Source organism: Oryctolagus cuniculus, chromosome 18 (assembly GCF_051225735.1).
Source record: "Oryctolagus cuniculus isolate XC-2025 breed Fujian yellow rabbit chromosome 18, ASM5122573v1, whole genome shotgun sequence".
NCBI classification, from domain to species: domain Eukaryota; kingdom Metazoa; phylum Chordata; class Mammalia; order Lagomorpha; family Leporidae; genus Oryctolagus; species Oryctolagus cuniculus.
Genome location: NC_142884.1, coordinates 10,754,417 through 10,815,364, shown reverse-complemented (window position 1 = coordinate 10,815,364; position 60,948 = coordinate 10,754,417). Strand labels below are relative to the sequence as shown.

At 42.3% G+C, this 60,948-nt stretch overlaps 1 non-coding gene and 4 pseudogenes across 1 annotated transcript; 3 read left to right on the top strand and 2 right to left on the bottom strand.

Annotated features, from left to right (window-relative positions):
- Positions 1 to 1,686: 1,686 nt before the first annotated feature.
- LOC127488376 (U6 spliceosomal RNA) lies at positions 1,687 to 1,793 on the bottom strand. Its single transcript, XR_007916070.1, has one exon. It is a non-coding gene; the product is annotated as a U6 spliceosomal RNA (small nuclear RNA).
- Positions 10,786 to 11,573, top strand: ORYCUNV1R-PS1504 (vomeronasal 1 receptor oryCunV1R-ps1504 pseudogene; annotated as a pseudogene).
- Positions 25,942 to 26,885, top strand: LOC138846661 (vomeronasal type-1 receptor 4-like; annotated as a pseudogene).
- Positions 26,886 to 40,922: 14,037 nt separating this feature from the next.
- LOC138846400 (vomeronasal type-1 receptor 4-like) lies at positions 40,923 to 41,840 on the top strand (annotated as a pseudogene).
- A 10,225-nt stretch (positions 41,841 to 52,065) lies between these two features.
- LOC100355663 (acidic leucine-rich nuclear phosphoprotein 32 family member E-like) lies at positions 52,066 to 55,807 on the bottom strand (annotated as a pseudogene).
- Between the last annotated feature and the right edge of the window lie 5,141 nt (positions 55,808 to 60,948).

Genomic DNA, 60,948 nt, shown 5'->3' with positions numbered 1-60,948 from the left:
AATGCTTCCAACTTTTCCCCATTCAATAGGACGTTGGCCGTGGGTTTTTCATAAATTGCTTTGATTGTATTGAGGAATGTTCCTTCCATACCCAGTTTGCTTAGAGTTTTCATCATGAAAGGATGTTGTATTTTATCGAATGCTTTCTCTGCATCTATTGAGATAATCATATGGTTTTTCTTCTGCAGTCTGTTAATGTGGTGCATCACGTTGATTGTTTTGTGAACATTGAACCATCCCTGCATGCCAGGGGTAAATCCCACTTGGTCTGGGTGGATGATCTTTCTGATGTGTTGTTGCATTCTATTGGTGAGAATTTTATTGAGGATTTTTGCATCTATGTTCATCAGGGATATTGGTCTGTAATTCTCTTTCAATGCTGCATCTTTTTCCGGCTTAGGAATTAAGGTGATGCTGGCTTCATAGAAAGAATTTGGGAGGATTCCCTCTTCTTCGATTGTTCTGAATAGTATGAGAAGAATTGGATTTAGTTTCTCTTTAAATGTCTGGTAGAATTCAGCAGTGAATCCATCTGGTCCTGGGCTTTTCTTTGTTGGGAGGGCCTTTATTACTGTTTCACTTTCTGTCTCAGTTATGGGTCTGTTTAGGTTTTCTTTGTCTTCCTGGTTCAATTTAGGTAGGTTGCATGTGTCCAGGAATCTATCCATTTCTGATAGTTTTCCCTGTTTGCTGGCATACAAGTCCTTGTAGTAATTTCTGATGATTCTTTTTATTTCTGTGGTGTCTGTTGTTACGTTTCCTTTTTTGTCTCTGATTTTATTGATTTGGGTCTTTTCTTTTTTTAGTTAGTTGGGCCAATGGGGTGTCAATTTTGTTTATTTTTTCAAAAAACCAGCTCCTCGTTTGGCTGATTTTTTGTAATGTTTTTTGGATTCAATCCTGTTAATTTCTTCTCTGATTTTAATTATTTCTCTTCTCCTACTAGATTTGGGTCTGGTTTGCTGCAGATTTTCTAGATCCTTGAGATCCATTGAAAGCTCATCTATTTGGTGCCTTTCCAATTTCTTGATGTAGGCACCTATTGATATAAACTTTCCTCTTAACACTGCTTTTGCTGCATCCCATAAGTTTTGGTATGTTGTGCTGTTATCCTCATTTACTTCCAGAAAGTTTTTGATTTCTCTTTTAATTTCTTCTATGACCCATTGTTCATTCAGGAGCATGTTTTTCAATCTCCATGTGTTTGCGTATGCTCTAGGGATTCCTGAGTTGCTAATTTACAATTTCATTCCCTTATGGTCTGAGAAGCTGCATGGTATAATTGTAATTCTTTTGAATTTGCTGAGACTTGCTTTATGGCCTAGTATGTGATCAATCCTAGAGAAGGTTCCATGTACTGCTGAGAAGAATGTAAATGCTTTATGTGTAGGATGAAAAGTTCTGTAGATATCTGTTAGATCCATTTGGGCTGTAGTGTCATTTAAGTTTACTGTCTCCTTGTTGATCTTCTGTCCTGTTGATCTGTCTATTTCTGAGAGTGGAGTATTAAAGTCCCCCAGTACTATTGTACTGGGGTCTAAGTCTCCCTTTAAGTCCCTTAACAAATGTTTTAAATAAACCGGTGCCCTGTTATTAGGTGCATATACATTGATAATCGTTATATCTTCCTGTTGAATTGATCCCTTAATCATTATATAGTGCCCCTCTTTGTCTCTGTCTTTTTTTTTAAATATGGAACGCTTCATGAATTTGTGTGTCATCCTTGCGTAGGGGCCATGCTAATCTTCTCTGTATCATTTCAATTTTAGTATATGTGCTGCCGAAGCTAGCAATCTTTGTCTCTCTTAACAGTTTTTATGTTAAAGTTTATGTTGTCCGATATTAAGATGGCTACGCCCGCTCTTTTTTCATTTCTGTTGGCATGGTATATCTTTTTCCAGCCTTTCACTTTCAGTCTGTATGCATCTTTGTTGTAAAGATGTGTTTCTTGTAAGCAGCAAATAGATGGGTTTTGTTCCTTAACCCAATCAGCCAATCTGTGTCTTTTAACTGGACAGTTCAGGCCATTAATGTTCAATGTGACTATTAAATAAGTGGTAACTTTGCCCTGCCATTTGCCAAAGATATTTTCTAATATATGCTTTGAATTCCTTGTGATCTTTTGCTGTGAGGTTTCCTTCTTTTACCTTCTTTACTATTGATGACCGTGTTTCTGTGTTTCTGTGTGCAACACATCTTTAAGTATCTTTTGCAGGGCTGGACGAGTGGCGACAAATTCTTTCAATTTCTGTTTGCTATGAAAGTTCTTTATTTCCCCTTCATTCACAAATGAGAGCTTTGCAAGATATAATATTATTGGCTGGCAGTTTCTCTCTTAGTACCTGGGCTATGTCTCACCATTCGCTTCTAGCTTGTAGGGTTTCTGATGAGAAGTCTGCTGTGAGTCTAATTGGATATCCTCAGAGAGTAATCTGACGTTTCTCTCTTGCACATTTTAGGATCTTTTCTTTATGTTTCACTGTGATGAGTTTAATTACAACGTGTCATGGTGAGGATATCTTTTGGTCATGTTTACTAGGGGTTCTTTGAGCTTCCTGTACTAGGATGTCTCTGTCCTTCTCCAAACCTGGGAAATTTTCTGCTATTTTCTCACTAAAAAGGCATTCTAATCCTTTCTCCCTCTCCATGCCTTCAGGAACTCCTAGAACCTGAATGTTGGGTTTTTAAATAGTATCCTGTATATTCCCCACAATATTTTTTAGATTTCTAATTTCCTCTTCTTTTCTTTGGTTTGACTGTATGTTTTCCTGTTCTTTGTCTTCTAAGTCTGATATTCTCTCTTCTGCTTCACCCATTCTGTTTGTAAGGCTCTCTAATGTGTTTGTCATTTGATCTATTGAATTCTTCATTTCATTATGATTTCTCATCACTATCACAGTTTCATGTTCTACTAGTTGTTTCATTTCATTTTGATTCCTTCTTAATATTTCATTTTCACGAGAAAGATTTTCTATCTTGTCCATTAAGGACTTCTGTAGTTCAAGAATTTGTTTTTGAGAACTTCTTAATGTTCTTATCAATTTTTTGAGATCTGCTTCTTGCATTTCTTCTATGTCATCATCTTCATAATCTTGAATTGGGGTGTCTTTTTCATTTGGGGGCATCATAGTGTCTTCCTTGTTCTTGTTACCTCGGTTTTTGCATTTGTTGTTTGGCATATTGGAGATATTCTTTGGTTTCTTCACTGTGGTGTTCTTTCTTGTTATACTATGACTCTGGATTAAGTGGACTCTCTGCTTTTGATGGAGTCTTAGAGGCTTGAGATGGGTGTGGCCTGAGAGCTCTGTTTGGTTCCTCAGGGTTAAGGGTGTTCCAAAGGTGACACTCCCAGGTTAGGCGTGGTTAATCTCTCTCTTTCTTTTTTTGATTCAAAAGGGAAGTAATTCCGCACAGCTGAATGGAATTGGAGGTAGCTAGCATTCGAATGATATACCCACAGGAGCCAGAGATCGGAAGTTCTTTCCCAAGGAGCACACAGGGAATCTGTTCTGCCCTCAATGTGGGCTCAAGTTCTCCTGCAGTCTCCCACTGGATTGCCAAGGTTACCAAATTGTAGCGTCTCTGGAGAGTACTCACATGAATTCTGTGAGTTCTCTCCCCCACCGTCTCTTTTTTTCACAGTTTCAGTTCAGTAGCATCACACATTCACTAGGTCCTAATCTCCTGTTATTTCACCCCCCGTCCCCCAGAGTCAGTTTTTTCTGCTAGGTTCAGGGCTGGTGCAGACCTGAGGTCACTTTGCTTATGACGTATGTCCAAGATGGCACCTGCTCTTTGTCTTGCTCGCCTTTGAGAGGTGAGCGGAGAGAGAGAAACTCGTGTCTGTATTGGTCACTTTTTTTTTTCTATCTCTCTCTTCTAGTTAGCCTGGTGAACTTTTCCCCACGGGGTTTCAGACCTCGTTCCCTCTAGTCTCCTCTTTCCGCTTGCCTGTCGGTGTCTCGGTTTATTGAGGTTCGGCTCACCTTGCGTTCCAGTGCTGGTGTGTTGAGTCTGCCGCTGGTGTCTCGAACTGTGGGCTGCCACGCTCTCCATGCAGGTCCACTGTGAATCACTAGTTCCGGAAGAGTTTCCTCTCCTGTTTCTTCCCCTACTCTTCCTTGAACCTGCAGTATCTCCACTTTTATTAAACTGTCTCTCCCCGGACTATCAGTGTGCTCCCTTCCTATTCCACCATCTTGCACACTGTTCTTCTTAGTTGTGTTTTTAACATTTAAAGTCTGATGTTATTAGTGTCTTCTCTTTAGGAAGTGCAGCCATCTCTCTAGAGGGTGGTTAATTTTGTTAGTCTCTAGAAAAATGGTATTTTGAGTTTATTTTTCCACAGTGCATTTCACAATAGATTTTCCCACTTTGTTCTTACTATGGAATACTTTTCTTCTGAACATAGAAATCAGTGCTAAAAATTAAAATGTTCTTTTTGTAATTCCCCATAATTGTGTAAGATAACTTGTCAAGTTCAACTCTTCAGCTTTGCTCTCATTCACATCAGTGTTTGCTGTGTGGCTGCATTGATTACATGGTGCATGTGATAGCAGAAGAGTGGAGTCGGGCATTTGATAGTGACTTGTGTGTTGGTCAAGGCATTAGGTGCAGCAAGTGAATTCACGTGCTCCAGTTTTTGTAGTCTGTCCTTTTGTCTGCTGGTTCCATGGTTACTGAAGGACTTTGGTTAAATATTCTACTCAATGGTGGATTTTCCTGTTTTTAAAAAATCATTTCTTGGCCAGCGCTGTGGCTCACTAGGCTAATTCTCCACCTGTGGTGCCGGTACTCTGGGTTCTAGTCCTGGTTGGGGCTCCGTTCTGTCCCAGTTGCTCCTCTTCCAGTCCAGCTCTCTGCTGTGGCCCAGGAGGGCAGTGGAGGATGGCCCAAGTGCTTGGGTCCTGCACCTGCACGGGAGATCAGAAGAAAGCATCTGGCTCCTGGCTTCGGATCGGTGCAGTACTGGCCATAGCGGCCATTTGGGGCGTGAACCAACAGAAGGAAGACCTTTCTCTGTCTCTTTCTCACTAACTCTGCCTGTCAAAAAATCATTTCTTGTGTTTTTACATTAAATATTGATAAATACTTAAAATAAATATTTAAAATTTAAAATAAATATTGGTTTTAGTCCATTATTCATTAACTATTTCAGCTTTATGGAGGTATAATTGACAAATATAAGCTTGTATTTTTAGCTAGTATATTGGGATGATTTGATATGAATACTACCTCTAAGATAATTAACATAATACACAGAAACCTTTGTGTGCATGGTGACAGTTTGTAAGACCTATGATGTTATCAAAATTTAATTATACAATACATTCTTATTGTAATACATATATTATCAACTATATTCAACCCATGTTACTTTAGCTATCTAGAATTTATTCATCTGATAACTCTACAGTGTCACTAACACCTCTCCATCTCTCACCCCTGTTTCCCAGCTCAGGTCTATGTGTAGATCTGCCATTCTTTCTTTGTGTTAACTAGTGAAATACCATAAACATTTTACTTTGTTCGTAGTGCATTTCTCCTAATATCTAACATGATATCTGTTATATTAAAAAGCCTATATAACAGAATTTAGTTTACAAGATATCAGAAATTGTAAAAAGAATGGATAGCACAGGAATGCAATCGTGTGATTTTGTATTATCCTCTGCTGTGGAGTGTTGGGCAGAGTTTCAGTGCTCTGAGAGATGACTGTGTATAATGTTTGTGATATTATTTTGCTCTTGCCAGCAATGCCAAGTAAGACAGCATAAAAAAAGTGTGAGCTGACGGGTGAGCAGACTGACCTTGGTTTCAGTCCCTCAGTTGGACACTTCCTTGTTCCTATGACTGAGAGCTACATTTTTCCAGAAACTTCTTCCTTCCCTTCCTTGTAAAGCCCTTCAGCAGACTCAGCCAAAAGAGATCCTACTAGAGTTTGGAATGGTAGCAGTGGGATTTTGCACTTCTTTCATTTAATATTAAGTCATCAGACTCAGTGTAGCTCCCCATGGGCTACAGCTTTCCACTCGTCTTCCCCCAGGGCCCCCAAGGCTATGCATGTGCCCAGGGCTGCAGTTCCCTCAGTGTTGGTGCTACTCTGACACTTCTGCAGGTTCCCCTGTACAGACCAACCTTGATCAACCACCCAGGGACTGTGGATGTTCCCAGCATCTCCCCGCTGCCCTCCCAGTGAGCGCCCCACTGAGCTGTGTTTGGTGACCTGCTCTGTCCTCCTGGGTGCCCTTTCTAGGCTTTGAAGCTCCTCCCACCTTTTCATAGGCTCTGCTGTCCATCTGACTCCCTCTTCATTAAAGATTCTATTTCTCATGTTTTTTATTAGTGTAACTAATGTAACTTAACATGGCTATTTTAAATTCCCTCCATGATGACTCTACCTGGACAACCTGGTGCCTTCTTTTGGCATGTGTGAGGTGTGTCTCTGTCATGTTTTGCAAGTACTCGTGTGTCAGAATTTCTCTTGGTGATTTTGTTTTATTGATGATCAACAGCAACCACACATTGAGCTGTGAAGTTTACAGAGAGTGCCTGCCACATCCTATTTTGTTTCATTTTTCCTTTTTGAGTCCTAGTAAGGGCCTGATGGGTGCATGATAAACTGTGCAGAGCTGATGCTGGGTGGGTTCAGTTGAGAGGCAGATATTTAGCCAGGACCTCTCATGCTTGGCAGAAAGAGATCTGAAGTACATAAGTACTGAAGGGAATTTTGGGAGTTCAGCTCGATGATAGAATTCTGAGAGACTTTAAATTGTGAACAGCAGGTAAGTGGAGTGAGCAGAGAATTTGACTGAAGAAGGAGTTCTTGTGACAGGCCATGCTTGTGATAGCAGACAAGGAATGATGGTCAGAGAGCCTGAAGGTGAACCAGAAACTGTCATCCTGTATATTAAAGACAGGTTGCACTAAAAAACTAAATTCATATATTTGTTTTATGAAAGGAGACAGAGATTGGGAGGGAGAGAAGGAGAGAGAAAGAGTGAGTGAGCAAGCAAGTACAGACTAACCCAGTGGTTCCTTCCCTATGAACCTGAAACAGTAAGAGCTGGCCATGTTCAGGGATCAGGACTTCATATATCTCTTCCATATGACTGCCCTGGGCCAATTCCCTCAAGCCATAATCTGCTGCCTCCTAGAATATGCATTACCAGGAATGTTGATTCAGAAGCAGAGTCAGGATTCTAACCTGGGCACTCCGATATAGCTTTTGAGAATCCCAGAGTCTTTCCATTTCTCTTAATGCACAACCTAGGATTTAAAAAATATACATATATATATTTATTTTAAAGTCAGAGTTGCACAGAGTGAGAGAAAAGGTAGAGCCAGAGGTCTTCCATCTGCTACTTCACTATCCAGTTGGCCACAATGGCTGGAGCTGTGCAAATACAAAGCCAGGAGCCAGGAGCTTCCTCCAGGTCTTCCCATGAATGTGCAGGGGCCCAAGGACTTGGGCCTGCTATCCCAGACTACAGCAGAGAGCTAGATTGGAAGTGCAGCAGCTGGGTCTCGAAATGGTACCCATATGGGATGTGGCACTGCAGACAGTGGCTTTTACCTGCTACCCAATTGTGCTGGCCCTTCTAGGATGCTTTTTTAAAAATTAAGAGTAGTAGGCTGGCACCACGGCTCACTAGGCTAATCCTCTGCCTTGCGGCACTGGCACACTGGGTTCTAGTCCTGGTCAGGGTGCCGGATTCTGTCCCGGTTGCCCCTCTTCCAGGCCAGCTCTCTGCTGTGGCTAGGGAGTGCAGTGGAGGATGGCCCAAGTGCTTGGGCCCTGCACCCCATGGGAGACCAGGATAAGTACCTGGCTCCTGGCTTCGGATCAGCGTGGTGCGCCGGCTGCAGTGCGCTGGTCACGGTGGCCATTGGAGGGTGAACCAATAGCAAAAGGAAGACCTTTCTCTCTCTTTCTCTCTCTCTCTCACTGTCCACTCTGCCTGTCAAAAAAAATTAAGAGTAGTAACATTGTTGACCATATTAGGTGACACACTTTCAAGTAATTCCAACTAGCATGGTCCTAAATTACAAAGACATTTGAAGGCACAAATTCGAGAACAGAAGACGAGTACTCTGTATTGATGGTGTTTGTTACATGTAGGATTTCTTCTTTTGTTAGATGATTAGAAGCCAGCACTGTAGTAGAGTTGATGCCAGAAGACAGAGTTGTTGTGAATCTGAGAATGGAATATATATAAGTTCAGATACTCTATGAATGTGTTCAGATTGGAGGAGACACATATGTAATTCACTAACAATCTGTTTAGGAAGGAAGGTGATGCCTTACATGACAAAGACATGGTCTCTGAGGGAATGACAGAAGCAAAACTCCTTAGTCCAATAAACGGAGATGAAGCACTAAGTCAGCCTCAGTCATACTCTTCCTGTTCTGTTTGTGAACCAATGGTTTCTGTCTGCATAACAATGCACAAAAAATGTTGAGCCAAAGTTTTAGATGTGGTGTAGGGAGAAAGGCACAGGGATACTTTGTTAGACTGCGTTCATCAATCCTGTGTTTGTCTGCCTCTTGGGGCCAGAATGTTTGAGGGCTGTCCCGTGCATTGTGGGATGTTGAGCTGCATTCCCAGCCTCTACCCACTGTGTTTCAGGAGCTCTTCAGTGTCTGAGAACAAAAATGTCTCCACACGCTGCTGTTAGATAAGGAGAGGCAAAATCCTCACTTGGAAAACCAGTTATTCCTTTTCACATTTTAAAATTTAATTAATTGCATTTAAAATTAACAGAAAAGTGATCTCTGTTAAACATATGAGTGGGAATAAGAGAGGGAGGAGATATATAGGTTGGCACATGCTCACTCGGACTTACCTCCAATGGTGGAACTAGAAATGTGCCAGGGGATTTCAACTCAATCTTACTAAGGAGGCAGATACCAATGCCAGTGCACTTGGTAAAGTGATAAGTATAAATACACAATCAATCAAAAAGATAGGGTATGTGTCGATGAGATTTCACAAATAAGACCAGTGTAAGCAAATAATGAAGGATAGAATTAAAAGGGAGAGAATGATCCTGCGGGGGAAACAGGACATACAGCAGACTCATAGAATGGCAGCACTCCTGCCTCAGAATCAACCCTTGGGACATTCAGATCTGGCTAAAAGGTCCATGAGAGTCTCACAGGCATGGAGAGCCATGACATGGTGGCAAAAAACAATCTAAATGAAAGATCCTGATGAACAAGACCCCAGCAGAAGGAACAGGCCATCAAGGAGAAAGGCGCCTTTCTCTGAAGGGAGGAAGGAACCTCCACTGTTTATATGGCCTTGACTAAACAAGTTCAGAGTCGGTGAACTCAAGGGGCTTCCATAGCCTAGACAGCTCATAGCAAGAGTCTCGGTGATTGTTGACGTCATAAATAAGAGTGCCAATTGTAAATCAACAACGGGAGTCACTGGGTACATGCTCCCCACGTAGGATCTCTGTCCTTAATGTGTTTTACTATGAGACTTAAAAACAACACTACTAGTCGAACAATACCCTATACCTTGTGCAGTTGAGTGAGTACAGCCTGTTGAAATCCTTGCTTAGTATATACTAAGTTGATCTTCTGTATATGAAGGTAATTGAAAATGAAACTCGATGAAGGGCAGGGTGGGAGAGGGAGTGGGAGAGGGGAGGCCACGGGAGGGAGGGAGGTTGGGGGGGGAGCCACAACAATACAAAAGTTGCACTTTGTAAATTCACATTTATTAAATAAAAAACTATATAACAAACAAAAAAAGAAAAAAAAAGAACTTAATACTTTACCCTTTTAGTATTTTTTATGCTCTACTTAAAACTATTGGTTGAACTCTGTAATTAATACACAATTACTCTTAGGTGTTTAATTAGTGGTATAACTAGTACTCAAATAATATTTTACACTTTGCAAACTGTTGAAATCTTTTCTTAATATATGCTAAATTGATCTGTATATAAAGATAATTGAAAATTAATCTTGATGTGAATGGAAGGGGAGAGGGAGTGGGAGAGGGGAGTGTTGTGGGTGGGAGGGAAGTTATGGTGTGGGGGGGGAAGCTATTGTAATCCATAAGCTGTACTTTGGAAATTTATGTTCATTAAATAAAATAAAATAATACATAGCCTTAAAAAATTTAATTAATTGGGGCTGGCGCCATGGGTCACTTGGCTAATCCTCCACCTGTGGAGCCGGAATCCCATATGGGTGCTGGATTCTAGTCCCGGTTGCTCCTCTTCCAGTCCAGCTCTCCGCTGTGGCCCAGGAAGGCAGTGGAGGATGGCCCAAGTGCTTGGGCCCCTGCACCCGCATGGGAGACCAGGAGGAAGCACCTGGCTCCTGGTTTCGGATCGGCATAGCTCCGGCCGTAGCAGCCATTTGGGGGGTGAACCAACAGAAGGAAGACCTTTCTCTCTGTTGCTCCCTCTCACTGTCAGTAACTCTACCTGTCAAATAAATAAATAAAAAATCTTTAAAATTTTAATTAATTCTATTTTTGATTGGTATCATACCTGTTTTAAACTGCTCTGAAGTGTTAAAAATGTTCCTTGTTTGAAAGAATTGTCTGCACTGTAAATTCTAATAAAGCAGTTCAAGTGCACATACTCCACTTCATGCATTAGAAGTAGAATATTCTTCAGAGAGGTGAAGACTTACACATTGGTTTAGAGATTACAAGCACTCTATACTCTGAAGAAAATATCACCTGCATATTTTTCATTCATAGGGGCCAACATGTCCTCGTGGTAATAGATGGGAATGTAGCATATGACATTTGATGTCCACTGCTTCATATCATGTATAACTAGTCTGAATTTCAAAGGATGCCCAAAGTCCAGTCCCTGGAAGTATCACAGTTGGGTCTGAAATAGAGAAGATTTGAACATTTTACCACTTCTCTCAAAGAGAGCTGTTAGTCATTCTAGTTTTCAACTATTGTAATATTGGTTGTCAAACATTTCTGTACATATCCAGAGTGATTCGAGGTCTTTCCATATGTATTACCTTTCTCCTAAGTGTATTTCAGGACATCACTGTCAATCCCAGTCATTCTAAATGGGCATGGCTGAAACCTAAACTCTCCAAGTGGATTTTCCTATCTTAACTCTTTTTTTTTTTTGGGTCATCAACATGCTTATCTACACCTCATCATTAGAACTATAAAAGCTGGATTGAATTTCACTGTGATTGGTCAGGGATATGTTAATACATATTGTCAATCCCGGAAGGCTGTAGCCAATGAAGCAAGATCATTATAAGTATTTTGGTGATTCATGATGTAGTGTTCCTGGCACTGATGATCTGGTCCAGCCTCTACATGGTGTGGATCCTCTACAGACACTGCAGGAGGGCCCAGCACATTCACACCTCCTGCCTCTCTTCCAACATGTCTCCAGAAAACAAAGCCACCCACAAAATTCTTCTGATGGTATTTTGCTTTGTGTTCTTTTATTTGTCAAACAACTGTTTAACCCTTTATGGATTTTATGCATCTGTAAAACACAAGGTTGGAGGGTATTGGTGGAATTTTAGCATCATGCTACCCAACATTTTGCCCCTTTTTTTCTGTTGAAATGTAATAAAATTATTCTCAAATTTACTTCCTTCTTTTCAAATATGAGAATGACCTGTTGTCCACGAGATTTCAGTGGCTGATCTGACATCATCTTCAACAGAGGAGTCTCCTTCAAGATTTATATGAGGAAAAGAAGCCATAGGGCCCTGGGGCACTGAAAATGGGGCTAGTTTGAGTGGAACTATGCAGTCCATTTCAAAACATTCAGGTTTTGTAATGTTAACATGAATCAAAACATATTTATCTTTACATAGAACACACAGTAAAGTAACATTTTGGGTTAAATAAATGTGTTGTATATCATTAAGCTAATTTTATCTGCTTGCTCTTGTCCTTTTGAATGGAGCACCTAGAAAATACTGAGTCACATTTCAGCTTGCCTTGTATTTCTGTTAAAGTGGGCTGTTAAAAGACTTCTCTTATGCATTAAATAAATACCACCCACCTCACATATTTTGGAGACTCATCTAGATTAGATGTGCCCCAGTGACCTAAAGATAAAACAAAGGAAGTAAAGAGAGCCCTAAAATTATCTGTGATGCTGGAAAAAATAGTTGTATTTGTGAAAAAATCTAGGAAAAAAAAGAGCTGAGTAAGAGGATGGGAAATTGTGGAAGATTCAATCATTAATATTTAGTAAAATGCAGGTTCATCTCCCAGCATTTGCATAAATTCATCCGTATTGATCCCCACCCTTTTTTAAAATAAAAAGATTTATTTATTTGAAAGTCAGTGTTACACAGAGAGAGGATAGGCAGAGAGAGAGAGAGAGAGAGAGAAAGTCTTCCATCTGATGGTTCACTCCCCAATTGGCCGCAACAGCCAGAGCTGCACTTATCCAAAGCCAGGAGCCAGGAGCCAGGAGCCAGGAGCCAGGAGCCAGGAGCTTCTTCTGGGTCTCCCACATAGTTGTAGGGGCCCAAGCACTTGGGCCATCTTCTACTGCTTTCCCAGGCCACAGCAGAGAGCTCGATTGGAAGTGGAGCAGCCGGGTCTTGAACTGGCACCCATATGGGATGCCGTCGCCTCAGGCCAGAGTGTAACTTAATGGGACACCGCACTGGCACCTCCCCTCTCCTTTTTATGATGACGTTTATTTTTTGGATCCAAGTTTCTGAGATATCAGTGAGAATTATCTCTACATTTACATACTCATCAGCAAGGGCCTGATTCTTTTCATTGCTGCATGGTGTATTGGCTCACAGTATATTTGTTTTGCTAAACTTTTCTAACCATCAACATTTTTTTCTCAGTTTCATCTTCCACATCTTAATTTCTATGTCCTACTTCCCTCATTGTTCAGTTCCAGTCCCCAGGGACAGCACTCTGGTGACTGTAGCTTGAACCTTTGCACATATCTTTGTTCCCAAGGCTAAGAAATTCCACCGCGCCTGTCCAAAGGTTCCAAGGTTTGGAACCCAAAATTTCAAGAGCTCCCATTTCCCCTCTCTTCAGCTTTCTATGGATCAAACACATTATCTAATGCCAGAGGGAGGCTCTTCCCATGCAGGAACTCAGTATTCTCCATGAGCTTTTAAAATTTGTTCTTTATCCTAATGTTTCAGTCAGGGTGACGTCGGGAAACACACCTCAGAGACCTTCAATGTGGACACTGCTTCATTACTGCGTGGCTGTCTTTCCTCCCCAGTTGTGTTTCCCTTCACGAAGTGTTGCTCCTCATGCTCCTCATGCCCCGTGGACAGCTCTCCCCGCCCCGCCCTCCTCCCCGTCGTGATTTCATCCTTGTGATCAGTACAGTTTGACATTTTCTTTTCCTTTAATTTTCAAATTGAAGTCTTATGATCGGGTATCATCGCCTTCAAACTTTTTTTTTAATGTTTATTTATTTGAAAGTCAGTTACAGAGAAGTAGAGGCAGAGGCAGAGAAAGAAAGATTGATCTTCCATCTGCTGGTTCAATCCCCACATGGTTCGAGGGCTCCCACGAGGGTGCAGGGGCCCAAGGACATGGGCCATCTTCTGCTGCTTTCCCAGGCGAATCTGTAGGGAGCTGGATGAGTAGACTACCCGGGACGTGAGCCAGTGCCCATATGGGATGCCAGTGTTGCAGGCAGCGGCCGTACCTGCTCTGCCCACAGTGCTACCCCAACGAATTTTCTAGAAGTTATTTTTTAAGTAGCACAATACTCAGTTTCTCTTGCTCCATGAATGTTCACTGTGGCCACACCCAGGCTTCAGCACCCAGATCCAGACCAGCACAGCTGCCCTCACCCCTCACCCCTCCCTGGCTGTGCCCCGTGGTGTCTACTCTAGACTAACGACCCCACCACCGTGCCAGGTCACCTGCTCATGCCCATTCGTCCCAGATGTCACTACTGAGTGGCCCCTAATTTCGCAAAGGAAATCACGCAGTTGCTGTGACTGTGTGATCTGTCAACAGTAGCTGCTGAGAGAGTGCTGAGGCCACTGACGGCACAGGTGAAATCGCACTTCCGGGTTGGCTGATGCTCCCGCCACTGAGCCTCTCTTTTTTTTTTTCATATTTATTTATTTATTTATTTATTTTTATCTTTTAGACCCCCCCCCACCCACCCCCGCCTCTCCTTCTCTCTCTGTGTAACTCTGACTTTCCAGTAATTAAATCTTTTTTTTTTATCTTTTATTTAATGAATATAAATTTCCAAAGTACGACTCATGGGTTACAATGGCTTCCCCCCCCCATACCGTCCCTCCTACCCACAACCCTCCCCTTTCCCACTCCCTCTCCCCTTCCATTCACATCAAGATTCATTTTCGATTATCTTAATATACAGAAGATCAGCTTAGTATACCTTAAGTAAGGATTTCAACAGTTTGTTCCCACACAGAAACATAAAGTGAAAAATAATAGATGATTTTTTTAAAATGATGATGAAATCAGATCAGACCTATTGTCATGTTTAATCCCAGTGAGAGTCAAGTTGGGAATTGATAATTTCTTTTTCTTTTTCTTTTTTTTTTACAGAAGATCAGTTTAGTGTACATTAAGTAAAGATTTCAATCATTTGCACCCCCATAGAAACACAAAGTGAAATATACTGTTTGAGTACTCGTTATAGCATTAAGCCTCAGTGTACAGCACATTAAGGACAGAGATCCTACATGAGGAGTAAGTGCACAGTGACTCCTGTTGTTGACTTTACAAATTGACACTCCTGTATATGGCATCAGTAATCTCCCTATGCACCAGTCATGAGTTTCCAAGGCTATGGAAGCCCCTTGAGTTCTCCGACTCTTATCTTGTTTAGACAAGGTCATAGTCAAAGTGGAGGTTCTCTCCTCCCTTCAGAGAAAGGCACCTCTCTCTTTGAAGACCTGTTCTTTCCACTGGGATCTCACTCACAGAGATCTTTTTGCCAGAGTGTCTTGGCTTTCCATGCCTGAAATACTCTCACGGGCTTTTCAGCCAGATTCGAATGCCTTCAGGGCTGATTCTGAGGCCAGAGTGCTATTTAGGACATCCGCCATTCTATGAGTCTGCTGAGTATCTCACTTCCCATGTTGGATCACTCTCCCCTTTATTTATTCTATCGGTTAGTGTTAGCAGATACTAGACTTGTTTATGTGCTCCCTTTGACTCTTAGTCCTTTCATTATGATCAATTGTGAACTGAAATTGATCACTTGGAATAGTGAGATGGCATTGGCACATGTCACCTTGATGGGATTGAATTGGAATCCCCTGGTATGTTTCCAACTCTACCAATTGGGGCAAGTCAGCCCGAGCATGCCCCAAATTATACATCTCTTCCCTCTCTTATTCCCACTCTTATGTTTAACAGGGATCACATTTCAGTTAATTTTCAACACTTAAGAATAACTGTGTGATAATTACAGAATTAAACCAGTCATATTAAGTAGAACAGACAAAAAAAATACTATGAGGGATAATGTATTAAGTTGTCCATTAGCAGTCAGGGCTATGCTGATCAAGTCACCATTTCTCATAGTGTCCATTTCACTTCAGGAGGTTTCCTTTTTGGTGTTCAGTCAGTTGTCACCGATCAGGGAGAATATGGTATTTGTCCCTTTGGGACTGGCTTACTTCACTCAGCATGATGTGTTCCAGATTCCTCCATTTTGTTGCAAATGACTGGATTTCGTTGTTTCTTACTGCGGTATAGTATTCTAAAGAATACATATCCCATAATTTCTTTATCCAGTCTACCATTGATGGGCATTTAGGTTGGTTCCAGGTCTTGGCTATTGTGAATTGTGCTGCAATAAACATTAGGGTGCAGACCTCTTTTTTGTTTGCCAATTTAAACTCCTTTGGGTAAATTCCAAGGAGTGGGATGGCTGGGTCGAACGGTAGGGTTATATTCAGGTTTCTGAGGAATCTCCAGACTGATTTCCATAGTGGCTTGACCAGTTTGCATTCCCACCAACAGTGGGTTAGTGTCCCTTTTTCCCCACATCCTCGCCAGCATCTGTTGTTGGTAGATTTCTGTATGTGAGCCATTCTAACCGGGGTGAGGTGAAACCTCATTGTGGTTTTGATTTGCATTTCCCTGATTGCTAGTGACCTTGAACATTTTTTCATGTGCCTGTTGGCCATTTGGATTTCCTCTTTTGAAAAATGTCTATTGAAGTCCTTGGCCCATCTCTTAAGTGGGTTGTTGGTTTTGTTTTTGTGGAGTTTCTTGATCTCTTTGTAGATTCTGGTTATTAACCCTTTATCTGTTGCATAGTTTGCAAATATTTTTTCCCATTCTGTTGGTTGTCTCTTCACTCTCCTGACTGTTTCTTTTGCAGTACAGAAACTTCTCAATTTGATGCAATCCCAATAGTTGATTTTGGCTTTGACTGTCTGTGCCTCCCGGGTCTTTTCCAGAAATTCTTTGCCTGTGCCAATATCTTGAAGGGTTTCTCCAATGTTCTCTAATAACTTAATGGTGTCAGGACGTAGATTTAGGTCTTTAATCCATGTTGAGTGGATTTTTGTGTAAGGTGTAAGGTAGGGGTCTTGCTTCATGCTTCTGCACGTGGAAATCCAGTTTTCCCAGCACCATTTATTGAATAGACTGTCCTTGCTCCAGGAATTAGTTTTAGATCCTTGATCAAATATAAGTTGGCTGTAGGTGTTTGGATTGATTTCTGGTGTTTCAATTCTGTTCCATTGGTCTATCCATCTGTTTCTGTACCAGTACCATGCTGTTTTGATTACAACTGCCCTGTGGTATGTCCTTAAGTCTGGTATTGTGATGCCTCCGGCTTTGTTTTTATTGTACAAGATTGCTTTAGCTATTCGAGGTCTCTTGTGCCTCCATATGAATTTCAGCATCATTTTTTCTAGATCTGCGAAGAATGTCTTTGGTATCTTGATTGGGATTGCATTGAATCTATAAATTGCTTTTGGGAGAATGGACATTTTGATGATGTTGATTCTTCCAATCCATGAGCATGGAAGATTTTTCCATTTTTTGGTATCCTCTTCTATTTCTTTCTTTAAGATTTTGTAATTCTCATCGTAGAGATCTTTAACGTCCTTGGTTAAGTTTATTCCAAGGTATTTGATTGTTTTTGTAGCTATTGTGAATGGGATTGATCTTAGCAGTTCTTTCTCAGTCATGGCATTACTTGTGTATACAAAGGCTGTTGATTTTTGTGCATTGATTTTATATCCTGCCACTTTGCCAAACTCCTCTATGAGTTCCAATAGTCTCTTAGTAGAGCTCTTTGGATCCTCTAAGTAAAGAATCATATCGTCTGCAAAGAGGGATAGTTTGACTTCTTCCTTCTTGATTTGTATTCCTTTGATTTCTTTTTCTTGTCTGATGGCTCTGGCTAAAACTTCCAGAACTATGTTAAATAGCAGTGGTGAGAGTGGGCATCCCTGCCTGGTGCCAGATTTCAGTGGAAATGCTTCCAACTTTTCCCCATTCAATAGGATGCTGGCTGTGGGTTTTTTATAAATTGCTTTGATTATATTGAGGAATGTTCCTTCTATACCCAATTTGCTTAGAGTTTTCATCATGAAAGGGTGTTGAATTTTATCAAATGCTTTCTCTGCATCAATTGAGATAACCATATGGTTTTTCTTCTGCAGTCTGTTAATGTGGTGAATCACATTGATTGATTTGCGAATGTTGAACCATCCCTGCATACCAGGGATGAATCCCACTTGGTCTGGGTGGATGATTTTCCTGATGTGTTGTTGTATTCTATTGGCCAGAATTTTATTGAGGATTTTTGCATCTATGTTCATCAGGGATATTGGTCTGTAATTTTCTTTCAGTGCTGCATCTTTCTCTGGCTTAGGGATTAAGGTGATGCTGGCTTCATAGAAAGAATTTGGGAGGATTCCCTCTTCTTCGATTGTTCTGAATAGTTTGAGAAGAAATGGGATTAGTTCTTCTTTAAATGTCTGGTAGAATTCAGCAGTGAATCCATCTGGTCCTGGGCTTTTCTTTGTTGGGAGGGCCTTTATTACTGTTTCAATTTCTGTTTCAGTTATGGGTCTATTTAGGTTTTTGATGTCTTCCTGGTTCAATTTAGGTAGGTTGCATGTGTCCAGGAATCTATCCATTTCTGATAGGTTTTCCTGTTTGCTGGCATACAGGTCCTTGTAGTAATTTCTGATGATTCTTTTTATTTCTGTGGTGTCTGTTGTTACGTTTCCTTTTTCATCTCTGATTTTATTGATTTGGGTCTTTTCTCTTCTTTTTTTAGTTAGTTGGGCCAATGGGGTGTCAATTTTGTTTATTTTTTCAAAAAACCAGCTTCTTGCTTGGCTGATTTTTTGTAATGTTTTTTTGGATTCAATCCTGTTAATTTCTTCTCTGGTTTTAATTATTTCTCTTCTCCTACTAGATTTGGGTCTGGTTTGCTGCAGTTTTTCTAGGTCCTTGAGGTGCGCTGAAAGCTCATTTATTTGGTACCTTTCCAATTTCTTGATATAGGCACCTATTGCTATAAATTTGCCTCTCAATACTGCTTTTGCTGTATCCCATAAGTTTTGATATGTTGTGTTGTTGTCTTCATTTACTTCCAGAAAGTTTTTGATTTCTCTTTTGATTTCTTGAATGACCCAGTGTTCATTCAGGAGCATGTTGTTCAGTCTCCATGTGTTTGCATACTTTCTGGGGTTTCCTGAGTTGCTAATTTCCAGCTTCATCCCGCTGTGGTCTGAGAAGCTGCATGGTATGATTCTAATTCTTTTAAATTTGCTGAGACTTGCTTTATGGCCTAGTATGTGATCAATCCTAGAGAAGGTTCCATGCGCTGCTGAGAAGAATGTGAAGTCTGTAGATGTAGGGTTGAAAGTTCTGTAGATATCTGTTAGATCCATTTGGGCAATAGTGTCAATTAAATCTGCTGTTTCCTTGTTGATCTTCTGTCCGGATGATCTGTCTATTTCTGAGAGTGGAGTATTGAAGTCCCCCAGTACTATTGTATTGGAATCTAAATCTCCCTTTAAGTCCCTTAACATATCTTTTAAATAGACCGGTACCCTGTAATTAGGTGCATATACATTTATAATAGTTACATCTTCCTGTTGAATTGAACCCTTAATCATTATATAGTGTCCCTCTTTGTCTCTCTTAACAGTTTTTGTATTAAAGTTTATTTCATCTGATATTAATATGGCTACACCTACAGAAATCTACCAACAACAGATGCTGGCGAGGATGTGGGGAAAAAGGGACACTAACCCACTGTTGGTGGGAATGCAAACTGGTCAAGCCACTATGGAAATCAGTCTGGAGATTCCTCAGAAACCTGAATATAACCCTACCGTTCGACCCAGCCATCCCACTCCTTGGAATTTACCCAAAGGAGTTTAAATTGATAAAGAAAAAAGCGGTCTGCACCCTAATGTTTATTGCAGCACAATTCACAATAGCCAAGACCTGGAACCAACCTAAATGCCCATCAATGGTAGACTGGATAAAGAAATTATGGGATATGTATTCTTTAGAATACTATACCGCAGTAAGAAACAACGAAATCCAGTCATTTGCAACAAAATGGAGGAATCTGGAACACATCATGCTGAGTGAAGTAAGCCAGTCCCAAAGGGACAAATACCATATTCTCCCTGATCGGTGACAACTGACTGAACACCAAAAAGGAAACCTCCTGAAGTGAAATGGACACTATGAGAAATGGTGACTTGATCAGCATAGCCCTGACTGCTAATGGACAACTTAATACATTATCCCTCATAGTATTTTTTTTTTTGTCTGTTCTACTTAATATGACTGGTTTAATTCTGTAATTATCACACAGTTATTCTTAAGTGTTGAAAATTAACTGAAATGTGATCCCTGTTAAACATAAAAGTGGGAATAAGAGAGGGAAGAGATGTATAATTTGGGGCATGCTCGGGCTGACTTGCCCCAATTGGTAGAGTTGGAAACATACCAGGGGATTCCAATTCAATCCCATCAAGGTGGCATGTGCCAATGCCATCTCACTATTCCAAGTGATCAATTTCAGTTCACAATTGATCATAATGAAAGGACTAAGAGTCAAAGGGAGCACATAAACAAGTCTAGTATCTGCTAACACTAACCGATAGAATAAATAAAGGGGAGAGTGGTCCAACATGGGAAGTGAGATACTCAGCAGACTCATAGAATGGCGGATGTCCTAAATAGCACTCTGGCCTCAGAATCAGCCCTAAAGGCACTCGGATCTGGCTGAAAAGCCCATGAGAGTATTTCAGGCATGGAAAGCCAAGACACTCTGGCAAAAAGATCTCTGTGAGTGAGATCCCAGTGGAAAGAACAGGTCTTCAAAGAGGGAGGTGCCTTTCTCTGAAGGGAGGAGAGAACCTCCACTTTGACTATGACCTTGTCTAAACAAGATAAGAGTCGGAGAACTCAAGGGGCTTCCATAGCCTTGGAAACTCATGACTGGTGCATAGGGAGATTACTGATGCCATATACAGGAGTGTCAATTTGTAAAGTCAACAACAGGAGTCACTGTGCACTTACTCCTCATGTAGGATCTCTGTCCTTAATGTGCTGTACACTGAGGCTTAATGCTATAACGAGTACTCAAACAGTATATTTCACTTTGTGTTTCTATGGGGGTGCAAACGATTGAAATCTTTACTTAATGTACACTAAACTGATCTTCTGTAAAAAAAAAAAAGAAATTATCAATTCCCAACTTGACTCTCACTGGGATTAAACATGACAATAGGTCTGATTTGATTTCATCATCATTTAAAAAAAATCATCTATTATTTTTCACTTTATGTTTCTGTGTGGGAACAAACTGTTGAAATCCTTACTTAAGGTATACTAAGCTGATCTTCTGTATATTAAGATAATCGAAAATGAATCTTGATGTGAATGGAAGGGGAGAGGGAGTGGGAAAGGGGAGGGTTGTGGGTCGGAGGGACGGTATGGGGGGGAAAGCCATTGTAACCCATGAGTCGTACTTTGGAAATTTATATTCATTAAATAAAAGATAAAAAAAATTAATAAATGTTTAAAAAGAATACCAATAACTTTCCATAAGATATCAATAGGGTTGATAAAGACAAAAACAGAACGTCATAGAAAATAATCATAACTTGGAAAGCGAAAATAAAGTCAGACATCAGATCTTGACCAATAAAATTAAGAAACCTCTGGTGAGACATGATTGCCACCAGCTGCGTGGAGACGAACTTCTGATGACGTGTGTTGTCCTAAAGTTTACTTTCTGACATTCAGCTTGGGAAAACGCCACCCCAGACACTGACATTCCACTGTGCATGATTCATTTTGCATCTGGGAGGGTGATTTGGGACTCTCCCAGGGCCTTCAAAGTGACAGTGATAAACAAGGTGGTGGAGGCAGCAGGTGATAAGGTGGCCAGTGTCCACCAGGAGGAGACGTCCCACCAGCCTGGGCCTGATCCATAGTCAGTGCCGGGCAGCCCCAGCCTGTGCAGGATGCCCCAAGTAAAGACCCTGCACCCCCAGCCTGTGGTAGGAGGATGCGAGGTCTCTCCCACCTGATCACACCAGGTCCCTTTTAATGTCTTCATGTTCATCCTCCCAGCATTTTTCTGTGGAGTTTAGCTGTATGTTCCTATTTTTGTTACCACTATGTTTCTTGTCACCCCTCCATTTGTTTTCACTCCTTCATTCTCTTCTTTCTCAGTCTCTGAACCTCTCCAGATCCCTCACTGCCTCCATCCACTGAGTTCTTTGCTTCTGCCCTATGCTCTGCTCTTTGCTTCAGTACCCACCTGGATGTTTATGACACTGGAATGAATGTGCCTCTAATTTCATGTCATAATTTTTATGTTAATGTTATATTTTTATAGCATTATTCCATTTTAAGTTATTACTTGTTTCAAATTAATATATACACCTTTTTATTTAAAAAGGCTTCAGTCACACTTAGATCAATTGATATCATTTCTAGTTAGAGGTTTTTTATCTTATATTAACTATTACGTTTTCATATATCTGTTGTGTAATTTAAAGTGTCAGACTTTAAATTTTTAGAAATGTAAATGTTCTTATACAGACTTTGCTTTCAGTAACCTTGAAAGTTCCTCAAATCATTTAAATAATTTAGTCAATGTCTCTATGAATATCTTTCTTAAAGCAATTACTCAGTGGTAAAAGACTGTTAATTTCTTTGTTGATATTAATGTTATTCTCTTTTTAAAATAGACCCTTGCAAACGTGTGATGAATAAATGTGGCAAAAGATATTTTTACTCATATCCAACCTCAAATCAAGGATTTTCAATACATAATCCTTATATGTTAGCATTGACATTGCAGATCTTTTATCATGTAATGCTAAGCCTTTCTTTTTGCTCTGTTATATAAACATTAACCATTTTTCTCCTCTATTACAGCTGTGGTTGATCTTACACATATCTTCATAATGTTAACCTTATCCTACCCTTTTTTCTTTATTCTGCTCCATGGTATAATGTAGGAGAAAGCATTTTCACACTTTCTTTACAGAAATTAAAATATCTTATTGAAGTTGTATAAACACACATCTAATCTGCTGAAGTTAAATGACAATCACCTCACCAAATGCTTAAGGGAATTGTCACATACTGAGAAAATTCGAGTTTCAACTTCTGTGTAATATTGATAATAGCAAAAGATCTGGAGTTGAAAGTTTTCAAAAAGAAGATGTGGAAACCAATGGGAAGCTTCAGAAGTCTTAGTGGTTTCTGAACCTCAGTTTGTTCAGTAAAATGATTCCCACCTTACCTTTCCAATTGGGTAATTCTCTTGACCTTTGGTAGACTCATTTTGGAGAGCACTGATTCACTTTATAATGAATTTGTGTAGGTTATTCTCCATTTGACGGATGGAGTAGGTAGTCCCATCTCTGTACATTAAGACTTGATTTATTAGCTGTTGCTGTCAGTGTTGTGCTCATTACATTATGTGATGCAGGGAATGCTCTTTTTCTGTCCATAGGAAGAGTCTTTAGACATTGTTTATTCCTCAGCATTGAGGCAATCATTGGGATTCTTGGTGGAATGATATTTTTTCCTGCAACTCACTTTCATCCCGGGGAACTTTGCACATTGGTGACTTTCTTTAATTCTAATGTATTTTTGGTGAGTCATGTTTTCTGGGGATTTGCCCATATGTCTCAACCTTCCAAATTTATTGGAATAGTCACAATATCATCTTTTAAAAGTATTATTAACTTCTCAGCTTTGATTTTAACATTTTAAGTCAGATATTATTGGTGTCTTCTCTTTAGGAAGTGCTGCCATCTCTCTAGAGATTTAGTAATTTTGTTATTCCTCAGAATAACTGCATTTTGAATTTATGTTTCCATAATGCATTACACAATACTTAAAGGTTTTTTCACTTTGTTCTTACTAAGAAATTTTTTTGGAATTTAGTGAAACATCAGTGATAATTTCTTTTTTAGAATTCATTATAATTCTGCTATGATAAATTATTCTGTTCAGTTAAACTCTTGCACTTTGCTCTCATTCGGTTCAGTGTTTGCCATATGGCTGCATGTTCTAGTGAAAATGGAGGTTGGGATTTGATAGAGACGCATGTGTTGGTCAAGGCATTAGGTGCAGAGGATGAACTGAGCTGCTCAACTTCCTGGTTGTCTGACTCCCCCTTTACTTGGTGGTTCTGAAATTGCATTGCCTTTGTTATGTGTCTTACTACAGTGGTGGATTCCTCTCCATGTTCTGATCCTTTCATGTGTTTGGACGTTCAGTGTTGATTCTCACAGATTTACAACCTTCATTATTGCGATGTGCACTTCATTATATCCAGCTCTTTTGTTCCATAAATGTTTGTTTTCCAGTGTTATTTGGCATGCACTTGCTTTCTGTTGCTTAGTTTGTATTTTGTTATCTTCCTTTATTTTGGATTTTGTCTTTCTTCTTTATTGGACTTGTTTCTTTTACACACGTTGCAATTATCTTGAAGCTTCATGTATCTAATGTTTAATGGACACACCTTATGTTTGGAAGTCAAAATTGGCCCTATGTATCATGCCCCATCCAATCACTTTTGGATTGTGCATTGTATTTGTATGGATGCATTGGACAGCACATACTTGGGATGTGGTTTTTTGACTCTTGCATTCTCTGCTTTTACATTGTGATTTAGACTGTTTTCAGCTTTGTGGTGGTATAATTGGTAGATGATAGCCTATTTGATAGCTAACGTATTGGGATGATTTGACATACATTTGATATGAGTGCTACAACTAAGTTCATTAGCATACCAGTCACCTTCCATAGAAACCTTATGTGTTGGGGAGAGCATTGTAAGAGCTATGTTGTGAGCAAATATCAATGATATAGTACATTATTATCAAGTATATTCCACTCATATTGCAGCAGCTATCCAGAAAGTATTCATCTTCTGACTGCAAGGTTGTACCCTTTCACTAACATCTCCCTCCCCTACCTTATCACTCCTGAGAATCATCTTTCCTCTGTTTCTCAAACTTTGATCTTTTATAGTCCATATAGAAGTGACATCATAACTAGAAATCTATATAGAAAAGAAAGGTAATGTGTGCACAATAAAGACAATTGAGATAGTAAGTCTCTGAGAGAATGATATAGGCAACAACTCCAAAAATCAACAAACACAGATATTAAAGATATTAATTTAGAAGTCAGCCTCAGTGACTGTCATACCATTCCTGTTCTCACTATTTGTGAACCAACTCACTCTGTTTCCCCTAAAAGTGTTCAAAATATGTTTGGGCCAAAATGTTTATCTTACATGTGTTGCAGGGAGCGCAACTCAGTGATGATTTGAAACTGGGCTCATCAACTGTCATGTGACTTCTTTTTGGGGCCCAAAAGTTTTGTGGTATGGGCTATCCTGTGCATTTTGGGAAATTTAGTGCATGGTGGGAAATTTAACAGCAATCTTTTATTTATTTATTTATTTTTTTGGCAGGCAGAGTGGAGAATGAGAGAGAGAGACAGAGAGAAAGGTCTTCCTTTTGCCGTTGGTTCACCCTCCAATGGCTGCTGCGGCCAGCGCACTGCGGCCAGCACACTGTGTTGATCCGATGGCAGGAGCCAGGTACTTATCCTGGTCTCCCATGGGGTGCAGGGCCCAAGCACTTGGGCCATCCTCCACTGCACTCCCTGGCCACAGCAGAGAGCTGGCCTGGAAGGGGGGCAACCAGGACAGAATCCGGTGCCCCGACCGGGACTAGAACCCGGTGTGCCGGCGCCGCAAGGCGGAGGATTAGCTGAGTGAGTTGCAGCGCTGGCCTTAACAGCAATCTTGGCCTCTACCCACTGTGTGACAGGAGCTCTGCACCACGTGTGAGACCAAATATGTCTCCAAACACTGTTGGTTGGATGAGGGGAGGAAAAAAAGCTCCACTTGAAAACTCCATGCTACTTCCTTCTGTATTTTAAAAATGAATTACATATTCAGAGTGTCATAATATGTGGGTGGTTAAATGTTTTCTGTCTTGAAAGAATTGTGTCTGCAATCTAAATTGTAAAAAAGAAGTTCAGATATTCATAGTACTGTACATGTATCAGAAATGCAGTGTTCTTTAGAAAGGATAGGATAGACACATATCATCAGAGGTAAGAAGCAATCTAATACTCTGAAGAAAAAAATAACTTTTAATGTAATTTGTCATTCACAGATAACAACATGCCCTAATGGGAATGTAGGATGTGAGCATCCCGGTTCTCCTTCTTCATATCAGTTATTTCAGTAGTCTGAGGTTCAAACACTGCCCACTATTCTATTTCTGGAAGTGGCACAGCCATGTCTGAAATAGAAAATTTGACCATTTGTCCTCCCTCCCTGACACTGAACTGTCAGTCTTCACATTCTTCAAACATTCCTTGTTAAAAACATCATGTCGCAGTACAATCTATTTATTTTTCAGTGGATGCAACCTTACCTAACTGAAACATTGACATGTTTCCAGGTGACACAATTTTGAGCTTCTTTCTCATAGCTCAGATTTCTATTGGTGTCATGGCCAATTCATTTCTCTTCATGATCTATATCTATGCCTTCCTAATCAAGCCTCAGCTGAAGAAGCCCATAGATTCCATTTTCATGCACCTGACAGTGGTCAATATTATAACCATCGTGTTCCAGTCAATACCAGACATAGTGTCATCCTTTGGAGTCAAACGTTTCTTAGATAATGTTGGCTGTCAAAGTTTTTTTTACATCTACAGAGTCACCCGGGGTCTCTCCATCTGCACCACCTCTCTCCTGAGTGTATTTCAAGCCATCACTATCAGTCCCAGTCATTCTAAATGGGCAAGGCTGAAATCTAAGTTGTCTACCTGGATTTTCCCCTCTTTCCTAATCTTCTGGATCATCAACATGCTGATCTACATCCACATCATTGAAACTCTAAGAGCCAAATGGAATTTCACTGTCGTTGGTCATGGGTTTGTTCATGCGTACTGTCAAACCAGGCAGTCTGGAGATCGCCATTCAGGGTCATTTGTAAGTGTCATGTTGACTCGTGATTTCCTGTTCATGGCACCAATGATCGTGTCCAGCCTCTACATGGTGGGGCTCCTCTACAGACACCACAGGAGAGCCCGGCACATCCATAGCTGTGTCCTTTCCAGGCAGACGTCTCCAGAAAACAGAGCCACCCACACTATCCTTTTGCTAGCATTTTGTTTTGTGTTCTTTTACTGTTGCAACAACTTTGTGTACATTTATGCATTTTATAGACCCGAGAAAGACTCAAGATTGGAGGACATTAATGGAATATTATCATCATGCTACCCAACATTCTGCCCATTTTTGCTGATGAAAAATACCAAAAATATTCCCAAATTGACTTCTTGCCTTTAATGAGAATGCCTTTTTCTGCAAGAGCTTTCCTTGGTTGATGTGACATCATTTACTCCAGAGGAGTCTATAAAGATTTTATCAGGAAACAAAGGCAGGTGACCATGGACCTAATCTCACTTGAAGTATTCGGCTCATTTAAAAAACACATTTCAAAAATGTTAAATTGAATCAATATATAAATTTTCAAACCGTGTACATGTTTAAGTTATGCTGTGGGTGTAATTAATGTATTGTCTATTATTAAAGCTAGTTACTTCTGCTTTTAATGCACCTACTGTAAAATGCAGAATTGTATTTGGCATTTGCCTCAGATTTGTTCAGCTGTGCTGCTCCTAAGAACTTCCTTCTTCACTTACAAAATTTTAACACCCAGGTCTCATTTTTCAGGGACTTGGATAGTTGCTGGCTGTGTATCAAGTGACCTCAGGAGATAAAACACAGGAATTCCTAAAGAATGGGATGCAGGAAAAATAGATGGCCCTGTGTAAAGAGCTCAGAAAACAGAGGTGATGAAGATGGGAAATCTAGGAGGTTCATTGTTTAACAATGAAATGCAGGGGTGTCCCCCAGCATGTGCATAAATCCTTCCATCAAGATCCCCTCCCCTTCTCATGCTCATATCTGTGTTATTAGGATCCAGTCCCTTGTGCTGTCCAGGTGTTGTGTGCTGCAGTTAAATACCCACCAGCAATGGCCTGAGGCTTTCCCAGTGGTTGGGTTGTAGAGACTTTCAGTGTATTTACTTCATAAAACCTTTTTAATCAATGTAATTTTTTCCCAATTTCATCTTCCCTATCTTACAGTCTCTAACCCACTTAACTTGTTGTTCCGTTCTGTTCCTCAGGGACATCAACACGTGCTCTGCAGCTTGAATCCTAGCACATGTCTTTGTCCCCAAGGCTGATGGATTTCACCTCACATTTCCCTTAGATTCCGAGGGTTGGATCCCTGTCTTTCAGGAGCTCACAGTTCCACTCTCTTCGGTTTTCTGTGATTCCAACCCATTATCTAACTCCAGAAAGAGGCTCTTCCTGTGAAGAAACTCTGTTCATTACAGGAGCTCATAAAATTTGTGCTTTATCCTGCTGTGTCAGGGTGACATTTGGAAATACCCCTCAGCGACCTTCAACTAAGAACTGGTCCATCGCTTAGTGGTGGTCTGTCTTCCACCATTGCCTCTTTCGGCTCCGGGATTTCTCTGGTCCTGAGCAGATGTGGCTGCCTCCTGGACGGCTCTCCACGTCCCCCTCTGCCCTCGTCATGGTTTCATTCCCTTGATCAGTGCAGTTTGAAATAGACTTTTCCTCTAATTACCAAATCCAATTCCTGTTTTGTGGCCAGCTGTCTTCTCCTTCAGAAGTAGTTTTGAATGTTGAAGTTCAGCAAATTCTCCGCAATTTCCTGTTCCACGGATTTTGGAGTGGACCCCCATGCACCAGCACCCAGATCCAGAAGCGGAACAGTGCCGCTTCCTCCATCCCTCACGACCCCCCTCCCCCGTCTCCACCGCGCCCCGTCCTTGTCTGGTCTTGTGTTGTTGCCCGTTCATCCATGAGGCGCTCTTGCGTGTCCTGCGTCCTCTCGGAGGTGGTCTGTGTAAGAGCGCCTCTGTCATGGGTCTGTGTAGGCTGTAAGAGAGTTGCGGGGTCTCCTGCTCAGGCACTTGGCCACTCAGAGGCGACATTGCAACTCTGGTCTGCTGGCTGGTGCTCAGGCCGCGGAGCCGCTCAGGAAGCACCGCCCTGAGGTCGCGGGGAAGTGACCTCATAGACAGAGCCCGGGTGCAGAGGCTTCTGGGCCCTGTGCTGAGGCGGCCGGGAAGTCCTCTCTGTTACCAGGTTTGATGAGTCCTTCTCTACAGCTTGGTGGAAACAATAAACATCCTACACAGGTATTTACCCTAGAAAGCCAACATTCACAAGAATTCCCTTTGAGAGAAACTGTCCCCAACATTTCCTCCAGGTTCCTTGCTGTGGCCTGCCTGAGCCCTGCCTGGACCATTTGGGAAGGGAACCAGCTGATGAAAGCTCTGCTCTCTCTCTCTGCCTCTTCCTCTCTGTAACTGTAACTTTCAAATAAATAAAATCTTTTAAAAGAAATGTAATAAGGCCACAATTCCAGTGGAGTGTAAACACGGGCTGAAACTCACAATCATATCCCAGGGTGACCACTTCATTCCTAACAGTTTTTTGTATTAATATTAGCTGTCACTTATCAGATGTTGTCTTAATACAAATTTTGTATTTCTATGTGCATATTAAGAAGATTTTTATAAATTGTTTAAATTCATAGAATGATTAATAATGGAAAAGTTGCAAAGCACAGTGGGAATCTTATCAGCGTACTTTATTCGTTAACGTAAATACAATGCAGAACAACAGTGGGGTGTCAAACATGTGAGGAAGACATTTAACACCCTTGACCTACCTGCATAGAACAGTAATTCCCACAATTATGCAAAATCCTCATGTTTCTTTCCCTGCACAGTCGAGGCACTTGGAAAAAGCAATTGTGTAGTGAATACACAGTGAGTGTTTACAGGAGTCAAGAGTTTAATTCATCTAGACACGTGTGATCTGTGTATAGTCATAATAAGTACAAGACTAGAAGTAAATTATTTTTTTAAAAAAGACTTCATTAGGGGGCTGGCACTGTGCGCAGTGGGTTAATGCCCTGACCTGAAGTGCTGGCATCTCATATGGGCACCGGTTCAAGTTCTGGCTGCTCCACTTCCAATCCCGCTCTCTGCTATGGCCTGGGAAAGCAGTAAAAGATGGCCCAAGTCCTTGGGCCCCTGCACCTGTGTGTGAGATCTGCAAGAAGATCCTGGTTCCCGGCTTCAGACTGGCGCAGCTCCAGCTTTTGCAGCCAATTTGGGAGTGAACCAGCGGATGGAAGACTCTCTCTCTCTCTCTCTCTCTCTCTCTCTCTCCCTTTCTCCCCTCTCTGTAACTCAAATACATAAAACTTTAAAAAATTAAAAAAGATTTATTTGAAATGCAGAATTACAGAGAGACAGAGGAAGAGAGTGAAAGGTCTTCCAGCTGATAGTTTCCTCCCCAAATGGACCCAAAGGCTAGGGATTTGTCTTTCTGAAACCAGGAGCTTTTTCTACATCTCCCAAGTGGGTGCAGTGGCACAAGCACTTGGTCCATTTTCTGTTGTTTCCCCAGTCACATCAGCAGGGAACTGGACTGGAAATGGAGCATTCGTGACAAATAAGCACCCATAGAGGATGTTGACACCACAGACGTCAACTTTATCTGCTACACAACATGCCAGCCCCCAAATAAATATTGAATAAGAAAGAGTACTCATAGACCTTATCCATATACATTCAACCTAAGAATATTATTTGTAAATAACAGAGAAAAGTGAACTAAAATTCCTTCCTATAAAGTCAATTATGTAAATAAGTGTGTGGATTGAATGAGCACCTTATAAGAAAACAATGATACTAGAACAAGTACAGCAGGGACCAGTAATAGGCAGCAGGTTAACCTCCTGCTTGTAAGCCACCCCGCCCGTGGAGTGTCAGCTGCCCCACGGTCCAAGCAGCTTCCTTATGGGGTGCCTAAGAAAGCAGCACCTGGGCCCAAGCAGTTTCACAAATGGGATTCCTGGCTCCTGGCTTCAGTGTGGACCAGCCTCAGGCATTTTGACAATTTGGGGAAATAACCATCAGATAGAAGGTATTCTCTCTCTGTCTCTCTGTCTCATTTTGCCTTTCAAATAAGGCACACTTAACTCTATTAGGCCTTTGGGCCCCCCTCACCAAGATGACCATTATGTTTAGTAACACTAGATTACCAGACTTTACAATTTTTAGACATTTGTATCAATACTATTTTATATCATGACATAATACAGTAAAAATTTGATCATTATTACAAGGTGATTATTTAAAGATTTGAAAATAAGCACATATTTAAATAACCCATAGCTCTTAATAAAAACTTAATTGTTTTTAAACAGAATTTAACAGAGACATCAAGAGAATGTAATAGATTGCTTTAACTCATTGCTTTAACAGAGAACCAGTAATAGCCTTTGTATTCAAAAATTTCTTTTTTTATAACTTTTTGTGACTTTCACACACCCTCTTTAACTTACTTGAAGCATTCTATCATTTTTATTTTAGTCTAGAGTAAACTAGCCATCAGGATGAAGTAATTTTTACAAACTATGTCCTTTATTTAAGAGAAACTCTTTTCATTTTGACCTTTTTTTACCAAGCACATATCTCTATACTTGTGATGTTTTCCATCTGCCAATTTTCTTGCTTTACATTTTTTTGACAGGCAGAGTGGACAGTGAGAGAGACAGAGAGAAAGGTCTTCCTTTTCCCGTTGGTTCACCCCACAGTGGCTGCTGCGGCTGGCCCACCGTGCTGATCTGAAGCCAGGAGCCAGGTGCTTCTCCTGGTCTCCCATGGGGTGCAGGGCCCAAGCACTTGGGCCATCCTCCACTGCACTCCTGGGGGCCACAGCAGAGAGCTGTACAGGAAGAGGAGTGACCGGGACAAAATCCAGCACCCTGACCAGGACTAGAACCCGGGGTGCCAGTGCTGCAGGTGGAGGATTAACCTACTGAGCCACAGCACCTGCCTTGCTTTACATTTTGAAATAACCTATTAAAAATCTCTAAGACAACATTTTTAAACAAGGTAACACATCAAATTTTAGTATTAATTACTTTTAAGTGATGTTGAACTATTTTTATATGGACAATCTATGAAAACACATTAGCAAATTCAAGTAGTTTTTCTATAGAACATAAGATGTTCAGAGTACCAAAGTTTACATTTAGACACATTTATTTTGTTTGCCTTTACCCAATTTAAATTAGCAGTTACACCTAAATGACTTAAGATGCTGATATTATATATCTCTATCTGAATTTAATTAAAATTAAAGTTGTATTTATCTAAAACAAGTGCTAATTACCTAATTAGTGTTTCATTGAGTACTGACTCCCCAGAAATTTGTTAAAACAAATTGCAAAATAAGTTCAGCAGGTTACAAAGCAATATCTTCTGGCTTGCTCAAGATAAAACAGAAGAGCCATCAGAAGGGTGGGATACCCAATTTGTTTCATTGATAAGACAGGGAAAGTAGACTTTGGACCAGGCCTTGTTCTAAGATAAAGTTCAAATTCTGAGATAAGGCAAGTGGGAGGAGAGTTACCCAGTCTCTAGGCCAAATTCAAATTTCGCGCCAATCTTGCATGCTGCTGCTTTGAGACCCACCAACAGAGCCTGGTGATAGACATGGAGTCTCTCCTTACCTTGTGCCATGGGGCCCCAGCCTAAGAGGCAGAGCCACCGTGGTTTCTGGCTGGGGGTGACTCCCCTGCAGCTCCAAGTAGGCTGAGATGGCCCTCCTTCAGGTTACGGTGTATGGTACCTGATCTGGGTTTCTGGTCCAGGGCTGAAAGACCAAATCCTCAACTCTGGAAATAACACTTAGGTTAGACATTCCTTTCCTGCACCGAAAGTGGGCCATTCTGAGGAACAGAAATTAACAGAAATTAGTTTAATTGCAATGGCCTTTTTGAACATTTACATTGTTATTATTAGCCACCTTTTTGACATCTTTTCAATGTGCAAGAGTTAGATCCAGTGGAGAGGATGAAGTTGCCCCCATGTTTTGTGCAGATAAATCAGTCGTCAACATAAATAACAGAAGAAAAGAACCACTCAACAAAAAGATGATTAAATATGGGGCCTGTACAAAATTTCCATGGACAAATGATCTGATTGGTCTTGAGTGCTCTGAAGAGGGAGCCAGAAGGAGAACAAAGACTGTATGAATAGGATGGGGACTCTGCAGCAAAGTCTCTTCCTCATTCCCAGACACAAGGTGGACCTTCCTAGGTCCCAAATGGGGGCCCCTTGAGGTTGGAATCCCCACTAGAGTTACAAGAGGGACCCTAGGTCCCCTGATGAGAGGATTTCGAGATTGGGCTTCTCCCCCAGACAAGGAATCGGGACATCCCCCACTTCCTCCAGGGTTGTCCCACGAGCACGTCCACTCAGGCAAAACCCCCAGATCCAAGTGGGACCCAGTCCCAAAACGCATCCCAGATGCAGTCCAAGTGGGACCCAGTCCCAAAACACGTCTCAGACACAATGGCAGCTGCACCAACAAGATCAGAATTGAAAGTTACACAATTGGACAAAGGACAAATAGACTAACGAACTTACCCGGTTGACTGGTGCAAACCTTTGGGGTCAAGGTCGCTGGGGGCTTCTGGGGATCCCAGATGAGGCCCCAGATGTTATGCCCAGATTGTTGGATCCCCAAAAAGCTATCAGTGACCTGATCACACCGAAATGCAAAAGCAAGGTTTATTTTGAAAGTACAAGGGGTGGCAGCGACCTTATCTTACCAGCCGATGCAGTGGAGGTCAGAGGAAGGCCCCGGCCTTTGTTTGGGAGCATTTTTAAAGGAAAAAACCACAGGGTTACATCAGCAGGGGCTTACAGTATGGGGCTTTTGGTGATTGGATGGAGCTGTTTTGGGTTGCTCTTAGTCGAATGGGAGGGGGGCGGTCTCCATTTGGCTTGAATTCAGGGAGTTACCTCATTTGGTAATCTCTACCGAGCTATCCTTGGCCTACTGAGCTGTCCTTGGTAAGCTTTGGTATCTCCAGACTGCCTGCTTTTACAAGGACTCGGGCCTGCCACGGGAAACGGAGGCTGCTTTTTATTGTTTTAAAATAGTCACTTTGTCTCTTCACTCTCTCTGCCTCTTCCTCTCTATAACTGTAACTTTCAAACAATTAAAATCTTTTAAAAGAGCCGGCGTCGTGGCTCAATAGGCTAATCCTCCACCTTGCGGCGCCGGCACACCGGGTTCTAGTCCCGGTCGGGGCGCCGGATTCTGTCCTGGTTGTCCCTCTTCCAGGCCAGCTCTCTGCTATGGCCAGGGAGTGCAGTGGAGGATGGCCCAAGTGCTTGGGCCCTGCACCCCATGGGAGACCAGGAAAAAGCACCTGGCTCCTGGCTCCTGCCATCGGATCAGCGCGGTGCGCCGGCTGCAGCGGCGGCCATTGGAGGGTGAACCAACGGCAAAAGGAAGACCTTTCTCTCTCTGTCTCTCTCTCTCACTGTCCACTCTGCCTGTAAAAAAAAAAAATCTTTTAAAAGAAATGTAAGAAGGCCACAGTTCTACTGGAGTGTAAACATGGGCTGAAACTGACAATCATATCCCAGAGTGACCACTTCATTCCTACACATTTTTTTTTGCATTTATATTAGCTGCCACATATCAGAGGTTGTCTAAATACTGTTGTGCCTGAGCGAATGCTGACAGAGGAGCGCCACACACTAAAAAGTTCTAGAGTCCTTTATTGCCAGTGGCTGAGAGTGGGCTCATGCCCCAAAGAACTCTCGACCCCGAGGCTCAAAACTACAGGGCTTATGAAGGCAAAAAACACAGGACCAGGAGGGGAATACATGGTTGCTAAGATCAAGAGGGAGTACATAGTTACTGGGGTCAAGCTAACCTAAAACCTATGTGAAATTAATATTCATTATAATCTTGATAGTACCAGTTAATCTTAACAATTATCACTTATAATCTTGACATTAATCCATTTATTGGTTTTAATTATATGTAGGACATATACAAATCACATTTTTTTGACAGGCAGAGTGGACAGTGAGAGAGAGACAGAGAGAAAGGTCTTCCTTTGCCGTTGGTTCACCCTCCAATGGCCGCCATGGCCGGTGCACCGCGCTGATCCGATGGCAGGAGCCAGGTACTTATCCTGGTCTCCCATGGGGTGCAGGGCCCAAGTACTTGGGTCATCCTCCACTGCACTCCCTGGCCACAGCAGAGAGCTGGCCTGGAAGAGGGGCAACCGGGACAGAATCCGGTGCCTTGACCGGGACTAGAACCTGGTATGCCGGTGCCGCAAGGCAGAGGATTAGCCTAGTGAGCCGTGGCGCTGGCCACAAATCACATTTTTATCATTAACCCAGGTGCAACCTTTCTATTCGAGCTTGAGAAATCACGCTAGGGGGTTTCTGTGCTCTGCCAAATGAGATGTAGTGCACTGCTATTGTCTGTTTTAGATCATAGTTTCAGACCAGAGTCTCATGGTGGGGGGGTTCTTTCTCAGAATGGAGTCTCAAGTGTTTCAAAGTGGAGTCCCTACTGTCAAGGTGCTACTTCAATACAAATTTTGTATTTCTATATGCAAATTTATAAGATTTTAATAAGTGGTATAAAATCAATAGAATGATTAAAAATGGAAAGATTGCAAAGCAAAGTGGGAATCTTATCAGCGTACTTTACTCATTAACATAAATACAACCCAGAACAACAGTGGGGTGTCAAACATGTGAGTAAGACATTTAACACCCTTGACTTACCGCATAGAACAGTAATTCCCACAAGGATGTAAAATCCTCATGTTTCTTTACCCAGTACAGTCAAGGTGCTTGGAAAAAGCAACTGTGTAGTGAACACACAGCGAGTGTTTAAGGAATCAAGAGTTTAATTCAGGCCGGGGCCATGGCTCAATAGGCTAATCCTCCACCTAGCGGTGCTGGCACACTGGGTTCTAGTCCCAGTCGGGGCGCCGGATTCTGTCCCGGTTGCCCCTCTTCCAGGCCAGCTCTCTTCTCTGGATCGGGAAGGCAGTGGAGGATGGCCCAAGTGCTTGGGCCCTGCACCCACCTGGGAGACCAGGCGAAGCACCTGGCTCCTGCCTTCGGATCAGCGTGGTGCACCGGCCGCAGCGCACCAGCCATGGTGGCCATTGGAGGGTGAACCAACGGCAAAAGGAAGACCTTTCTCTCTCTCTCTCTCTCTCTCTCTCACTATCCACTCTGCCTGTCAAAAAAAAAGTGTTTAATTCATTTAGACACGTGGATCTGTGTACAGTCATAATAAGTACAAGACTAGAAGTAAATCATTTTTTAAAAAGACTTATTTAGGGGACCGGCACTGTGGTGCAGCAGGTTAATGCCCTGGCCTGAAGCGCTGGCATCCCATATGGGCACCAGTTTGAGTTCTGGCTGCTCCACTTCCAATCCAGCTCTCTGCTATGGCCTAGGAAAGCAGTAAAAGATGGCAGAGTCCTTGGGCCCCTGCACTCATGTGGGAGACCTGGAAGAAGCTCCTGGCTTCTGGCTTCGGATCGGTGCAGCTTGGGCCATTGCAGCCAATTGGGGAGTGAACCAGCAGATGGAAGATCTCTCTCTCTCTACCTCTCCTCTCTCTGTGTAACTCAAATACATAAAACTTTAAAAAATTAAAAAAGACTTATTTATTTGAAATGCAGAGTTACAGAGAGACAGAGGGAGACAGAGAGGTGTTCCACCTGCTGGTTCCCTCCCCAAATGAACCCAATGGCCAGAGACTTGCCTTTCTGAAGCCAGGAACTAGGAGATTTTTCCACATCTCCCAAGTGGGTGCAGGAGCTCAAGCACTTGGGACATTTTCTGCTGCTTTCCCAGTTATATCAGCAGGGAGCTGGACTGGAAGTGGAACATTCAGGAGAAACAAGCACCCATAGAGGATGCTGGCACCACAGGCATCAACTTTATCTGCTACACAACATGCCAGCCCCCAAATAAATAATTGAATAAGAAAGAGTACTCATAGACCTTATCTATATACATTCAACCTTAAGAATAGTATTTCTAAATAGCAGAAAATTCCTTCCTATAAAGTCCATTATGAAAATAAGTGTGAGGGGCCGGCGCCGCGGCTCACTAGGCTAATCCTCCGCCTAGCGGCGCCGGCACACCGGGTTCTAGTCCCGGTCGGGGCGCCGGATTCTGTCCCGGTTGCCCTTCTTCCAGGCCAGCCCTCTGCTGTGGCCAGGGAGTGCAGTGGAGGATGGCCCAAGTGCTTGGGCCCTGCACCCCATGGGAGACCAGGAAAAGCACCTGGCTCCTGGCTCCTGCCATCGGATCAGCGCGGTGCGCCGGCCGCAGCGCGCCGGCCGCGGCGGCCATTGGAGGGTGAACCAACGGCAAAGGAAGACCTTTCTCTCTGTCTCTCTCTCTCACTGTCCACTCTGCCTGTCAAAAAAAAAAAAAAAAAAAAAAAAAAAAAAAAAAAAAGAAAATAAGTGTGAGGATCAAATGAGCACCTTTAAGAAAACAATGATACTAGAACAAGTAGAACAGTGGCCAGTAATGTGCAGCAGGTTAACCTCCAGCTTGTAAGCCAGCACACCAGTGGAGTTTCAGCTGCCCCACAGTCCAAGCAGCTTCCTTATGGGGTGCCTAAGAAAGCAGCACCTGGGCCCAAGCAGTTTCACAAATGGGATTCCTGGCTCCTGGCTTCAGTGTGGACCAGCCTCAGGCATTTTGACAATTTGGGGAAATAACCATCAGATAGAAGGTATTTCTCTCTCTGTCTCTCTGTCTCATTTTTCCTTTCAAATAAATGTTTAGGGGTCAATGCCATGGCTTACTTGGTTAATCCTCTGCCTGTGGCACTGGGTTCTAGTCCTTGTTGCTCCTCTTCCAGCACAGCTCTCTGCTGTGGCCAGGGAGGGCAGTAGGATGGCCCAAGTGCTTGGGCTCCTGCACCTGCATTTAAAGAAGAAGTAATTCCATTTCTTCTCAAACTATTCAGAACAATAAAAAAAGATGGAATCCTCCCAAATCCTTTCTATGAAGCCAGCATCACCTTAATCCCTAAGCCAGAGAAAGAAGCAGCACTGAAAGAAAATTATAGACCAATATCCCTGATGAACATAGATGCAAAAATCCTCAATAAAATTCTGGCCAATAGAATACAACAACACATCAGAAAGATCATCCACCCAGTCCAAGTGGGATTTATCCCTGGTATGCAGGGATGGTTCAAAATTCGCAAATCAATCAGTGTGATTCACCACATTAACAGACTGCAGAAGAAAAACCATATGATTATCTCAATAGATGCAGAGAAAGCATTTGATAAAATTAAACACCCTTTCATGATGAAAACTCTAAGCAAATTGGGTATAGAAGGAACATTCCTCAATATAATCAAAGCAATTTATGAAAAACCCACAGCAAGCATCCTATTGAATGGGGAAAAGTTGGAAGCATTTTCACTGAGATCTGGCACCTACAGGGATGCCCACTCTCACCACTGCTATTTAACATAGTTCTGGAAGTTTTAGCCAGAGCCATCAGACAAGAAAAAGAAATCAAAGGAATACAAATCAAGAAGGAAGAAGTCAAACTATCCCTCTTTGCAGACGATATGATTCTTTACTTAGAGGATCCAAAGAACTCTACTAAGAGACTACTGGAACTCATAGAGGAGTTTGGCAAAGTGGCAGGATATAAAATCAATGCACAAAAATCAACAGCCTTTGTATACACAAGCAATGCCATGGCAGAGAAAGAACTGCTAAGATCAATCCCATTCACAATAGCTACAAAAACAATCAAATACCTTGGAATAAACTTAACCAAGGATGTTAAAGATCTCTACAATGAGAATTACAAAATCTTAAGGAAAGAAATAGAAGAGGATATCAAAAAATGGAAAAATCTTCCATGCTCATGGATTGGAAGAATCAACATAATCAAAATGTCCATTCTCCCATTAGCAATGTATAGATTCAATGCAATCCCAGCCAAGATACCAAAAACATTCTTCTCAGATCTAGAAAAAATGATGCCTAAATTCATATGGAGGCAAAAGAGACGTCGAATAGCGAAAGCAATCTTGTACAACAAAAACAAAGCTGGAGGCATCACAATACCAGACTTAAGGACATACTACAGGGCAGTTGTAATCAAAACAGCATGGTACTGGTACAGAAACAGATGGATAGACCAATGGAACAGAGTTGAAACACCAGAAATCAACCCAAACATCTACAGCCAACTTATATTTGATCAAGGATCTAAAACCAATTCCTGGAGCAAGGACAGTCTATTCAATAAATGGTGCTGGGAAAACTGGATTTCCATGTGCAGAAGCATGAAGCAAGACCCCTACCTTACACCTTACACAAAAATCCACTCAACATGGATTAAAGACCTAAATCTATGACCTGACACCATCAAGTTATTAGAGAACATTGGAGAAACCCTTCAAGATATTGCCACAGGCATAGAGTTTCTGGAAAAGACCCGAGAGGCACAGGCAGTCAAAGTCAAAGTCAACTATTGGGATTGCATCAAATTGAGAAGTTTCTGTACTGCAAAAGAAACAGTCAGGAGAGTGAAGAGACAACCGACAGAATGGGAAACAGTATTTGCAAACTATGCAACAGATAAAGGGTTAATAACCAGAATCTACAAAGAAATCAAGAAAATCCAGAAAAAAAAAAAAAAACAAACAACCCACTTAAGAGATGGGCCAAGGACCTCAATAGACATTTTTCAAAAGAGGAAATCCAAATGGCCAACAGGCACATGAAAAAATGTTCAAGGTCATTAGCAATCAGGGAAATGCAAATCAAAACCACAATGAGGTTTCACCTCACCCCGGTTAGAATGGCTCACATTCAGAAATCTACCAACAACAGATGCTGGCGAGGATGTGGGGAAAAAGGGACACTAACCCACTGTTGGTGGGAATGCAAACTGGTCAAGCCACTATGGAAGTCAGTCTGGAGATTCCTCAGAAACCTGAAGATAACCCTACCGTTCGACCCAGCCATCCCACTCCTTGGAATTTACCCAAAGGAATTTAAATTGGCAAACAAAAAAGCGGTCTGCACCCTAATGTTTATTGCAGCACAATTCACAATAGCCAAGACCTGGAACCGACCTAAATGCCCATCAATGGTAGACTGGATAAAGAAATTATGGGATATGTACTCTTTAGAATACTATACCACAGTAAAAAACAATGAAATCCAGTCATTTGCAACAAAATGGAGGAATCTGGAACACATCATGCTGAGTGAATTAAACCAGTCCCAAAGGGACAAATATCATATGTTCTCCCTGATCGGTGACAACTGACTGAACACCAAAAAGGAAACCTGTTGAAGTGAAATGGATACTATGAGAAATGGTGACTTGATCAGCATAGCCCTGACTGCTAATGGACAACTTAATACATTATCCCTGTTAATGTTTTTTTTTTGTCTGTTCTACTTAATATGACTGGTTTAATTCTGTAATTATCACACAGTTATTCTTAAGTGTTGAAAATTAACTGAAATGTGATCCCTGTTAAACATAAGAGTGGGAATAAGAGAGGGAAGAGATGTATAATTTGGGACATGCTCAAGCTGACTTGCCCCAAATGGTAGTTAGAAACATACCAGGGGATTCCAATTCAATCCCATCAAGGTGGCATGTACCAATGCCATCTCACTATTCCAAGTGATCAATTTCAGTTCACAATTGATCATAATGAAAGGACTAAGAGTCAAAGGGAGCACATAAACAAGTCTAGTACCTGCTAATACTAAGCGATAGAATGAATAAAGGGGAGAGTGATCCAACATGGGAAGCGAGATACACAGCAGACTCATAGAATGGCAGATGTTCTAAATAGCACTCTGGCCTCAGAATCAGCCCTGAAGGCATTCGGATCTGGCTGAAAAGCCCATGAGAGTATTTCAGGCATGGAAAGCCAAGACACTCTGGCAAAAAAAAAAAAAAAGACCTAAATGAAAGATCTCTGTGAGTGAGATCCCAGTGGAAAGAACAGGTCTTCAAAGAAGGAGGTACCTTTCTCTGAAGGGAGGAGAGAACTTCCACTTTGACTACGACCTTGTCTAAATAAGATAAGAGTCGGAGAACTCAAGGGGCTTCCATAGCCTTGGAAACTCATGACTGGAGCATAGGGAGATTTCTGATGCCATATACAGGAGTGTCAATTGGTAAAGTCAACAACAGGAGTCACTGTGCACTTACTCCTCATGTAGGATCTCTGTCCTTAATGTGCTGTACATTGAGATTTAATGCTATAACGAGTACTCAAACAGTATATTTCACTTTGTGTTTCTATGTGGGGCCACAGCAGAAAGCTGGCCTGGAAGAGGGGCAACTGGTACAGAATCCGGCACCCCGACTGGGACTAGAACCTGGTGTGCCAGCGCCGCAAGGCGGAGGATTAGCCTAGTGAGCCACAGCGCCAGCCTATAGCTTTATTCTAATATGTCAGCTTTTTATTGGTGTCATGGCAAACTCATTGCTCTTCATTATACACACATACACCATCCTAATTGAGCCTCATCTGAACAAGCCCATAGATTCAATTTTCATGCACCTGATAGTGGTCAATATGTCAACCATTATCATCCGGTCAATATGAGAACTCATGTCATCCTTTGGAATCAAAGCTTTCTTTGATGATATTGGTTGTCAAACATTTCTGTATGTAACTAGAGTGATTTGAGGTCTTTCCATAGGTACTACCTTTCTTCTAAGTGTATATCAGGCCATCACTGTCAGTCCCAGTCATTCTAAGTGGGTGTGGCTGAAATCTAAACTCTCCAAGTGGATTTTCCCCTCTTTACTCTTTTTTTGGGTCATCAACATGCTGATCTACATCCATGTCATTGAAACTTTAAGAGCTAAAGGTAATTTCACTGTGGTTGGTCATGGATATGCTAATGCATATTGTCAAACCTGGAAGCTCGGAGACCATGAATCAAGGTCATTTATAAGTATCATCTTGATTCATGATGTAGTGTTCCTGGAACTGATGATCTGGTCCAGCCTCTACATGGTGTGGATCCTCTACAGACACCGCACGAGGGCCCAGCACATTCACACCTCTAGTCTCTCTTCCAAGACATCTCCAGAAATCAAAGCCACCCACACAATCCTTTTTTTGGTATTTTGCTTTGTGTTCTTTTATTTGTCAAACAACTGATGCTTTATGGATTTTTTGCATCTGAGAAAAACTCAAGATTTGAAGTTATTGGTGGAATTTTACATACATGCTACCTGACATTTTGCCCCTTTTTTTCTGATGAAAAATAACAAAATTATTCTCAAACTGACTTCCTTCCTTTCAAATATGAGAATGACCCGTTGTCCACGAGCTTTCAGTGGCTGATTGACATCATCTTCAAAAGAGGACTCTCCATCAAGATTTATGCCAGCACCACGGCTCAATAGGCTAATCCTCCACCTGTGGTGCCGGCACACCAGGTTCTAGTCTCAGTTGGGGCACCGGATTCTGTCCCGGTTGCCCCTCTTCCAGGCCAGCTCTCTGCTGTGGCCAGGGAGTGCAGTGGAGGATGGCCCAAGTGCTTGGGCACTGCACCCCATGGGAGACTAGGAGAAGCACCTGGCTCCTGGCTTCAGATCAGTGTGATGGGCTGGCTGCAGCATGCTGGCCGGCCATGGTGGTCATTGGAGGGTGAACCAATGGCAAAAGGAAGACCTTTCTCTCTGTCTCCCTCACTCTACCTGTCCAAAAAAAAAAAAAAAAAAACAACAACAACAAAAAAAAGAGAAAATATAAAATTACATTTGGACTTGCCTGATATTTCTGTTAAACTGTCCTGATCATAACGTCTTCCCTTATCCATTCAATAAATAACACCTACCTTGCATATTTCAGGAACTCACTTAGAGGTTGGATGTGCCCCAGTGACCTAAAGATAAAATGAAGTACAAAAAGCACTCAAGAATGTCTGTGGTGCAGGAAAGATAATTGTGTCTGTGAATAATGCTATGAAAATAGAGGTGATTAAGAGGGTGGGAAACTGTGGGAGAGTCAATCCTTAATATATAGTAATATGCAGGGGGACTTCCCAGCATCTGTGTAAATCCATTCATAATGATCCTCTCCCCTCCTTATGCTGATGTATTTATTATTTGGATCCAATCCATTGGGATGTCATTGAGAAGTGTCTCTTCATTTAAATACTCGTCAGCAGGGGCTGATTCTTTACCATTCTGCATGGTGCATTGGCTTACGGTATATTTACTTTGCTAAATCTTCAAGCAACATCGTTTTTTCCTGTTTCATCTTCTACATCTTAATTTCTCTGTCTTACCTCCTTGTTCAGTTCCATTCCCCAGGGACAGCACACTAGTGACTGTAGCTTGAACCTTTGTACAGATCTTTGTTCCCAAGGCTAAGGAATTCCACCTCACCTGTCCAAGGTTCTGCAATCCTCAAGAGATCCCATTTCCTATATCAACCTTCTCCAAATGACTCGGGTATGCAGCCAGAAGTGAAAACAACTGCAATAGTGTGGTGTAGCTCATGGGATCTGGAGAATGGATTTATAAATGCATTTTGGAGGAAATGGAGATCAACTCAACTTTGGACAGGAGAGAAAGAAGAAACGACTGAATGAGCTGATCTTCATGGATCCTACATTGTAGCTCTAACACCTTGGAGGAATGCCTTTCCAGCATTAGCCTTAGTTCCTTCATGTGTAAAGTAAGAGAATGGACAACATGAGCAATGTATTGTCAACTTCTTCCTATAACTAAAGATCACCAGCTTAAAAAAAAAAAAAAAGAGATCCCATTTCCCCTCTCTTTGGCTTTCTGTGGTTCAAACACATTATCTAACACCAGAAGGGGGCTCTTCCCATGCAGAAACTATTTTGTCCATGAGATTTTAAAATTTGCTCTTTATCAGGATGACATTTGGAAATACACCTCACTGACCTTCAGCACAGAAAACTATTTCATTACATCTTGGCTGTCTGTCCTCCCCAAGTTCCATTTCCCCTCAGGAAATGTTGCTCCCACTGAGCAGGCACTGATGGCCTGCAGATAGCTCTCCCCCCCTCCTCTGCCCTCCTGAACATCATGGTTTCATCTTCTTGATCAGTACAGTTTGAAATTTTCTTTTCCTAGAATTTCAAAATTCAATTGAAGTCTTATGATTGGATGTCCTCTCTTTCAAATGCACTTTTTAAGATTTATTTATTTATTTGAAAGTTGGTTACAGAGAATGAGAGGCAGAGGCAGAGAGAGAGAATCTTCCATCTGCTGGTTCCCTCCCTAGATGTCTCCAGGTATTCCATATGGGTGTGGGGCCCAAGGACCCGGGCCATCTTCTGTTGCTTTTCCAGGTGCATTATTAGCAGGGAGCTGGATCAGAAGTGGAGCAGCTGGGACTTGAGCCAGTGCCCATATGGGATGGCACTGTTGTAGGCAGCAGCCTTACCTGCTCTGCCACAGCACCGGCCCACAACAAATTTTCTTGACTTTTTTTTTTTTTAAAAGTAGCAGAGAACTAGTCAGTTTCTCTTGCTCCATGAATGTTCACTGTGGCCACACCCAGGCTTCAGCACCCAGATCCAGACCGGCACAGCTGCCCTCACCCCTCACCCCTCCCTGGCTGTGCCCCGTGGTGTCTACTCTAGACTAACGACCCCACCACCGTGCCAGGTCACCTGCTCATGCCCATTCGTCCCAGATGTCACTACTGAGTGGCCCCTAATTTCGCAAAGGAAATCACGCAGTTGCTGTGACTGCGTGATCTGTCAACAGTAGCTGCTGAGAGAGTGCTGAGGCCACTGAGGGCGCAGGTGAAATCCCACTTCTGGGTTGGCTGGTGCTCCTGCCACTGAGCCTCTCAAGAGGCTCCGCCCCAGGGACGCAGAGCAGTGACGTCATGGTCAGACCCGGCTTTGGCCGCTACTGGCCCCCAGCTGAGGCCTCGAGGAAGGCCTGTTTGTCTCTGGGTTTGCCGAGACCACCTCTGCGCTTGGTAAAAACCATGAACAATCACAGGTATTCCCAACACAGAGCTAATCTTCATGGGAAATCCCTTGGTGAGGGTAACCTCACTGAAATTTCCTGCATGCGTGCCCTGCACATGCACAGGTTCTCCCCAGGCTGCCATTTTGACAGAAGCTGGTGGACTTGGAGGCTAAGAGGGCAGACACTGATTTTCTCAGGCTCGTGGGGCTGGCGTCTGGGATGAGGGCGCCAGCATGGCCGGGCCATGGGAGCGCTCTCCCCCTGTCTGTGGCGGCCATCTTGTTGCTGTGCCCTCCCTGGGGAGGGGGTGTTCTGGTCTCCTCCTCGTGAGGAACAGAACTCTGACGGGGCCAGAGCCCCCCTCACGGCGGCCGTCACTTTCCTTCTGTCAAGACCTCATCTCCAAATACAGTCACATGTGGCCCTGGGCCTTCCGCGTTTGCATTTCAGGGCATTACTCTGTGACACACACGCACACACACACACACACACGTGTCGTATTGACACCTAGAAACCTCCATACCTCTGGAATATATAACTTTTTATGCCAGTGCTTTAGGTATTTTTTGGGAGGCAAAGGCGGTTTGCTTTTTGAATGGTTTCTGCCTTATCTTCCTCAGGCAACAGGTGATGAGTGAACCAGGTCGCATGCAGTGCAAATCTGCGGACTTATTCCCCCGCCCCCCTGAAACCCATGAACATTGGTTCCCTGATTGTGTCTGGTGCCACTCGTCTGATCATCCCCAAAGCAGCAGAATTTGAATTCAGCTCAAGCAGGTTCGGAATGCACTGTGCTTCCAAAACAAATGGTAAAATCCTAGTAAAATGCCACCAACAGGATGTTTCTTCTACATACCTTGTTTGGATTTTTACAACTAGGATCATGGGTACCTGCCTTACAGAAGAGAACAGATGTTATGCATTCTATACTTCCAACCACACTTCCAACGCTTCCTGGCTCCACCCACCCAGTACCCATCCCTTCCTTCCTGTACTTCATTAGGTTTTTTGTTTGTTTATTTATTTATTTATTTTGACAGGCAGAGTGGATAGTGAGAGAGACAGAGAGAAAGGTCTTCCTTTGCCGTTGGTTCACCCTCCAATGGTCGCCACGGCTGGTGCGCTGTGGCTGGTGCACCGCGCTGATCCGATGGCAGGAGCCAGGAGCTTATCCTGGTATCTCATGGGGTGCAGGGCCCAAGGACTTGTGCCATCCTCCACTGCACTCCCTGGCCACAGCAGAGAGCTGGCCTGGAAGAGGGGCAACCGGGACAGAATCCGGTGCCCCGACCAGGACTAGAACCTGGTGTGCTGGCGCCGCAAGGTGGAGGATTAGCCTAGTGAGCCACGGCGCCGGCCCTACTTCATTAGGTTTTGCAGAAACATAGTTTTAATCCACTCTGAAGTCACAGACGCATTTCACCATTAATCATAATACTCAATAAGTAGTAAGTAGGAAGATTTGCCTGGCCTGTGGCTGAGCAGGTAAGTGGCAGCCTGCAGGATCGATTCGATCCTGGGTGCTCAACTTCCAATAAAGTTCCTTGCTAATGGGCCTGGGAAGAATAGCAGAATATGTCCCATGTCCTGGGACCCCTGCAACCACGTGGGGAACCCAGAGGAAGCTTGCTTTCTCCCAAGCCGTGGCCACTGTTTCCATTTGGGGTATGAGCCAGTGAAGGAAGACCACACACTCTCGCTGCTTGTGCCTCACCAGTATCAGTTACCCAACTTTCAAAGCAGCTTCCTTGTAAGGTGCCTGAGAAAACAGCAGAGAATGACCCAAGAACTTGGGCCCAAGCAATTCACAAATATGAAATTCCTGGCTCCTGGCTGCAGCCTGGACCAACCTCAGTGATTTTGGCAATTTAGGGAAGAAACCAGCAGATGAAATATCTCTCTCCTTCATTCTGCATTTCAAATGAATACATAAATGTTTAAAAATGAATAACACAGTAACTACCCAAAAAGCCATAAATAGGATTGATAGAGAGCTAAATTCATAAACAATAAACCAAAAATTGGTAACAGAAAGTAAAGTCGGGCTGGTGCTGTGGCACAGCGGGTTAACACCCTGGCCTTAAGTGCTGGCATCCTATATGGGCGGTGATTTGAGACCAGGCTACTCCACTTCTGATCTGGCTCTCTGCTGTGGTCTGGGATAGCATTAGAGGGTGGCCCAAGTCCTTGGGCATCTGCACCTGCATGGGAGACCTGGAAAAGCTTCTGGCTTCTGGATTCAGAGTGGCACAGTGCTGGCCATTGTGGTCAATTGGGGAGTGAACCATCAGATGGAAGACTTCTCTCTCTCTCTCTGCGCCTCTCCTCTCTCTGTGTAGCTCTGACTTTCAAATAAATAAATAAATAAAATATTCAAAAAAAAGTAAAGTCAAACATCAAGTCTTGAATAATAAAATTAGGAAACTCATAGTGAAATCATGATTACCACCAGCTGTGTGGAGACTAACTTCTGATGACGTCATCCTGAAGTTTATTTTCTGATGTTTAGCTTGGGAAAATGCAATACTGTGATTTGAGTGGCAAACATCATCATTTGCCACATTGAAAATATGTGAAAAATATTTGGTGTCCTTACACAGTCCTTGAATGTTGGAGATAATTAGTGGGGAAGATGCATCACTGAATGAACCTGAATTGTGAATCCCTAAAAAGCAACTCTTTAACTGTGTGTGTGTGTGCACACATGTGTAAAGTGTAATCAGCCGGAGACACTGGGTCATATCCCCACCCTTGGCATATGACTTTTTTTTAAAAAAGATTTATTTATTTATTGAAAGGCAAAGTTACAGAGAGAGAGAAAAAGATAGGGGCAGCGAGAGAGAGAGAGAAAGAGAGCAAGAGAGAGGTCTTCCATCTACGGTTCACTCCCCAGATGGCTGCAATGGCTGGAGCTGTGCTGATCCAATGCCAGGAGCTTCCTTTCATTCTCCCACGTGGGTACAGAGGTCCAAGGACTTGGGCCTTCTTCCACTATTTTACCAGGCCATAGCAGAGGGCTGGATCAGAAGTGGAACAGCTGGGACTCCATGCTCTGAGATGCCGGCACTTCCTGTGGTGGCTTTACTTGCTACTCCACAGCGCCGGCCCCAGCATGTGACTTTTACCTGGGTGTGGGTATTGAATTCTGAAATGGAGCTGTTCCCTCTGAGCTCAGGTGCAGCCTCTGTGGAGGACAGCGGGCTGGAAATTGAATAAATGTATAGGAAATCAGCCAAGGCTAATATGTCAGAATGAGTAGCTTGGGAGAAAGAGGGGCATGTTTATTTTAGGAGCAGGTGGAGGTGTTCACAATTATCGAAAGAGTGCTATTAACCAAGCTGCTTTGCATGTATATATTTCATTTTCTCACTTCCTGTAGTTTGCATCCTGTTAGGTGGAAGGTCCGGAAGGTTCTGGGAGGAAGGTCATTCTTACATGGAGTCACACACATTTTAACAGACAGGTGGAGTCCACAGCAATCCGTGGGTGCCCAGCCTCAGCTGAAACTCAGTGCGAGGGCGGCTGGGGGAGGAGAGAATGTATTTTTCCGGACTCAGCTCCAGGGCTCCACCAAGTCACAGACTGCGATGATTGCCACCAGCTGCGTGGAGACGAACTTCTGATGACATGTGTCATCCTGAAGTTTACTTTCTGACGCTGCTCAGCTGGGGAAAACGCAGCCCCAAGCGCCAACTCCACGCTGCCCCTGAGGAAGACCCGATTGCCACCCAGGAGACTCATTGTGCATCTGGGAGGGCGATTTGGGGCTCTCCCGGGGGCGTCAAAGTGACGACGATAAACAGGGTGGTGGAGGCAGCAGTGACAAGGTGACCGGTGTCCACCGGGAGGAGACGTCCCGCCGGCCCGGGCCTGATCCACAGTCAGTGAAGGGCAGCCCCAGCCTGTGCAGGACGCCCCCGGTAATGGCCCTGCACCCCCAGCCTGGGGCGGGAGGGTGGCGAGGCCTCTCCCCCTGCCCGCTCCCTGCTCTGTGTGTGTTCCAGGGTCTCCCTGGGTTTTTGTTTTTTTTCAGATGTGTCCTGCTAACACTGTTTTCCTGTACCGTGTTGTTTCTCTGTCCATCGCTCTATTTGTTTTCACCTCTTCCTTCTTTACACCGAGGGTCTCTGAAGCTCTCCAGATCGCTCGCTGTCCTGTGTGCACCGAGTGTTCTTTGCTTTTCCACTGTGCGCTCCTCTTTGCTCTGAACACCTCAGTGGTCCTTACTACATTGCAAGTCCTATACCTGGAAATCCATCTTGTTACTTCCCATTCTGTTCCGTCCTGTTGTTTCATCATTCCATTTTGTTACTTCCCTATCAATTGAATGGATCCACATTTTAATTTTAAGGGATTTGTATTTAGATAATCTTATATCATCATTTCCAATTGGAGATTTTACGTTTTTTCTCATCTGTGAATTCTGACGTTCATCATGGTTGTGTTGAATAGTATCAATTATAGGAACTCAAATATTTTCTTTTTTTAAAATGGTGTATATATTGACTTAGCGATCAGTAACCTTGAAAATTCCTCGAATCAGAGCGGGCGTGTGATTCTTCTCATATGGCGCTAGTTTAAGTCCTGGCTGCTCCCCTCCTGGTCCAGCTCCCTGTTGGTGCTGAAGGTGGCCTAAGTGCTTGGGTCCCTCTGGCAGACCCTATACTGGGGTAGGAGACAGACAGGGTGGAGCTCCTGGCTCCTGGCTTCAGCCTGGCCCAACCTCAGCTGCTGCAGTCATTTGGGGAGGGAGCCAGCTGATGGGAGACCTCTCTCTCTGCCTCTCTCTGTCACTCTCTTTCTGGAACTCTACCTTTCAAATAAGGAAAATAAATCTTTAATAAAAAGAATTTCTCAAATTGTTTGGGTAATTTCACCAATGATTCTATTAATTTCTGTCTTAAAACTTATAACAGCTCAGAATAAAATCTGCTAATTCCTTTGTAATGTTTTAAATTTTATTCTTCCTAAGATGACCTCTCCGAATGCATGAGGAAGAGGAGATAGCAGATGTTTTATTTATATTCAATCTCAACACAAAAACTTTCAGTATTTAATGATCATGTTTAATATTGATGTGTAGATATTTTATCATGTAGTGTTAAGCCTTTCTTTCTGCCATGTGACATCAATCTTAAGCATTTCCCGGGGTGATTCTCTTGGTCATTGCTAGACCCCATTTGGAGAGCGCTGGATTCATTCCTACAAACAAATTCTGGGGTGGTTTCTTATTTGCTTCCTGAACTAGATGGCCTCATCATCATACTTCTCATACCAGGTTTATTTGGTTTTCCCGCACTGTGATTGACAGAGTGCTCCCTTTCTCTCCCTAGGAAGTGTTTATAGATGTTTTTGTCCCACATCATTGAAGCATTCTCTGGAATTCCTCGTGGAATGCTTTTTTTCCTGCTGCTCAGTTTCTTCATGGGAAGCTTTGCACGTTTGTGACTTTCTACAGCTCTCATGTTTCTATAGTGAGTTAAGTTTTCTGAGAGTTTCCGAGTGTGTCTCAACCTTCCACATTTATTAGCATAGTCATGATGTCATTTTTAAAATATGAAAATTCTTAGTTGTTATGTTTTGAATATTTGAAGTCTGCTATTATTGGTGTTTTCTGTGTAGGAAGGCAACCATCTCTCTGGAGGGTGTTTAATTTTGTTAGTCTTTAGAAAAATGGCATTTTGACTTTATTTTTCCACAGTGCATTTCACAATAGATTTTTCCACTTTGTTCTTACTATGAAATGCTTTCCTTCTGAACATAGTGTTAAAATAAAATGTTCTTTTATTTTTGTAATTATGCATAATAATTTAAGATAACTTGTTCAATTCTTCAGCTTTGCTCTCATTCACGTCAGTGTTTGCTGTATGGCTGTGTTGATTACATGGTGCATGTGATAGCAGAGAAGGGGAGTCAGGTATTTGACAGTGACTTGTGTGTTGGTCAAGGTATTAGGTGCAGCAAATGAATTCACATGCTTGAGTTTTTAAAGTCTGGCCATCTGTCTGCTGGTTCCATGGTTACTGAAGGACTTTGGTTAAATCTCCTACTGCAATGGTGGATTTTCTTTCTTTTTTTTTAAATAATTTCTTGTGTGCTTATGTTAAATATTAATTCTATTTTTAGTATTTACAAATTTATTTTTACCAAAGTGGATTTCATGATATCCAGCTATTCTGTTCCCTAAATGTTGGATCTGTCCAATGTTATACTGTGTGCACCTGCTTTCTGTTACTTGGTTGGTAGTTTTACAGCTTCTTTTTCTTTGTTTTGAAACTTTCTCTTCCTTCCTAATTCCAGTTAATTCAGAAGACATTTGTCTTTGTATTGAAGTTCAGTTTGTCTTATTTTTATATGGATACTCCAATGTCCACAAATTAATATTGGCCCCAAATATCATGTCCTGGTCAGTCACTTTAGGACTATATGTGCTTTTGTATTTACAGTGTGAATGCCATGGACAGCACATAGCTGGGATGTGCTATTTTTGACTCTTGCATTCTCTGCATTTGCTTGGTGGATTTAGCCCATTTTTCATTAACCTTTCAGCTTTATTGTGATATAATTGATGAATAAAATCTTGCATTTTTAGCTAATATATTGGGATGTTTTGATACACAACTGTAATGAGTTCTTCCTCTAAGTTAATTAATGTTAACACTCACCTAGAAAACTTTGTGTGCATGCTGAGAGCTTGTAAGACCTATGATGTCAGCAAAATTCAATGGTAGAATACAGTATTATCAACTGTATTCATCCCATGTTACTTTAGCTATCCAGAATTTTTTTTATAACAAAGCAATTCCATTTCAAAACTTTTAAGTTACAGCAGTCACAGAAAAAATGGGGTAGAAACAATAGAAGAATGACCAGGAGTACTGTATTTACTGTGTTTTTAACACTGTCATGGCTTTATTCAAAACACAGTTGTACAGAAGTATTAACTTCAAAATTTTTAAGGAGAGATTCTTGAGGAACTTAACACACTACCTACATACTGTCATACAAAGAGAATTAAAGTAGGACCAAAAATGTCTACAAAATATAAAACTCACCCTTACTTGGTTGCCTAAAAATACCACCCACAAAACCACTAAGTCTTAAAAGTTATCTGGAGACTCTAGGTGTTGTTTTCAAACCAAAGAACTCTTAATTTTGATTGCACAATATGATGATTTATAAGAAAGTCAATATGTAGATTTCATTTAAAAAATTATAATCTGCATAGTATTCAATGAGAATTGTTAAACACTAAAACAGGGCATTTCAACTCTGAAAATTAGGAGGAAAATATGAAAGTCTTTTGGAAGAGTTCAATCCCCCCACTAAACTTATCCCAAGTGTTTTATTTCAGTCAGTTGTGCAACTTTTTTAGTTTCTCCACAAATAACTTCACTTTTACTTTAAAACATAAAGCATACATTTTAAACTAATAAAGCAGCAGAAAAAGTATACTCAGTAATTTAAATGTGTCCCAGTATTGAAGCATAATTTCAATTAATATGATGAAACTTCAAAAACTTACAAATATTCAAACAAACTTTTAGATAATTGAAGTTAAAAAAAGCAACTGTCTTGAACATGGAGCCTCAGTGACAAAAAGGGAAATGGACTTGTCTACTCATTAAACTTTATTTAGTCGCCATGCAAGGAAACAAACACTCACACTTATCCCAAAAATTTTGAATTTTTAATGAACATCCACTTGAAAGCAAGTCAATTTACTATCCATTTAATTTAAAATATTTTTCCAGCTGCCTATTGTATATCAATTAAATGCCATATCCACAATGCTTTAAAACTACAGGAAAAATAATTAAAGGTTCTATTCAGTCCTATCAATACTTTGCAGAGTGATATTCAAATCACTTGAGAAGCTAACTTAAAAATTTCATTTGAACATCTCATAATGATCAACAGGCAATTTTCTGACTTCTAAAGAACACTAACATTGCTCCCAAAAGCCTCCTCTGCTTTTCTTTCTTCATCCTACTATTACAGTTTCACATGTTATCAACCAAGAAATGCAGTCTGAGGTGTTGTCAATCAAGAAAGATTAATGTAAGCAGAGCTTGTTGCATAAAATTACATCAATAATAATATCTGTGTCTCAGAAAATAGTCAATTTCTTTTCCTTTCCTTGTTTAAAACTCAGGCCTGAAAAGGGAGGTGAGGTTTAAAACTAAAAGTTTTCCTGGGTATCTCCACAAGTTTCCTACTTTATTTTGGGATAAAGGGAGGGAGCAAAACATTGAGAAAAGGTGATCATAATGGAATTTTTGGGAGGCAAAAGAATGCTCACAGCTAGAAACAAAAACTGGCCAAGCATTGGCATGTTGTGATCTGCAGCCCGAGTAAAGGGCTCACCACACAAGTGTAGACTTAGTATGAGCGACTCATCCTTCAAAGATAAAATCTTGGGGCCGGCGCCGTGGCTCACTTGGTTAATCCTCCACTTGCGGTGCCGGCATCATATATGGGTGCCAGGTTCTAGTCCCAGTTGCTCCTCTTCCATATCAGCTCTCTGCTGTGGCCCAGGAAGGCAGTGAAAGATGGCCCAAGTGCCTGGGCCTCTGCACCCGCATGGCAGACTGGGAGGAAGTACCTGGCTCCTGGCTTCAGACGGGCGCAGCGTCAGTCATAGCAGCCATTTGGGGAGTGAACCAATGGAAGGAAGACCTTAAATAAAAAAAAAACTTACCAGCCACAACAAAACTCATGGACTACATTGTTGAACAGAACCTCCACACAACCCATGAACTAGATTGCTGAATAGAACCTTTACTATTCTGCTCCTCCTTTCCAAGTTACTCTTGTGACAAAAAAGCACCCAAATGTCTTAGCCCGAAAACAAGTCATTTCCTTCAACTAAAGATCTCTGGATCACTTCTAAAAAAACCAACTTATTTTAGTGACTATTGTTATTTCATATTACAACTGACTGTAATCTTAGTTAATTTATAAATAACTTTAAAACCTTATGAATGAAATGCACCAAACTACACCTGTGTAAAAGTGATCATGTTTTAATTATGAGCTAAAAAATGACTAATAGAGTGAGCATAAATTAGAGAAATTAAGATTCTAAATAAATTGCTAGGGAATTTCACAATGGGGGCCACAGAAAATTATTCTCCACATACAATATGATCATTAATATACTAGTACTCTTATTTGGAGTGATAAGGCAAAAATAGTAAAACCAAACTTCTGTAAAAAGTTACACTTTCTCTTCTGAAGGGACAGCTATTGTACACAGAGAAACAGAAGAAGCGATCATTCCATTGCACACCCAGGAACATTAGGGACTCTGTCTCAGAATGATCTAGTCATCTTCTTCTTCTTCATCATCTTCAGCATCTCGTTTCCTCTTCTCCCCTAGAAGACACTCTTCATCTTCCTCCTCCTCTTCTTCGACATAGTCATCATCATCTTCATCCTGAATTTCATCTTTCATTAAGTATGAGAGGCCCACTTCTTCTCCCTCTCCCAATTCTGAGCCTGCTTCATCCTCATCCTACTCTTCTTCCTCAAATCCTTCAGGTGGACCAGCTTCATCTTCTTTCTCATCATCATCTTCATCACCGTCCTCATCGTCCTCTTCTTCAGGGTCTGGGGCTTCATTATCCTCCTGATCAAACCAATCCAAGTACATGATTTGCTGCAGCAGTGCAAAAATGCTTCCTCTGTAATCTTCCAGTGCGGGGCATGAGGGTGGCCATGGCGCGGCTCACGGGGAGGTAGCGGTACCGGCCCTGGGGAGGGCGGCGTGGCCATGGCCTGGCGATGGCGCCGTGCCTGCGTCTCGCTGTTGCCCTCATGGGCCTGCACACGCTCAAGGCTCCGGATGGACCCCGCGCTGGAACCGGGCCTGGAGCTGGCGCCCTTTGAGTGGCAGCTGGAGGGGGCCGGGGCCTGGCGCCTAGTGCCTGGGCCCCTGCTGCACCTGCTGCACCGCGGAGCTGGGCAGCCCCCCGGGGCTGGCAGCCCTGACAGAAGAAAGGCTGCGGAGCGCCATCCTCCTGGCCGCGTGGAGCTGCAGGTGCTGCGGGCGGTGGCTACCAGGCGAGGCCAGCGGAGAGGACCCCTCAATGAGTCCACTGTCGACTGGAGCTCAGTCTGGGTGCGCGGCCCCCCGGCGGCGTGTGACCCCGGGTGTAAGTGGTTCTGGGGACCCCGAGGCTGCTTAGAGGCACTCCGCCTGGGCCATTATGAAGCCCGCAGCACTGGCCAAAGCAGCATCTCCGCCGAGGGGGGCCGGCCCGAGGGCTCCTTCGGCAGTAGGGAAGGCGAGAAGGCGAGCTGCGGAGGTCGGTTTGCAGGGAGTGGAGGACTTGGAGGGCCCGGACCCCTGCTCGCTGTCCTCGGATCGCCTAGCGACCAGGACACAGTTCACCTCCCCCATCCCCGACATCGAAGGAAGGCTGTCATCTGGGGAAACCTGGTCCCTTCAGCCATGAAGGCAGAGACAGCACCCCAGTCCCCGGAGACACCACCCGAGTCCAGCGGCAGCCTCTGCTTCAGCGGCCCTCCGGGAAGGACGATGAGGAGGCGGACGCCATCTACGCAGCGCTGGACAAGAAGGTGGCACGGAGAGGATGTTAGACGGGCGGAGTCCGAGTTGTTTACAAGGAAACTTGATTGGGCACAGGCATCAGGAGAGATGACGTCAGTGCGTGGACTCAATGGAAACCGAGCGCATGATAGGGTAACCTTTGAAACGATTGGCTGGTTTCTCTTCCCCTCCGCTACAGCTTTGTGGTTTTTTGCTTTAAAAGAGGCTTACTGCGCAATAATAAACGAGTTCCTGCTTGACTGGACTCGCTGCTGTGTCTGCTTGTCTCCGGGATCAAGGGAGGCTGGGAACGGGGGAGCAGCGCACCTACCTTTCCTGGAACCCAGTCCAACCTCGTTTGGGTGGACCAACACCCTGCATTCCAGGCTTGTGATCTCACAGTTAAACAAGTCAAGACTTTTGAAATTTTTAAGATTTTGTAGAGCTTCAACTGTACTAAGATCTTTGATTTTGTTTCCACTAAGATTGAGGTAGGTAAGATTTCGGCATTTCTCTGCCAGGACTTCCAAGCCTCCAGAAATTATATTGTCATTAAGTTCCAACTTTTGAAGTTTATTTAAGCTGGGAAGCTGGGCCAAAGACCTGAGTTCTACATTAGCCATACTCAGAAACTCGAGTTCTTTAAGAGTATCTTTCAGACCTTCAATTTCCCCATTGACACAAAGGCAGTTATCAAGGACTAACTCTGTCACCTCCTCCGGGGCTCTGTTCCTTAACTCCAGGTTACTCCTCTTCTTCATCTTCATGTCCTCCTCCTGCTCTTCTGTGACTACTCTCCTCCTTTGTCCTTTCCTGCCTTTCCCAATAACCCCAACCCTAAGTTTTTTTTTTTTAAATTGGAAATGAATGAAAAGAAATGCAAATATAAACACCTACTACCACCAGATAGGTGTGAAAGAGAAAGAAAAGAATGGCAAATGGAGTCCAAGGGGTTGGGACTCTAACTCAGCTGCCCCCATCTCCCTGTCCACACACCCACATGTGCACATATAAGCATGCACACATACTCACACGCACACACACAACGGCACACACACACAGAGTCGCAGTTTCTTCCCCTTCAATGGGTGCTCAGAGAGCTATCCAGAATTTATTCATCTGATAACTCTACACTGTCACAGCTCTCCATCTCTCACCCTCTGTCTCCCAGCTCCTGGTAATCACTGTCTCCTTTATTTTACTAACTTTGGTATTTTATATCCAACATTGTACAGTCTTTGTCTTTCTGTGCTTTGATTCTTTTACCCAACACAACATCCTGTAGGTTCATCCATTTGTCATGAATTGCTGGAGTTTTTCCTTTTTATGAATGAATAAAATTCCTTTTATGCACATTTTTTTCACCCTTCACCTGTTGATGGATCCTAAGGTTGTGCTCATATCCTGGCTCCTATGAATTGTGCTGCACTGAACATGGGAGTGCATATGTATCCTTGATATATTAATTTCACTTCTATTTGGTATTTATCTAGTTGTTGGACTGCCTGATAATGTCAGCTCTAGTTTTAATTTTGTGAGGAAAATGCCACACAATTTCCCAAGAGGAATGTTGCATTTTATTCCCAACAGTGTACAAGAGTTCCTTTTTATTCATACCCTAACCAGTGCTCACCATCTGTTGTGTCATTGATAGTGACCATCCATCGCTGTGGGGTGGTGTCCCTTTGTGATTTTATTTGTTATATCTTGATGATTAGAGATATTGAGTGTTGTTTCAAATACTTTTGGCCAGCTTTTCATGGAGTGCTGGCCAGTTGTTTGTCTTCTTTAGAACAACGTCCATTCAGACTCTTTGTCCTGTTCATTATATAGTTTGCACGTATTTTCTCCTAGTCTGTGGGAAGACTTTCAATGCTGTTGATTTTTTCCTTTCTCTGTGCAAAAGTTTTTTTTTATTTTGGTGTAGGCTGGATTGTTTTCAGTGATTTCAGAGTCATAACTGAATAATTATTGCCCAGATATATAAAATAATTTTTTATTAGAAAATTTATTATTATTTATTGAAAGAGAATGTGAGATAGAGAATCTTTTTGTTAAGATTTATTTATTTATTTGAAAGGCAGAGTTACAGTGGCAGAGTGAGAGAGAAAGGGAGAAAGAGAGGGAGGCAGAGGTCTTCCATCTGCTGGTTCACTCCCCAAATGGCTGCAATAGCCAGAGCTGAGCCAATGCAAAGCCAGGAGACAGGAATTTCTTCCAGGTCTCCCATGTGAGTGCAAGGGCCCAAGGACTTGGACCATTTTCTACTACTTTCCCAGGCTACAGCAGAGAGCTGGATCAGAAGTGGAGCAGCTGGGACTTGAACCAGCACCCACAAGGGATGCCAGCATTGCTGGTGGTGGCTTTAATAGCTACCCACAGCACCTATATGGGATGCCAGTGCTGCAGGCTGGGGATTTAACCCCCTGCATCACAGTTGGCCCCAGTGCGTCTCTTCTTAGGTCAGTTCCTTGCTGTTTAGGTGAGTATAAGCCTCTGATACAGTTTGATGTCAGGACATCTGATGATCCAGTTTGGGTTTGTCTATTACAGTGTCTTGTGCTCCATATGCGATTTATGACAGATTTTTCAGTGTCTGTGAAGAATGTCATTGGAATTTAGATAGGGATTGCCTTGAATCCATAGATCACTCTCAATATATGGATATTTAACAATATGAATTATTCATTTTCCTGCTTTGTTTCTATGGTTCTGACTTCAAGGACTACATTGTGTGTATGTGGCAGGAGTGGGCATCCTTGACCCTGCTCTTAGAGGGGAATGCTGCATCTTCTTATATTTGAGGCTGATTAGCTGTGAACTCATCACATAAGGAATTCATGATACATAGTTTGTTGAGACTATTTTTTTTTTAACATGAGAGGGTATTCACTGTTGTCAGGTGCTGTTTTCTGCACCTGTTGAGATGACCATATTGTTTTAATTTTTCATTTTGTTAACGTGCTACATCATGTTTGTTTATTTGTGATGTGGAACCATCATGCATCTCTGGGAGGTCATGACAATTTATAGTGAATGATCCTTTTATTGTGCATTGACTTCACCTTCCAAGTACCTTATGGGACGTTTCTCAGCAGTGTCCATCAGAGATAATGGCCTGTAATTTCCTTATCTCACAGTGTCTTCATCCTGTTAAAAATCAGGGTAATTTAGTCCTACAATGAAAGTGGAAGTATCCCCTGTCTTGATGTTTTGGAGAACTTTGAGAAGGATATTATGTGGTCTTCAACTGTTCATTAAAATTCAATATTGAAGCAAGCTGGTTCTGGATTTCTTTATGGGAGATGATTTAATTTTCTTATTCATTGTCTTCTGTTCAGATTTCTTCATGAATTATCTTGGTAGGTTGTGTGTCTCTAAATTTATTCATTTCTTCTATTTCTGTTTGCTTATATATCATTTGTAGTAGGATGTTACAATCCTTTGTATTTCTGTGATATCAGTTGAAATGTTTCCTCTTTTATCTCTGTTCTCATTTATTCAGTTCACTTTTTTGAATAATTTAGCTAAATGTTATCCTCTGCTTCATCGTTCCCATATATTTTGCCTTTTGACATTCTAGTACAACTTTAATCTTTCTCTTTCATCCTCATTTGCTTGTGTGTCTGTGCAAACCCATTTGATATATATATATATATATATATATACACAGAATGAATATATAGTAATTTGTTTATATAGACAAATAGAATTAGAAGCAGCTCTATGCATAGATCTGCCAGTGTAACTTTCTTCTTGCTAACAATAGATAAACGATAAGAATTTTACTTTCTTCATTTCTCCAATATCTAATATGATATCTGTTAAGTTAAAAACTCTATATAACATAATTTAGTTTACAAGATATCTGAAATGGTAAAAAGAATGGATAGCACAGGAATACAATCATGTGTGATTTTTTTATTATCCTCTGTTGTGGAGTGTTTTGCTGATTTTCAGTTCTCAGAGGGATGACTGTATATAACATTTGTAAGTATGCTTTGCTCTTGCCAGAATTCCAAGGAAGAGAGCATAAAAGGTGTGAATTGAAAGGTGAGCAGAGTGACTTTGATTTCAGCCCCTCAGTTGGACACTTCCTTTTGCCTAAGACTGAGAGCCACATTTTTCCAGAAACCTCTTCCTTCCCTTCTTTGTAAAGCCCTTCAGCAGACTTCGTCTAAAGAGTTCCTAACAGAGTTTGGAATGGTAGCAGTGGAACGTAGGCCTTCCATATTTTAATATTAAGTCATTGGACTCAGTGAGGGACCGGAATCTCCCCATGGGCTACAGCTTCCCACTCGTCTTCCCCCAGGGCTCCCAGGGCCATGCATGTGCCCAGGGCTGCAGTTCCCTCAGTGTTGGTGCTACTCTGACACTTCTGCAGGTTCCCCTGTACAGACCAACCTTGATCAACCACCCAGGGCCTGTGGCTGTTCCCAGCAGCTCCCCCTGCCCTCTCAGTGAGTGCCCCACAGAGCTGTGTTTGGTGACCTGCTCTGTCCTCCTGGGTGCCCTTTCTAGACTTTGAAGCTCCTCCCACATTTTCATAAGCTCTGCTGTCCATCTGACTCCCTCTTCCATAAAGATTCCATTTCTCACGTTTTTGAATTAGTGTAACTGTTGGAATGTTAACATGCCTATTTTACATTCCCTCCATGCTGATTCTACCTGGACAACCTGGTGCCTTCTTTTGGCGTGTGGGAGGTATGTCTGTCATGTTTTTCAAGTACTCATGTGTCAGAATTTCTCTTTGTGGTTTTGTTTTATTGAAGGTCAACAGCAACAACACATTGAGTTAGGAAGGTTACAGAGAGTGCGTGCTACTTCCTAGTTTGTTTCCTTTTCCCTTTTTGAGTCACAGTAAGGGTTTGATGGCACCCACTCTTCATAGGGTGTGCAGAGCTGATGTTGGGTGTGTTCCTTTGGGAGCCAGCTAAGTAATAAGGACCTCTCATGCTTGGCAAAAAGACACCTGAAATACATAACTAGTGAAGGGAATTTTGGGAGTTGAGCTTGATGATACCATTCTGAGAGACTGTAAATTGTGAAAAGCAGGTATATGGAATGAGCAGATAATTTGACTGAAGAAGGAGCTCTGGTGACATTGCCATCCTTGTGATACTGGACAAGGAATGAGTGGTCAGAGAGTTTCAAGGTGAATGAGAGAGAGAGAGAGAGAGAGAGAGAGAGAGAGAGAGAGAGAGAAAGGAGAGAGAAGGAGAGGAAGTGAGTGCAAACTAATCCAGTGGTTCCCTCCATATGTACCTGAAAAAGTAAGAGCTGGCCATGGCCAGGACTTCACATACATCTTCCATATGACCTATCTGGGCTAATTCTTTTGAACCATCATCTGTTGCCTCCTAGAAAAATGCATTAGCACGAATAATGATTCAGAAGCAGAGTCAGGATTCTAACCCGGGCACTCTGATATAGATTTTCGGAATCCCAGAGTCTTTACCATTCCTTCTTATGTACACTTCAGGATACATTAGTTGGAGTAGTTAACATTGTTGACCATATCATGCATCACAATGTTAAGTAATTCCAACAAATATACTCCTAAAGGCACGAATGGGAGAATGGAAGAATACTCTTGTATTGATAGTGTTTGTTACACATAGGATTTCTTTCCTTGTTAGATGATTAGAAGCCAGCACAGTAATAGAGATGATCACAGAAGAGAGAGTTATTGTGAATGTGAGAATGGAGCTTAGGAAGTTCAGACATCCATTAAATGTGGTCAGTCTGGAAGAGACACATATGAAATTCACTAGCAATCTGTAGGAAGGAAGGTAATGCCTTATATGAGAAAGACATGGTCTTTTTGAGAATGACATTAGCAAAACTCCATAGTCCAAAGAATATAGACAAAGCATTAAGTCAACCTCAATGACTGTCATACCCTTCCGGTTCTATGTTTGTGAACCAAGCATTT